Source organism: Juglans regia, chromosome 11 (assembly GCF_001411555.2).
Source record: "Juglans regia cultivar Chandler chromosome 11, Walnut 2.0, whole genome shotgun sequence".
Taxonomy (NCBI): domain Eukaryota; kingdom Viridiplantae; phylum Streptophyta; class Magnoliopsida; order Fagales; family Juglandaceae; genus Juglans; species Juglans regia.
Window position 1 is genome coordinate 28,773,643 of NC_049911.1, and position 64,514 is coordinate 28,838,156.

At 36.0% G+C, this 64,514-nt stretch overlaps 6 protein-coding genes across 14 annotated transcripts in view; 2 read left to right on the forward strand and 4 right to left on the reverse strand.

Annotated features, from left to right (window-relative positions):
- The window catches only part of LOC109021809 (putative HVA22-like protein g), a 3,054-nt gene extending 2,442 nt beyond the window's left edge, over positions 1 to 612 (reverse strand). For 2 of the 3 annotated variants that reach the window (XM_019004531.2, XM_019004530.2), the window contains exon 1: positions 337 to 610. The gene's annotated coding sequence lies outside the window, so the exon portion shown is untranslated. Of the gene's footprint in view, positions 1 to 336 lie in introns of all 3 variants that reach the window. The other variant, XM_035682673.1, reaches the window with a different exon arrangement.
- A 10,425-nt stretch (positions 613 to 11,037) lies between these two features.
- On the forward strand, positions 11,038 to 13,840 carry LOC109021810 (probable diphthine methyl ester synthase). Its single transcript, XM_019004533.2, has 7 exons — positions 11,038 to 11,422; positions 11,563 to 11,687; positions 11,832 to 12,061; positions 12,525 to 12,564; positions 12,704 to 12,795; positions 13,067 to 13,335; positions 13,443 to 13,840. Exons 1-6 carry the CDS (start codon positions 11,273 to 11,275, stop codon positions 13,285 to 13,287), a joined length of 858 nt encoding a protein of 285 aa, XP_018860078.1. The 5' UTR covers positions 11,038 to 11,272; the 3' UTR covers positions 13,288 to 13,335; positions 13,443 to 13,840.
- Positions 13,841 to 14,904: 1,064 nt separating this feature from the next.
- LOC109021806 (L10-interacting MYB domain-containing protein-like) lies at positions 14,905 to 17,697 on the reverse strand. Of its 4 annotated transcripts, XM_019004525.2 has the most exons (4): positions 17,505 to 17,660; positions 16,655 to 17,356; positions 15,939 to 16,262; positions 14,905 to 15,859 (listed from the first exon to the last, which is right to left on the reverse strand). In XM_019004525.2, the coding sequence occupies exons 3-4, from the start codon at positions 16,260 to 16,262 to the stop codon at positions 15,263 to 15,265; spliced, it is 921 nt and encodes a 306-aa protein (XP_018860070.1). In that variant the 5' UTR covers positions 16,655 to 17,356; positions 17,505 to 17,660; the 3' UTR covers positions 14,905 to 15,262. The 4 variants fall into 4 exon arrangements, with proteins under 4 accessions (XP_018860070.1, XP_018860069.1, XP_018860071.1 ...); XM_019004524.2 differs by lacking the exon at positions 16,655 to 17,356 and having other exon boundaries at positions 17,505 to 17,697; XM_019004526.2 differs by lacking the exon at positions 16,655 to 17,356 and having other exon boundaries at positions 15,939 to 16,315.
- A 750-nt stretch (positions 17,698 to 18,447) lies between these two features.
- LOC109021807 (endoglucanase 2-like) lies at positions 18,448 to 22,843 on the forward strand. The gene is made up of 6 exons (XM_019004529.2): positions 18,448 to 18,841; positions 18,946 to 19,229; positions 19,335 to 19,772; positions 21,032 to 21,182; positions 21,938 to 22,104; positions 22,226 to 22,843. The coding sequence occupies exons 1-6, from the start codon at positions 18,634 to 18,636 to the stop codon at positions 22,556 to 22,558; spliced, it is 1,581 nt and encodes a 526-aa protein (XP_018860074.1). The 5' UTR covers positions 18,448 to 18,633; the 3' UTR covers positions 22,559 to 22,843.
- Positions 22,844 to 23,931: 1,088 nt separating this feature from the next.
- LOC109021804 (cytokinin riboside 5'-monophosphate phosphoribohydrolase LOG3-like) lies at positions 23,932 to 26,929 on the reverse strand. The gene is made up of 7 exons (XM_019004523.2): positions 26,604 to 26,929; positions 25,867 to 25,964; positions 25,765 to 25,795; positions 25,398 to 25,497; positions 25,113 to 25,183; positions 24,536 to 24,679; positions 23,932 to 24,350 (listed from the first exon to the last, which is right to left on the reverse strand). The coding sequence occupies exons 1-7, from the start codon at positions 26,739 to 26,741 to the stop codon at positions 24,255 to 24,257; spliced, it is 678 nt and encodes a 225-aa protein (XP_018860068.1). The 5' UTR covers positions 26,742 to 26,929; the 3' UTR covers positions 23,932 to 24,254.
- Positions 26,930 to 36,137: 9,208 nt separating this feature from the next.
- LOC109007165 (5'-3' exoribonuclease 3-like) lies at positions 36,138 to 56,262 on the reverse strand. Of its 4 annotated transcripts, XM_035682646.1 has the most exons (24): positions 55,843 to 56,262; positions 54,658 to 54,760; positions 54,482 to 54,558; positions 53,957 to 54,148; positions 53,696 to 53,815; positions 53,531 to 53,593; positions 53,133 to 53,282; positions 52,860 to 53,024; positions 52,412 to 52,489; positions 52,213 to 52,299; positions 51,227 to 51,350; positions 50,979 to 51,127; positions 50,664 to 50,759; positions 50,442 to 50,537; positions 50,242 to 50,312; positions 49,429 to 49,557; positions 49,261 to 49,337; positions 49,146 to 49,186; positions 48,970 to 49,044; positions 48,682 to 48,839; positions 44,662 to 44,778; positions 44,500 to 44,575; positions 37,144 to 37,223; positions 36,138 to 37,025 (listed from the first exon to the last, which is right to left on the reverse strand). In XM_035682646.1, exons 1-24 carry the CDS (start codon positions 56,044 to 56,046, stop codon positions 36,305 to 36,307), a joined length of 3,249 nt encoding a protein of 1,082 aa, XP_035538539.1. In that variant the 5' UTR covers positions 56,047 to 56,262; the 3' UTR covers positions 36,138 to 36,304. The 4 variants fall into 4 exon arrangements, with proteins under 4 accessions (XP_035538539.1, XP_035538537.1, XP_035538538.1 ...); XM_035682644.1 differs by having other exon boundaries at positions 50,979 to 51,350; XM_035682645.1 differs by having other exon boundaries at positions 44,662 to 44,766; positions 50,979 to 51,350; positions 55,843 to 56,261.
- Positions 56,263 to 64,514: the final 8,252 nt, after the last annotated feature.

Consider the following 64,514-nt stretch of genomic DNA (forward strand, 5'->3'; position numbering starts at 1 on the left):
AAATAGTCACCTGGAACAACCACCTAACAAGTTAACAGCCAAGAAAACTGTATCCATGGTATCAAGCTCCAAGCAAATTCAAAAAAAGAAAAAGAAAAACTAAGCATAATCAAATTCAAACCAGAGAACGAAGGCGATTTACCGAAAAACCAATAAATAACCTTAAAACACAATGGAAATGCACAGTTACAAGGAAAATTTTAAATACATTAAAAAAAATCTCGGAAACTGTCTACTCCATGATTATTTTGAAACTCTAAAATATTAAAAACAAATGAAGTCTAAGATTTCATATAAGACAGAGATAGAGAATGAGAACGAGAAATCGATCATTACCTCTGGATTATTTTCTTTGAATATAAATGAAGAAATCCAAATTTCGAGAGAAAAAAGTGGTGTAAATCAAAATGCGGAAGCTAATCGGAAGCAGACATCCGATGAATTCTAGGAGATTTCCGGCGTGTATGGAGAAATCCGCGCCGCCGAAAAGGCACGGCGAACCGTTACGATGTCGGCAGTGAGAGAGTCAATTTTTCAGAAAGAAATGGAGAGCGAGAGCGTGCGAGAGCCGAGAGGGACTCAGATGGAGAGAGTCAGTGTTGGGTGCCGTTTAAATTGGCGTTTCCCTTTTCATTTCTTAATTTATTTTTTCTTTTTGCTTTTGCTTCTCCCTGTGCTACGGAGTCGGTGAGTTTAATTCCGAATTTACTACCACTTTCATTTTTTTACTGACACTTCTATTTTGATTCTTGAAAGTAAATTACACGTCTACTTAACAAATTAGTCATAGGTTAGAAAATACTGATTACAAATTTAATTTATTAGAAGAGAAGAAAACTGATTAACGCATCAATGAACAAAATATTTCATTTTTAGATATTATTATTCTAAGCCAAATAACGAGAATAATTATTTTTAACTTTCCACATTGAATGAATCTCATTAGTCATTAATAATGTGTGGGTTGTGTCATTAAACATATTTACACGAAAATTAAGCAAGATTATCATCTCAATAATAGTAAATGAATGTTATCCTAATAGTGTTTTTGTAAAGTACTTAGTATCTCATGTTTAGATTTATAAAAAAAAATAACAATAATGTTAGATTTAAATTCAAATATACAAATCTCGTTCAAACTTTTTGTTATAAGTTTATTAAAATAATCATAACATAGTTTAAATAATTTTTTTTTTTTTATCTAACTAATTGAAATAAGAAATCACATCTATATTACATTGATGGCGTGAGGCAAGCTCGTGATAATGGGTCAAAATGATTACTTCTATGATTTTATGACGGGTAAAATATTATATGAGGATAAAGGCTGGTCGCTTTCCATCTTCTGCCAATATATTAAAGACGCATTATTATTTTTTAAAAATTTTAATCATCATTTTTATATAATAAATACAACATATCGTATATAATTTTTTATTTCTTATTAAATATATAGTATATGAATGATGAGTAGAAAAAATTTAATTAATTTTTAAAAAAATTAAAAATAAATAAAAATAAAAATAAATATAATATATAATATGTAAAAATGATGAGTAGCAAAATTATATTTATTTATTTAAACTTCGTGCAGGTAAATTATGTGAACTCGATTAATCGGCAAAGCAAAGAAGGTCACCGCCAAGTAACCGAATCGATGCTCTCTAGATTGAGCACAAGCGACAATAAGGAAGCCCATTAGCGAGTAAAGAATCCGATGGTCATGGATAACGAGCAAGACGTATAACATCCAGCGCGAAAACGACATCGTTGCGAGAAGCCCAAGAAAAATTATTATAAATTTATAGTGGTGTAAGCAAAATTAACGTTAGCCGCACTAAAACTTTAAAGATCATTTAAAAGTTTTTTTTTCAAAAAAATAATTAAAATCTAAAAATGGGAGAGAAATAAATATATTAAGGGAGTCTGAAATATTTATTTAACAGTACTTAAAATTATTTTAGATGTTTGAGAAGTATATCCAGGCTGAACAAAAAGATATTTAACAGTACTTAAAATTGTATACTTTAGAATTTATAGTTGTGTAAATAAATAAATTCTATAAAACTCATTAATTTAGATGTTTATTTTTCTCATTTTGTTTTAGATTTTACAAGTCTGTACAAAGACTTCACGACAGACAGTACTATATATGGGGACTCAGCTAACAGATCATTGTCATTTTTGTAAGCTTGGCCCTCATGTCTAATCTTATTTATGTTCATTCTTTTCCGTTCCTTTTTGGTGGCAGCCCCAGTAAGGTCCAGCACTACTGCTCCTGCTCCGATCCCTTTGTTGGTTTTGGTGGGCAAGCTAAGTTGAAAGTTCTTCCTCTTCTACTCGAGAGAGATGCTTGTCTCTTGGCTTTTCATTCACACTCAATCTCAACTTCACTTTTTCCTTCCTTTTTTTTTTGGTTTGGCCCTGCATGAGCTACTTTCACTTTTACTCCTCACATGGGAAATGAATTGCATGACGTCTTATTAAAGAATCTTTACATGATGTTTTTATCAGATTTGCTGCTTGCATTTTTCTTTATTATCTTCATCATCACCTTAAAGGCTAGAGATCTTTATTCTTTGTTTGCAGGTTAAAGCAAAGCTCAAACGGATTGGGTCATTGGGAAGTTGCTTTTAGCCCACCGAATTATAATCTGTATTTTTTCAGTGTAATCCCCAGCTATATATAACTAGGGATTATTTTAATAAACCAAACATCATTTAATTACCACAATATTTTCCAATAGCTTTCCATGAGGATTAGTGAAGTATAAGGAAGCCAAAAGGAGAAATGGACAAAGAGAGACAAAAAAGTGAAAAAAGCAGCTGGCTAGCTAGTGAGTGAGCAGTGGAAACTCTATCCATAAGGCAGGAAAGGTCCCGTACGTAGCTAGAAAAAGGAGATGGAGTAATTGCATGATGCAGATCGAGTTGGGGGATCGAGGGTTTACAAAATTTCCAAGCCTTGAATTCTACGTAATTCTCAACTAGTATATACTACATAGTAGGCTTAGTTCACTCCAACATGTTGAGATGAAAGACAAAATGCGTGCATGCGTGCTCTGCCATTATACGTACCCGGCCCCTTAATTTTTGTTTTGGGGTTGATCAACATATATATATAACGTTCATTTCTCTCATATATATATAGTGTCCTTAAACATGTGCTCCTAATTATGGTAGGTTGGTGGACTATCGCTCTCATGTCTCTTCGTCCCCTCCACTCCTCTTTTACCTACTCAATCACCAGCTCTACTAGTCCCTTTAATTGCTTTGACGCTCCGATTGATTCCTCATGCCGGATACATCCTACAAGGTTGGAATGTTCTTATCTTTAACTCGACCCGCCCCCTTCAAGAAAAACAGAAGGAATCTAAATTTTTCCCATTCCAAGCAACTTCAAGTTCTCCGTACATTTTCAGGGAAACTATTTGGTTATTAACGTACCTGTTAACTGTTTGTATATTTATCCTCAAAGAGCGTCGAACATTTTTTTTTTTTCACATTACTTATAAGCTGGAAGGTATGCAAACACACTCTATTACTGTGAGGCCACGTCACTCATAACAAGAATTTAAAATAAAAATATTTTTTATACTAACTGTTATGGTAGTTTTTTATATCAATAATATATTTGGTGTGTAAATAAGTAGGATGGTAAAAATATTTTATTTTTCTGTTTTTGGGCCAGACCTTGCCCATATGATCAAGGATAAATTATGCTTAGGAGGCTGGCATTAGGCTGAAGTGTGAACCCAGGTCCAGATGTTTGGAAAGCGCTGCTGTGTGAACCCTGAGCCCGTTTGAATTCACTAAACTCCATATATCCTTCCAGATTGCATGGGCCCATGGGGCAGGAAAATGGGCTAAGTTGAGAGCCCGCTTCTCAAAACTTGAGATCATAGTTACCGTTAGAGCGATACACCCACCCGTCTGGTCGTTAGTGTCTATTCTCACTGTGTATTAGAGACAGAAATGTCAGCAGCACCATCGCTCCCTCGCTTCCACTCTCCCCCTCTCAAGCTCTCTTCAACAGCCTCTTTCTCTCCTACATACCTCTTGTGAAATGTTGTGCTAAACATATACACCAACGATGACAAATAAAGTAAAAACAATCACAATCAAGCACACGACACACAATATACATGATTCGGCAAATTGCCTATATCCACAGAGTTGTAGAAATCTTTTTGATCAGAGGAGATTATAATCACTCAATCTCAACTCATACTCTCTAGGATTTTTTGCTCTCTCACACAATATGTATTTACTAGACAATTGTTCTCTATCAAAATATGCTTAAGACCGTCCAAGATATGTCAAAATATGACATATATATAGCACACAACGTGAAAACCTTAATCTGGCAAAACTGCATACTTCGCTCTAACGGCATGTCAAGCGCGCCTCAAGCGAACAATCAAATGAACATTGGTTCGAGCGGAATGTCGAGTGGGACTCGAGTGAACACTAGGGTTTGCGTCTCGCTTGAGTGGAGTGTCGAGCGAGACTCGAGTGAACTCTCGGACTTGAGCTTCGCTCAAGAGGTGTGTCGAGCGAACTTTGGCTTGAGTGAGCCAACTTTCAGCAAACACCTTTTTTAGCTCCAAAACCAATCTCCACATATACCCCAACACAGACCAGAAAGAAATCAACAGCCACTAGCGTCTTATCCATGCATTTGAGCTGCTGATCTTGATCAAAACAGGGTTCTTTCTCCTCCCACTTTCTATCTTATTTTCCTAATATTCCAGTATTTTCTCTATTTGTGAGAGCCAAAGGTGTGACTTGGGAAATAGCGGTTTCATGTAGTGGCAATATCAGTGGGGCTTGTGAGCATCGTTGTTGGGATAGGCATTCTAGTCTTCTATGAAACCCAAGTTGATAATGTCGTAAGTGAATTTCACTCCTTTCGCCTAATTGCTATAGTCTAATGTTTTCATGATAAATTGGTAACCGGTCTCTTTTGTTATGATTGAATGGAATATGAGATTGAGGCTGATCTTGGTTTGCAGGCAAATCAAGAAAACACTCAGCCATGCTTCCCCTACAATGGTACCGGTGCACATAAGTAATTGCAAAATTGGACTGAATTATAAATTCTCTGTTTTTGCCCTTTCCATATGTTGACCGTTTCTCGCGGAGGTCGTTCGTAAGAATGAGTCTCCAGCTTCCCTTCATTTTAAAACCTCTTGAAGTGGTCCACTTTGAGTATTCATCACGTTCGTAGAACGTTAGAACTGCCCCATGATAAACTGAACATGTGGGACATGTAGCCACCAAAGTTTGATAGAAGCTTCGGCTATAAATATTACATTTGGTCCTCAGACTCATTCACTCAATCTCCTTCAGTCTTACACCATCTAAATAGAGTGATCAGAGTTTGGAAGTGTCAAACATTAGTGAGAAAAAGCAGCAAAAACGTGAGGAACATCAATGGCTGGAGGTATTGTTTCCTTGGCTTTAAAGTTTTTTTTTTTTTTTTTATTATTCTGTTTTAAGTGTTTATTTCGCATTATAGAATTGTCATTTAGCTTACATCATATATTCTTGATTAACGGTTTACTCTAAAAATTAAGTACTGGGAAATCGCCATAAATTTTCCTAGCAGAAGTTCTCATTAGTCTATTTTGCAGTTGGACTATATATCATATACGAACTATTGGTGGCAATTGTGACGGGTCATTTGGGTTAGATTTGTGTAATAAAGGAGTCAAATTTATACCAACTCAAAAAACTAAATGTCTCTCATAAAAATAGAGAATAACTTTAATCAGGTTTGGATCATTCAAATTCGTGTTGGATAAGTCTTTCTTTTTATCTCTCACCATAATTGTAAACTTGTTTTCTAATAGATTTTGCTTCAATTATATCATTATCATCTTTACAAAAAGCATGGAAAGTGGGTGGATAGAGAAACAAGGCTAAAGAAAAGAATGGGAAACAGTGACAGAGAGAAGGAAGTGAGGAGGAGAGAGAGAGAGCCAAGCGAATCTAGTGTGCGCCATGCAATGGGGTGAGGGGGGCTCTTGGCTAGGGATAACTAGATAGAAAAAAATTGAGAGTAAACTGTAGTTTGAAGAGCCTCGTTTGGATAGCGAGATAAGATGAGTTAAGATAGTTTATGAATAATATTGAAATTATTAGTTGAAATTAAATAAGATGAGATGAGATGATATGATATGATGTGTTTCATCTCACCTCTATATCCAAACGTGCTCTAAGATGAGTTTAAATGTATTTGAAAGTTAAGATGAATTTAGATGTATTTATAAAAAGTTGAAAATAGATATAGGTCCTGCGTATAAAAAGATGTTGAGTTAAAAAAGGTTGTGGGTCTCACGTATAAAGAGGAGTTAAGTTGAGTTGAGTTTAGTGATTTGAGAATTATGTATTTAGATGTTGGACTCAACTTAAAATTAAAAATCAATCTAAATTACAAACGAAGTCTTAGGCTTGAATTGTATATTTGGATTCTATATTGAAACTTGGCTGTCAAACGGGATGATCAGATAATAACAAATGCCTTGTTACTTTATGACTGAGTACATAATTTTTTTCACTGTTTCACATGGCATATCACTCTTTGAAGCTAGATTTCGTTTCAAACACTTCACCCTACGAGCTCATTGTGCAAACTCACAGTCTGGTTAACTATAGTACATAGGAAGGGCAGTTTTTCAACTGCAATTCCATACGGAACTCAACTTTTGAGCTACAATAAACTTATTGAGATGACACTGGGAGCAGTTGTAGAGTTGTTAATAAGATTATCTATGATGCTTGCCATCTTGAACTAGCGAAGGCTCTTTCAAATCAAGATAATAATTAAAATCTACATCTTTTTATTAGATTAAACTTTTTGGATATGTAGTGATTTCACCTAATATTAGAGCATAAATTATGAGTTCGAACATTGATTCTATACTTAATTTTATTTAATTAAATATTTCACGTGTTGGGCCCACTCATTGAGAGAGAGTCTGGTTCGCTCATTGAATGGGAGTCTAATCCATACGTAAAAGAGAGTGTTAAGAATATAATACAAATAATTAAAATCCACTTCATCTATTAAATTTTTAGTACAAATAGTAATTTCACAATGTCACTTTGTGCATTGCATAATTCTGGGTTGAAACTTAAATGTAGCTCATAAAATAAAAATAAAAAGATTAAAAAGACGGTGTTCCTATATTGAGATTATATTGTTGAACCGTGCTACAGCCCCCGCTCCCTCTCCCGCTCTCAGTCCCGCTCAGTGTAAAATGTAGTGTTTTTTTATTTTACTTTTTTATACATGTATTTTTTTAATACTATAAAATATTTTTTAAAAAATAAAAAAATTATAATATCATTAAAAAATACTTACTTAATCATTAAGTAAAAAAAAATATATTAAAAAAATAAAAAAAATATAGCGGAACCTGGAGCGGGACCGGGAGTGGTAAGAGTAGCATTATTCTATATTGTTGGAGACAGCTCTGCCTGCATGTAGAAGACTATTCACAAAGGGTTAATATGCTCATATTATTGATGTGTTGGCCAATATATCTACTGGTTTAAGAGAGATGACAGCCTTTGTTTCAGGCATATCATTGGACCAAGCGACAGCTCTGAAAGGACGTGGTTCAAAGATGATGACTGAACCCCCAACAAGTAGTAGTGATTTTGAGTACTTCAATACAGTTGCCAATTATCAATAGTAAGAAGAAATCATAATTTCTCTACTTTTAATTGTATCCACCTGTCCTACAATCTTTCAACTTTCTCCATGCCTTCATTTAATGGACAATTCGACTATTAATACCACTATCTACCGCATTTTTCTGCATATGTATGTTGCGATTTAAAATCGAAGAACAGTCAGAGTGCACTTTTTCAGATGTTTCTTTGGCTGACAAAGATAAAATGCGAGATTAATTTTTCAGACACGAATCTGGTGATGCCAGCTGACCGTAAAAAGCAGGGTCTTTTTGGTATAAACCATATGCAAGGATGCTTGTAAGTTTAATTGGCTCTCTCTCTCTCTCTCTAGCACACACCGGATGTTATTCTTAGAACTTGTCAGCATTCAAAGCATTTCTTCATAGGCATTGAAACTCTTCTAATTGACTGAGAAGATGAGAGTTTTCTTTCAAGCAACAGTTTTACTGGATAATATCATCCCTTGGTAGCTTCAAGTTCTCTCCCATTTCTAATTGCAAAGCTATGGTTGTTTTCTCCCTTTCCTTTCTCATTACATAAGTTTTAAAACTACTGCGTTAACTTTAATTTGAAACTTGTAAAATTAAATTTTGTTAATAAAATGACTTTGGTAACAATTGCTCAAGCGATGCCAAAATGATAAGTTGTGCCTATGTGAATACTTTAGTTGCGTTTAGATAATGAGGTATTACGTGAATAATAATGAAAAAATAATGATAGACTATTGAATAGTAGTAAAAAATAATGATAGACTATTAAATTAGTTTCAGACCTTCTAGAATAAAACATGTTTTTATGACATGAATTTATTCAATTTATTCATTTAATGTTTTTAGAAAATATTTTTATTAGACAGTTTTTCTACAAAATAAATTTTAAGTTCATTTTATTAAATATGAGATCTCTTGTCAGATTTATTTTATGAAAAACACGTAACACTCATAGCCTACAAGAAGGGAGTGTTACAATTATGTATTTAAATATTAGACTCAACTTAAAATTAGAGATCAATCTAAGTTCCAAACGATATCTTAGGCTTGAATTGTATATTTGAATTCTATATTGAAGCTTGGCTGTCAAACGAGGTGATCACATAATAACAAATGCCTTGTTACTTTATGACTCAGTACATAATTTTTTTCACTGTTTCACATGGCATATCACTCTTTGAAGCTAGATTTCGTTTCGAAACACTTCACCCTGCGAGCTCATTTGTGCAAACGCACAGTCTGGTTAGCATATAATACTAATGTATAATAACTAAAATATTATTCATATAAATTTTATATAATAATATCTTGTATTAATTATATTTTTTGACTTAATAAATTTTTAACATATTCCTTTTGATAAATATATTAGTAATACTAATATACATTAGTATATTAATTAGATTTATGTTCTAATACTAATACTATTAGTATTCCACTTTAAATCTATATATAAATTACTATATAAATCACTATAGTATTAATTACTAATACTATATTACTATATGATATTATTAACTATAGTGATATACTAATACTATCAGTGATATAGTTAGTATAGTGATTTATACTAATAGTATTATATAGTTATACTAAATTAAAATCACTATAGCAAATACTAATACACATGTAGACTATAATTATAACTTATAGCATTATACCTATACTAAATCACTATAACTTATACTAATATAGTTATACTAAATCACTATAACTAATACTAATGTAGTTATACTAATACTATTATAGACTATAGTTATAACTTATAGTATTATACCTATACTAAATCACTATAACGTATACTAATATAGTTATGCTAAATCACTATAACTAATACTAATGTAGTTATACTAATCATTATAACTATATATAGTATTAATATCACTATTAGTATAATATATAGTATTAATAATAACTAATACTAATACTATTAGTGTATTACTAATATTTATATATATTAATATATATCAAGTATAAGAGATTAGAGATTTAATATATATATATATATAATATTAAATCACTAACATACTAATAGTATGATACTATAGTATTAGTAATTATACTATAAGATATAGTAATAGACTAATAGTATAACATATTAATACTATATTATATATAAAATAGTAATACTATTTTTTGAATCTTCATTTCATATACAGTGCCTTTTTTTCATATATAATAATATATATCATATATATATAATATAATTAAAAATAGGTTCATAGTAATTACAATAGTGTACTATAGTAACTATAAGGTGCCTTTTTTTTAATCTTCATTTCGTATACAGTGCCTTTATTTATTGTAGTGATTAGTTGGATGTAAATATAGAATCATGGATGATGTGAGTACATATAAAAATAAGACTTTCTTTTTATTTTTAATTTTTGAATGTATGTTAGTATGTTACTTGTTTTATTTAGTTGTATTTTTTATTATAATCAAAAGTTTAATAAATTTGGATTGTAAATTTGATAAAATTGAAATTTGAAAGCTCACAATTGTTTTTTTTTTTTTAAAAAAAGTAGGTCAAATATGAAGTTAAAAAAAAAAAAAAAAATCAAAAAATCCGACTCCGCTCCAACAAGTCGGAGTCGGAGGCGGAGCGGATTCTCTACATGTCGGAGTCGGAGTCGGAGGTTGGATTCGACCTCCGACAAAGAGTCGGAGTCAGAGGTTGGGCCCTCTGACTCCGAAACTATCTGTGCTCAGCCCTAGTGCATATTTTATACTCACTGCGTGACTACTTCTAATTGAATGTTTCCAACACTTACTTGGGGAGATGTGTGGTCTAAATGATGCTATATCATGTGTGTAAAATAGATGCTCTCAATAGTGACTTCAATCTATATTTATTCAATTTTTTTTCTTTACAATAATACATCCATCTGAAAACTCTCTACACTATACCACAATCCGACCACCTTCTACTAGGATGATATGGTGTGCACATCAACCCGTCATAAAAGAAAAAAAATATTGATATTTTTAAGAGTAATGTTAGACACAAGTTTCAAATAGAGAAGTCACATACAAGCCTTTTGTAAAAAAATAGATTTTACTAATAAAAAATAATATTTTTTATATTTTTTTAAGATAGAATCTATTTTTTTACAAAGATTTATATAAAGTTTATCTATTTGAGACTTGTACAAATTATTTTTCTATTTTTAATAGGATATATAAGGGCTGGTTTAGGTATAAAAATTATTTCCCTTCACTTTATTTTATTTTATTATTATAATGTTTTAAAATTTTTACACAAAATATAATAAATAATTTAATTTTTTTAATATTAAATTAAAAAAGAAAAAAATCTTACCGATGCAGCGGCTACAGACGCTTTTAAATTTCATTTCGTTGTCCTAAGCCGCCCGTGCTCCTTTCTTCCCCTCCAAACGCCCCTCTACCCAGGCCTCAGTCCCATCGAAGCTCTGCTCCATTCGAGCCGTCCTCTTCACCGAAGACAATAGAGATACCGAAGCCAAGGGACGACGCCCACTCTCCTTTGTTGTCTTCGACATCCGGGTGACCCTTCTCCGACTACAATTAGGGTTTACGAGTAGGCATTAGAGAGGGATGTTGTACATAGTCGGTCTGGGACTGGGCGATGAGAGGGACATCACTCTTAGAGGTTTAGAAGCAGTGAAGAAATGCGGAAAGGTTTACATAGAGTCATACACTTCCCTCCTCTCATTCGGTCTCTCTTCCGATGGCCTTTCCACACTGGTACTTTTACCTGCACACCTTTTTTACATAACTTCGTGTGCGCACATTATCTGCTCTTTGCCTTGTTTTTCCATTCGATTTTGGGTTTTTCATACTGGGTCTGCTTTCTTTTTTTCATTATTTTTTCTTTTCTTGAGCAGGAGAAATTATATGGGAAATCAATTACACTTGCAGATAGGGAAATGGTAGAGGAAAAAGCGGATGAAATTTTATCGGAGGCTCGTAGGTCTGACGTGGCTTTCCTTGTTGTTGGGGATCCTTTTGGGTACGGATCATGCTTACTTTTCCTTTTGATTTGGTGCTTGTGGAATGCTTAAGTTGGATTTTGTAAAATCTTGTGTGGTTATTTGCTGGGTGTTATTCTAATTGATATATCGTTCTTCCGTTTGCACTTTGATTTCGAACACAGAGCAACAACTCACACCGATCTTGTTGTTCGAGCAAAGAAAATTGGGGTTAATGTCAAGGTGATACACAATGCATCAGTGATGAATGCTGTCGGTGTATGTGGGTTACAACTCTACCGCTATGGAGAGACCGTTTCATTACCCTTTTTTACTGAAACATGGAGACCCGATAGTTTTTATGAGAAGATTCAAAGAAATCGCGGGCTCGGATTACATACACTCTGCTTGCTGGGTGAGTTTTTCATCTTTTCTGGTGAGATATTCATACCGATACATGAGTGAAGGTTTCAAGTCATCGCATGCTTGGATTGCACACACTTCGCTTTTGCAGCATGTTTCAAGCTCTATGAATTTCTGTACATTTAGCTATAGTCTACAGCCTGTTACCTCATTTATGTATCATAGAAACATAGTATCAATGTGTTTATGATTGGGCAGCTTTTGAAATTGCTTTTATTCTACCAAAACCTTGGGCAGTTAGTGTCCTTGTTTCGAAACATAGAGCTCAAAGATCTTATATATCTTGAAAAGCAACTTATCATCAAGAAAGTATTATTCTACTCATGGACCAAAATTTTTACTCTCATACACACTAAAGATATAAGAAGTCTTCTGAATTCGGGAAATTGGTAATTTTTGCCACTTCTTGATGTCTACTTTGTAAAAGGGTAATTGTGAATTCTTTGTCCTTGCAGATATACGTGTAAAGGAACCCACCCTGGAATCTTTATGCAGGTCTGTATCTAGAGTGAATGATCGCCTTCTCGATCTTTTGTGGCTTTACTTTACTTTTCTTATGTTTTCTACAGTTCTACACTTATATCAATGAATAGACTCGTTATTGTCTCTCCTTTGGCCCTTGAATTTTTTTCAGAGGAAGAAAGCAGTATGAACCACCTAAATATATGACAATAAACACTGCCATTGAGCAACTCTTGGAGGTTGAGCAAATGCGTGGAGAATCTGGTAAGATTTACGCTTCCTCCTATCTTCAGGCCTTCACTTTCAAGTTTAGATCTGTCAATCTGCGTGTTGTTTTGCTACTTTCTTGAGTTTGATTTGTCATTTACGTATTCTGCTTGTATACAACTTATAAAAATTTCCCACCTGCCTTTTTCCATGCCCTCTATCGCCCTGTTCTGCTGCAATTAAATCTCAGTTACTCTGAACTCGAAGTTCCAAGTTTTGTGAACTAATTTTTTCTTTGATTATTGGTGATTTTCGTATTTTCCTGCAGCATACAGCGAATGCACTCAATGTGTGGGGTTTGCTCGTGTAGGAAGTGAGGATCAGATGATAGTTGCAGGTACAATGAGGCAACTGCAGACAATTAATTTTGGAACACCGCTTCACTGCCTTGTCATAGTAGGCCAGACCCATCCAGTGGAAGAAGAAATGTTGGACTTTTACAAACTTAAAGGAGAGAGTATGCAGCAGATAGAAAATGTGACTGTTTGATTTTTTTTTTTGTCTCGAAAATTGAAAGATTTATACTGCCTCATGCAGGTTAGTCCTTTCTAGTTTGTGTCGATCCACTATTGTGCTCTTTCATTGCAAAAGTTTTCATTTAATTCTAAAACTTCTCATTCCTAATCTTCTTTTCTACTGGGCAGTTCTCATACTACCTTTAACAGAGAAGCAACCTCTTTTGCAAAACTCAGTAAGATTTTTGCATATCGTGGTTGGGTCTGTTTGAAGTGGCTAGAGGGACCCATTTCCGGATTGAAACCTACATGGTGTTCTCCTTATCTCAGATATCAATGTTGCATCAGATCCATGATAAATATGGACATAAACATCTCTGCCTTTGGTCAGTTAACGGCGGAACTGGACATACCATGAGATTTGGTTAAGTTTATTTATTAAAGCCGCTGCTATATCCACTTTCTGGCTTTCAGCCTTGTGTAGGTGGGTTTTTCTATGTGATCTGACAGTGTTATATGTTAATTTGTATGAATTCCTGTGGATTGAGTTAAATTTTTATCTTCATTATTATGGTTTTAGTGCTCAAGTGGCTGTCAGATGAATGACTATCATATGGTTCAGAAGATTGAGCGAGCTAGCATTATTTTTCTGTCCTGAAAGATTTAATGCTTTTCAATACGGTGAAATGATTGATTTCTCGTCCTCCTTAGTTATCGGCTCAGTTGTTTAATGTGTCCATCACTATTTTTTGTTATCTGCACAAGTTGGTACACAATATGTAAGGAGGCTGAACTCAAATCTCAGAGAAAATTGCTGACAGCCGGCAGTTCAGTTAGGGTATTTATGTAAAGTGATATTATTTTTGTAAGTTTTTTTTACCAAAGTATCACTCAATAAACACATGGTTGTATAAAAGTTGTAAAAAATAGTTGTAATTATATCATTTTTCTACATTTTATATAGAAAGTACTTCAAACCTGATCGAGTTAACACTTCTCGTGTTTGGGGAAAGTGGAGCTTAGAAGGTTGCTGTATGGCTTTCCAGTTTTCTCTTGCTTTTTTACGAGAACATACACAAGTTGCATTTAGAAAGTGGAGCTTAGAAGGTTGCATTTATCAATTGTTTCCCGGTTTATAAATTTGATTTGACCTCGAAATGTATTTTTATGCTCATAAAGGATTTGATTTTCGAGTCACGATAGGCAACCATTTCCACTTATAAGAAAACCGAATGAGCCCAAGCCTAGATAGATTACTTTTACCGGCTAAAATGCCTAACCCAGAAACTCGAAATATGGTAATAATGGGCACCTTGTACTCGATCGACATAAAGTGGCTAGTGCGTTAGGCAATTTGGATCTGTAATGTAAGCCAATGACCAGCTAATTGTACTTAACGAATCTTGATTTCTATGTAGCCATGGTTGCTTGCCACGATAACAATCTCTGCTAAGCAATCACTAGTGAAATATGTCCGTGGAGGCAGTAACCTCACGTCGTTGCAGCAGACATACGCCTGTTGTAGCATAGACATACGCCTGTTGTTGCTTTCGCTCATCATGTAGCGGCGAAGGTTAACCATCTCACTTTTGCAAACACATCATAAAAGGACAGTGTGTGTCAATTCGAGCCAGAAACTAGTCATTTTAGATTTGTGCAAGAACTCTGCGAATTCCTTCACCAGTTGTTGTTTCATGACTTCAAGTTCAAATCTACAGCCCTAAGGTTTATTTCAGGGAAACACAACCTCAAAATTACACAGGCAGCAATATTCACGCATCCAATTCTGTACATAAATAGGATATAAAACGCTCACTGCATCATCATCTTATCCATGAATCAAGAAACCAATTATGAACAAAACTATGTCAGTAAAGCTGATAATAAAAAAGAACTATTTCAACCTAAAAATGGAAGAAATGATACGAACAACCTAGTTCGCTAGAGCAAAATTAGTGAAGGTGACATTTACATTCCCCACTTAGCCAAAAAGTCATGCAGTCCCTGAACTAACCGTAGGTTGTTTTACCACACTTGCCCCGCAACCATGTCAGCCGGATCTTGTCACCTTTCAGAGATATGAATGTCTCCCTTAAACTGGGGTCCTCAAAGAGGTCCAGTGCAGCAAAATAGAGCCGCTCCTCAATGTCCTGTATCTCATCCAGTGCCCTAATGCAACTAGTGATACTAAATTGATCGTCACCAGTTGTTGTTGCAGCTGCCCTCGACTTCAAAGCAGCAACCATTTCTGACAAGGCTTCTGCCATAGCATCATAGATTTCTTGATCCCTTCTCCTCTGACCCAAGAAAGAATGTGTCTCAGATGGAACTTTCCTTTTTCTCTGTGCAATATTTTTTATTACCTTTTCTGCTGATGACATGTTGCCTTGCACATGTATTGATGATGATGGATTCGTAGAACATGGGATTCCACCATCTTGACATGAAATTAGTCTAGCAGAATCCATTCCAGCAGACTTGTCCAGCTCTTCATAGTGACTGGATTGTGCATATTTCCCTTCAGCTGCTGAATCTGTGAAAATTGCACATAGCTGCTCATATATGGGGCTGTCCTTGACTCTGATCATTTCAGGCCTAGTCTGTGCCTAAATATGTAGTCTATCAGAACCCAAGATAAGATATTCAAAACAGAAGTAAACTCCCAGAATGAAAAAGAAAAAGTACCCTGATGTCTTCCCACAGATCAAACCCAATGCAACAATCCAAAGCATAGTCATTATTTTGATCAGAAGCCGACTTCAGATTATAGAAGCGTGTCCGCAGAACATCCAGGTGCTTCCTTAATTGATTGTTATTGAAGTTGAGATCTGTTTGCTCATTAAATTCCTCACGAATGAGATTCCATGTTTTCTTGTCAAAAACATTGTTTGGTCTGTTACCCAGTTGAATCTGCTTCACAACCAAGTCTGCAAATAGCTTATCAAGGGATGCTGTCCACCTTGTCCTTGAACGTTCCTGCTTTGGATTATGACCAACTTCATTGTCCATCTACAGTAGAAATGAGAGCATGCCAATTAGCGTGCATGATAATTCAAAACTCCCTGTCAAGAAGCCAAGATTCTTAACAAAATAAATTATGCAAATTAAGTCATGGCCAAACAATATCTTATCCAATTCAGAATTAAAACAACTTTTCAAATACCATTCATTACTAGAGCCTCATGGAGGGAAATTATGCACTGTCAATATACCACTTAACATGAATAAACAAATATAGGTATTTCAGTATTTTTCTCAAAGTCTAGTTGCTGAGTGCTTATGCTTTGTATGGACTAGTACCTCTTCGCAAAACACTTTTCATATATTAAAGAAACAAAAATAGAATATTTTTTTTCGATCATTATAAAAAAAATATATAGCTAAGTTCATTTTAAACCTACCGCATTTTCCTCTTATGACATGATGTCCCATAGCTTTTTCCAACTTATTCATTTATTTATTTCTTGGCATCGGGTGTCCAGGAATAGCGTTCCGACTAATCAGAGGGAGCACAGGTGAGGATAAGGAGTTTTCCACAAGTGCATTTCGGATAATTCAAGAGAAAAACCAGTGCGATGGCCGCTATAGATTGTTTGCACGTAGTTGGATTCAAACCTTGGACCTTGGAGGGAGCATACACCAAGACCAAGGCATTTGCCACTTGAGCCAGCCCCTAGTGATTTTTTTCCAACTTACTTGGAACCCTTTATTCCAAATATCTCCCTTTCATGAGTTCATTAAGTTTTTCTCACAAAATAAAAAATGGAAAAGAAAAATAGCACAAATCGGTGGCATTTTCATCCCACTTGAGCACAAATCAGTTTCATTATGCATATGCAAACACTAAATTGATTGACTGTTCGGACAGTGGATGACCAGCTTCAATTTAAAAAAGCTGCCCAATGCTCGACTACACCGCTCTCTACATTGCGATCTTGTTATACAGTACACAAAAAACCCTCACTTTGGTTCTCAGGATGTTTTGAGGAAAAGGGAACAGCTTTCCCTCGTAAAAAGTTTTCCTTTTAGTATGTTTCCTCCCTTGTTGACTCATTCTGCTTCGACAAACCAAACAGAGACACGGATGAAGTATGATTCAAACCCTAAAATAGACGATAACAATCCACGCACAGAGAGAGATGTAAGCATAATAATCGCAGCATGTAAACGAGAAAACAAAAAATAAAGAAAAATATAGAGAAAGATGAATGATGATAATCTGGGTTAACAATGATAATGGCGATGGAGTACCTGATCGGAATTAGGGTCGGAAAGTTGCGACGGCGAGAGAGCCTAATAAGACTCGTCCAAACGGAAAGTGAGAAGGAAATAAAAAATAAAAATAAAAAAGTAAAATTGCTCCGTTTATATTGAGGTAGCGGGTGACGGATGTAGATTCGCTGAAAATTAAAACAAAAGAAAAGAGGGTGATAGTTGATACGATGCAGCATTATTGAAAAAGAAAAATCTATTTATTAGGTTAATTTTTATATGAAAATCTTCCTAGTCAATAATATTAAAAATAATTGATATTTTAAAAGCTGTAATGGACTCCACAATAAATAATAATTTATTATTATTTTAAATGATAGCTTATAAAATTAAAATTTATTTTAAATAAAATAATATGAGTATGTTGATTGATTATAAAATAATTATAAGAGTTGGAAATGAATCCTTAATCAAATAAGGCATGATGGCCAAACAATGTTTTTCTCTTCTTTATCCATCAAATTATAAGTAACAAATTACTGCGAATTTTTCTCAAAATCATTAGGTTTAACTTCAACGGTTGGTGTCATTCGCCTTCTTGTTGGTGCCCAATTCAATGGTTACAATCTGTTGGGACTTAAAAAATATGATTAAATTTGACAAAATTTAAAATTTAAAATGAATATTATTGGTATTATATATTATCTCTATCCTCAAATAAACTGCATTTGGGGCATTTTCGTCATTCAGGACCACAAAAATAACTGAGACAGTAGAAAAAAGGGTAGTCAAATTTCCAGTTTAGAGTAAAAATAAAAATACATGAAGTATATTCTATCAAATTTATAATAATAATTTAAATAAGACTCTGAAACTATATTATACATTCAATATTGTGTATCTTTTTCGGCTTAAAATTTATTGAGTGTGCTGTCGAAAAAACCACAATTTTCCTTAATTAGGCTTCGTTTCGGTGGCACTGAACTCTGAGGATCAAACATGCACGTTTCTTTAACCACAATTTTCCATTTTAATGTAAATCCCGTTGCACCCACTGAATACGAACCCCCAAATATGGCAGAGGGGCTCTGTTTCTGTACAATATGTCTGGTTTTGATTCAGCTCTTATGGCGGTCGAATCGTATCACAGAACCGGCATTCTGTGAAAATGTTAGAGAAATCAAGGTCTGGAGAGCGTTTCCGTTGGATTCTGGTGATAGTAGTATTGGCCCTCGTCCTTTGTGTTATACTGGTCATAAAGAAGCCACATAGTCTCTACGATGAGGCGGCTCCTGTGCCGGGGCCTCCTGCCGCTCCTGTCAAGAAATACGCCAACGCTCTCAAGATCGCCATGCAATTCTTCGACGTACAGAAATGTTAGGAATACTATTTCATTCTCCCCGTATTTGACGTTTCCATCTCTTTTCCAGGTTCATTTTGCTGTACATTCAATAGATTTCGTTTTTTTTTTTTTTGGTAGCTGGGAAGTTGGTAGATAACATGATATCTTGGAGAGGGGATTCTGGTCTTAAAGACGGTAGCGAAGCTAGGTTGGATTTGTCAAAAGGAATGTACGATGCAGGGGATCACATGAAGTTTGGTTTTCCAATGGCCTTCACTGCCACAGTGTTGTCGTGGGCTATTCTCGAGTATGGAGATCAAATGGAATCTGTGGATCAGTTTACAGATGCTAAAAGCTCGCTCAAGTGGATCACTGACTACCTTATCAACGCTCATCCTTCCGAGAATGTTCTCTACGTTCAGGTTGCCATAACCTTCATTGCTTGGCATCAAATCAAAAGTAAATTTGTTGAAACATCAATCAGGCATCTGAAATGTCTCTTTTTCACTTTCTAATATTGGGGGCAGGTGGGTGATCCTGAAGCAGACCATAACTGTTGGGACAGGCCTGAAGTCATGACCGAGGAGAGGCCACTCACGCAGGTCAACGCATCTTCTCCAGGAACAGAGGTTGCAGCCGAGACTGCAGCGGCGATGGCTTCAGCATCGCTGGTGTTTAAGGAAATAGATCCGAATTACTCGAGAACACTCCTGGAGCATTCCAAACAACTGTTTAATTTTGCGGACAAGCATAGACATTCTTATAGTATTAGCTTCCCTGAAGTCCAGAAGTACTACAATTCAACAGGATATGAAGATGAGCTCTTATGGGCAGCTAGCTGGCTCTATCATGCTACCATGGATCGCTTCTATCTTCAATATGCGACCAAAAAAAATGGAAAAGCCTTTGCTAACTGGGGAACTCCAACCTGGTTTAGTTGGGATAACAAGCTTGCAGGAACCCAGGTAGATCGATACACAATCTCTGTCTCTCTCCCTCTGAAGAAACACACACGTACACATGTTGGTATGCTATTTATCAATGTGATAAATTCTACGTTGGAGTCTTACACCATACATCTCCACCTAATCAACATATAATTTATCATTTTTGTCCTTCTATCTTAATTTTTTTTTTTTTTTTTTAGAAAGAGCCGGAAACCACCCACATAGCAGCCCCGTCCCAATTTTATTAATAAATCCTCACTTGTGGCGGAGGAATACCGTGATTACAACCCGAGACCTGGGGCTACAAGAAAAAACCAAAACCAAGTCCCCAAAAAAACTAAATAAACTCAACCACAATACAAAAGGCAACAAGAAACAAAATAAAAGCAGAAAAACAAGACCAAAACCTGCAAGAGAAACCTGCACAAACATAGAATAAGAAAAATTAAACTGATAGCAGAAGAAGAAACATACCTGGAGAAACCAACGCTTATAATCAACTAGCAACGTCTTCGAATTTTCCGGAGATAGGGAAGACCCCCTCTATCCAACCGGATATTACCTCTAATAGTAGCAGGCAGCTCAGATAAAGAAAATCAAGAGCCAGTGAGACCCTTAGCACCCATTTTGATTAGATGAATGTGTATGATGTAAGACTTGCTTGTAGCATTTCTCAATATAACATATTCAATCTATAAGTTTTGCAGCAAATTCAAGTTTCGTACATTGAAAAATAATGTTCCATATTCAGAGTGGCCATGTTTTTAACCATCGTAACTTGATGCCATTTATGTAAAAATTTCATTTTAGCTCATATTCACGGTCTTTTTAATATTTTATGAGGATGAGATTTTTTTAACATAATTCAGTAGTTTATTATTTTGAGATTTGAAAAAGTTGAATTGTTTATTATATTTTATGTGAGAATTTGTTAAAGTTGTAATGATAAGATGAGACGGCTTAAGAGTATTTCTCAATCCAAACCTAAGTTTTTGATAACATGAATGAAGACCATGGCTCGGGGACAAGTTCTTTCAGGAAAAGATTGCGATCTACGTGACAACCGCCCTCTATATTGCAAAAATGTTCGAGGCATGAGTTGAGAATATCCAGTGTTTTTACCTTCCTTGATAATACTGCCAACTTATAAAAAGAGTTTACTTAGTCTTTGGAGACATTTGCAATGCCACAAACATAATTTTTTTTTTCCCCACAAACAGCATATTGATCTGCTTCTCTACTTTGTTACAAGAGATCACTCTGCAGTGTTGTTGCAGGTTCTGTTGTCCAGGTTAACCTTCTTTGGATGCAAAGAGGTGTCAAAATCCCTCATATCTGGTCTTCAAAAATACAGAGAGACGGCTGAGGCTGTAATGTGTGTCCTCCTACCAAATTCTCCAACAGCCACAACCAGCAGAACTACTGAAGGTAATCTTCTCCGCATATCCTGTGAGACTTGGATAATCGTGCACATATTTTCTCTGATCTATCACTTTCCTCTATTTTCTTGGCCTTGGTTTTTAAACTGAATGGTCTCATGCCATTCATATGTAAAAAAATATAACTAAATATTCCTCTCAATTACTTGGTTTTGAGATTTTTCATTATGTCCTGCTCGCAGAAATTTGGAACCAGAAGCTTGATGAATTCAACAAGCAATGGTTTTACGTGGTCCTTTCCAGGAAACATCTAATTTTGTTTATGATTAAATGCTAGAACCCGTACGAGAAAGAGTTAATAGAAGACTGATTGACTTCTGAAATAAACAATTACATGAGCAATTTAAGACTGTAGAGACTGGGAAAACAGATTATTGGCGCCCATTATTGCTAAATGATTTGAGTAATTATTGTGATTTAAGTTCCTTGTAAACGTTCGTTCAGATAGATCATCAAGTGATCCGCCAACTTATGGCAACGAGAACTAGAAATACAGGAGAGTTTTGGGCAGCCAAGATACCAAACATTTGCAAGCTTTCAATTTGCATGCTTAAAGTGGAAGAGTATACAATATTCTAGCATGTGTTTTTTCTTTCTCAAAAAAATATTTGTTTTGCATATAAGCACCATACCAATTTTCCTAGGAAATCTTGAATATGCTCAGGCGCAATCGATCATCATATGCATTGAACATATCAAATTGCACTCGTAGATCCTAATGCCATCATGTTTTCCACGACACAGGGGGTCTTATATGGGTCAATGAATGGAACTCTCTGCAGCATCCTGTTGCTTCTGCATTCTTAATTGCACTTTTCAGTGATTACATGCTTACATCCCAGACTGCAAAGCTCTCGTGTAATGACGATTCCTTCACCCCAGCTGATCTTCGTAATTTTGCGCAATCTCAGGTATGCTATCCATTTACAATTTTGTACGAGGCAGAGGTCTCCATCTTAGAACTAATTATTAGCCATGACACCCCGGAAGGTGCTTGCCTCCCAGTTAATTTCCTCTTTTCTCTTTTCCCAGGCTGATTATGTCTTGGGTGACAATCCTTCGGAAATGAGTTTTCTAGTGGGTTATGGCCATAGATACCCGCAATATGTGCACCACAGGGGAGCTTCAATTCCAGCTGATGCAAATACTGGCTGCATAGATGGGTTCAAGTGGTTTGACTCAACCGATCCCAATCCGAATGTAGCCATCGGAGGACTTGTCGGCGGGCCTTTTCTAAACGGAACTTACATCGATTCCCGTAACAACTCCATGCAAGGGGAACCCACTACATATAATAGTGCCCTCATAGTTGGCCTTCTATCGAGTTTGGTCACCACCTCTTCAGTAGTTTCATCCTTCACCTAAATTTCCTTAATTTAGTAAGCAATTGAGTACATGATCATCAAGCCGTTTGCATGACCTGTTTCTCCATCTAATTAGGTTTCTTTACACAGGTGAGAAGTGATTTTTAGCTCAATTGCTCTAGATCTTTCCTGGTCACTTGTCCTGGCAAGCGTTAGATTTAGTTGTTTCTCTGCAGTGATTATGTATTGATTTGTTGGTTCATTAACTATATCCTCTTTGTTAATCTTTTTTGGATTGTTTTTGTGTTCCATCATCCATCAACAGATTGCATAGCAGCAAGTGTAATGGTGGAAGAAACAATAATATTAGCATATTAAAGGACATAATTTGAACCATGATAGGTCAAGCTGGAGCTTATTCATGTTCCTTCCAGTTTTAGAGATGTTTTTCTCTTTCCTTTCCTTTCCTTTTTCCTCTTACCAAACACGCAACGAGGAAAAAGGAATAATTCAACTTCCCATTTTCCATTCCTTAATTATCTAACAAACTGACCGTAGATTTTGAAAGCAATAATACCAAATGATCATTCATCTTTTTACAGCTGGGACCAGAACACAGGAATCCCCACAGTAACATGACATAATCAAAAGTCATGCTTATCCCGAAATAGAATTTAGCAATAACTGCAGGGTCTGAGGAAGAATGACATCAAAAGGGAATCCCTTCCTGATTGGATCTAAGTCAAGTCAAACTCTTGGAGCAAATGTCATATGCCCACGTGAGCACTAACTGGTACAATGTCCCAACCCCACCCTTATCTGCAACTTGGATTGCTGGATGCAAACCCAAACACATAATAATTGAAAAAAAAAAAAAAAGGCAGGCCCACCAGCTAGAGCTCTCCACCATTACTTTTGCCTTCTCTTCTTCATGCACACGAGTCACTTTCTGAATGGTCCTTTGTGGTACGGTCAAGCTAGCTAGCGAAACTTGTCCTTATGACCTGCCATGATCATGATTCAGACTAAGCACCAGCATAGTCTTGTGACTCTCAAAACTCCCATCCCTACCCTTTCCTCCCTACCTCGCATCAATACGAACCAACTATTCTTCCCCGCGTTCGTCTATCTGTTTTCACCTTCCTTCCTTTACAGACAACTGAACCTCTATCTATCAATCGGATCGAGCTGATTAAAAACGGAACACCCACAACCTTCATCCTTTCTACTACGATATTTTCATGACTTATACTTTAACGTGACATAAAATTATATCTAGTTATTTATAATAAATATTTTCAAGTATTTTGATTCCCTTTTTTTTTTTTTATCCCGCGGGGGGGGATATTCCAGTGTAGGGTATGTATCTTTCCATCTCTTTTTTGTGAAAGGTACTTGTAACAACCCATCAAATCATAGGGAAGAATATAGATATATAGTTTATAACAGAGATATAAATACACCGACATGGTAAAAGTTTGTATTAAAAGTCATCACATCTGGTTTTGACATGCAGGTCAGATTCTAATCGGCAAATTAAATTAAAAAGAAAAACAATTAAAGCTCACAAAAAAATAAAAATAAAAATAAAAATAAAAATCATGAACCACAGCTAGTTAAAAGAACTGTGGTGACTGGCACTCGTCCGTCCGGTGGAGTTGACATCTACATGGTTATATATGTGTATTGATGGAGAAATTCGCTAAAATCTACGGCCATTAATCATCAATAGTGTAATTTGAACGTCTATGATCATGTCAACGACAAATGTCCGACTTTGTTACGAAGCCCAGTTGTTGCTCTATCTCCCAGCTTAGCTTGGGGGCCACCCCAGAGTGCTTGGGCACGTAATCCTGATGGAAGAAATGGACGGCCCCAGATCAGATCAGATCAGATCAGATAAAGATAATTTTGGCTGCTTTGTACAATTGTATATGTATATATAAACATGACTCGTGAATATATATGACTAGATTGCACTGCAAACCACGTGTACAGATTTCAGCAATAAGTGCGTGGGGATTATATAAAAATGTACCTCGAGCTTGCACATGAGTTCTTGGGCAGTTTGGGCAGAGACGATAATGCTACGGGCAGCGGGAGTTATGAAACCTTCATCGACTGCTTTGTCAATGAATGATAGGAGTGAATTATAGTACCCATCAACGTTTAACAATCCCACCTGCATGCAAGCAAAAAGAATGTTCATCTTCTTCATCAATATATCCTGCAGATTTAAAATGATCACCTGTTTGCCATTAATTATAAACTATTATTAATTTATGTTTAACAAACACTTAATAATTGTCTTTAATTTCCCTGAATTATTTCCGACATTGTTGAAGATGAATAATGGGTGTGAATTGTGAAGTGTGGAGATGAATAGTAACTAATGTATAGCAAAATCATATAATAAAAATGTAACTTTCAAATAAATATTTCATCCTTACTGTACTTAGAATAGAGATAATACAATCCTTTTTATAACCCCTATTTTTATAATTTATTTTAATAAAATATCACTCATTTAAAATATAATTATATAAAATATTATATATCTATATTCTCGATCCAAAAATAACAAAATTTATAGGAAGAGAGACATGAATTGTTACCGGTTTATCATGGATTCCCAGCTGAGCCCAAGTAATAACTTCCAAAAGTTCTTCCAAAGTGCCGTAGCCACCTGCAAGTTATTTTTGTTTAAATTAAGTAATAATGACAGATATAGTTGACCGTTATGCGCAGTTTTCTTGGAAAGTGTTAACTAAAGATATAGTGCTACATATGGAGAAATGAACGATAATGGTCCACTACACAACATTATTGTACAATATTTAAAACAACAAATGGGTGAATAAATAAACAGAGGCCCAAAAGTGTACAAAGACAAGATGAACCTGGCAAGGCAATGAATGCATCCGCTTGACGAGCCATTTCAGCCTTGCGTTGGTGCATGCCGGAGACAGCTCTTACTTCTCCGACAGTCTCTCCGGTTATCTGAAAATCATACACGACCAGCTTCCATTTTTATATTCTTCCAACTAACGAAACTGAATAATTATCAAATCAACGAGTGTTTATTCATTAAAAAACAAAAAGAAGCCGGGTTGTTTGATTTTCAAATTGACAAACTTTGTTGAATATCTTTTCTAGAAGAAGAAACTTCGATCCAGTACATATCCCTATCGTTACAGGATAACGCTATCTATATCTGTTTTTTATTTTCTTCAAAAAAATTCAGAATCAAGTAGAAATTTCTAGTACCTCTCTCGGCATGAGAGTCGTTGGAATTACTCTGCAAGAAAAAAAGACAAACGTCAACCCAGAGAGAGAGAGAGAGAGAGAGAGGTGATGGTAGGTAGATACCCCAAGACGTGGCGACCTCCATCATGGACAGCTTGGGAGACCAGACCCATCAAGCCAATGCTCCCTCCTCCATAGACCAAGTCAATGTTCCTTTCCACCTGCAATGTTTTCATTGTGTTAAAAGCCGACGTGCTTGCTTCGAACAAAACCTTTCCATTTCGCCTTTAAAAATTAGGAACTTTGATTTTTTAAATGAAGAGTTAAATATCTTATATTTTCTTTCTTTTTACATTAACATTCATCTACTGTTCATCAAACCCAAGCAATAGAAAACAGAGCAGAGGACACCAAAACTGAGGTCTGGTATCTGATCTCCGTTTCATTCTGCCACAGAGGTCTTTTTTTTTCCGAACCCAAACTCCTAACTTCTTTATCAAACACCCCTTTCTAAAATCTGGAATGTCTTTTAATTTTAAAATAAAATAGGATAACACTGGCTTCAATTACTCAAATATCAGCGTAAAAAGATCAATTTTAGGTACCAAAACTTATGGGTTTCTTCAATCTGTAATTTTCTTCAAAATAAAAAATAAGAAACTCGCACATATGATTTGAAGTAAGCGGATAAGGCTTCAGACCCGGCCCTTCTCTGAGTAAAAAAATAAAGCCAAATGTTCTGAGGCAGGCGGTATAAGGAGCAAGTCAGTCCCAAATTAAGATGCTCATCCTTTCATCTAAATCAAGGATAAAAAGAGGTTTGGCAGGGACAGAAAAGGAAGGTTTTAAGCAGTACGTACCAGCTGTTTGCCGAGTTGAATAGCAGCAAGCTGGTAGCTAGGGTTCTTGCCGGGGCTGCTCCCACAGAAAACACACACACGTCTGAATCTTGATTTAAAGGGAGGCTGCGCCTGGCGCGGTTGCTGTTGATTCTCCATAACTGCAAAGCTATATATGGAACCAAAGTGTGTTCGATTCAATTGGGTTTAGTATATTTTTTTTTGGGTGATGAGGGAGGGAGGGAGGGAGGGAGGGAACGTGAACGTGTTTGTTGAGTGTGAGCGGTCAGCAAAGGGCTTGGTAAGTAGAAAGAAAGAAAGCCGACGCCCCAAAAGTAAGGGAATGGCAAATGGTGTCATTGGTCCCTTCCTTTTAATATTATAGCAAATCAGTGCCTTCCTCCCCTCCCCCACCCTCATACACTTCACCTTCTCTCTTTTTCTCGTCTCGTGATATTGAACACAATGAATTTCGCGTTGAGATTGACAGCGACATTTATTTTTTATTTTATTTTTGGTCTTTAATCACTTGGATAAAAAAGTGTCGTGGTTGTAAATGACCTGTGTTTCAATATGCATAGTCAAAGCACCGGGACGTAGTTGAAAGAGAGATCGACAGGTCATCTAAAGAAAATTTAGGTCCTGTTTAGATTGAGGAGCCATGTCAATTCATTTCACTTTATTTTATTATTATATATATTTTAAATTTTATATAAAATATAATAAATAATTTATTTTTTAAAATTTTAAAATAATAATAATATTAAAAAATAATATTTTATTTAATTTTTAATTTTTATCTCAACTCATTATTTAAATCAGACTTTCATATTTATTTAAAAAAATAGAATCGATCTTTAGTTATTCTCTAATAGATGCGATATTAAATGAGTGATATTTATAATTTTAAAATATGTAAATCTCGTATCTCTTTTTTAAAATAGTGAATATTAATTAAATTTTTAATATTTAATTTCTTAGTTTGATAAAAACTTGAATTTATTTAATTATTTGTATTTATTTAAGGTATATATGGTTATGGTCATTTGCAATCCAAAAAGAGGAAGTTTATTTTTATTTTTACATTATTAATTGGAAAAAATGGCAGGATTACTGGGAAAAGATAGGTGTTATTTTTTTATTTTTATTATTAGTTTTGTTAATGTCGTCCGGCATATATATATATATATAATATATGTAGAGAGAGAGAGAATCAGATAATATTAGATGATAGTATGAACTACTGGCCATGGATTTTTGAAGCAGTCTTAAAAGTTAAAACTTTTAACTACCTCCACGGGTTACAAAGTTCCAAACAGCTAGCCCTCACGTGCCTATATATCAGTTTCCAGAACACGTACGTACCATTTCCATCATCAATTATTATATAAAATTAAAAAAAAACACTGTATATATATTTTTCAAGAAAACAAAGATTGAAATAATGTACTTTTTGATATTTACTTATATTTTTAATGAGATAGGGCCTTATGGGTATATGATTCATACAATTAAAGCTGCATAGGGCCGTACTTGCAATTAATTAGGTCCCCGGCCGGTACTTGCAACTTGCATGCAAAATCTCGTGGTTGGCACGTGATATCATGAACCTCCTCTGCCCCACTTGCCAATAATTATATATCTATTTATATAATGTTCAACCCAATGCATAAAATTAAACACAAAGCCAAACGCGAAGTTTCCCTCATATATATATATATATATATATAAGTATATATGTATGATCATGAATATACTGAGGATTTTATTTAAAGAGATCATATAATTTGACAGAAATATATATGTATATATATATGTATATATGGACCTAGTACTGGATGAAGGTGTATTACAGCTGTAATGATGGTTGCAAGGCACCTAGTGTAGGTGTCCATGAGGGTGGATAAAGACTACTTCGCGCCTCTAATTGCATATATGCCTTCAATTTTAACCTGAAACTCATTCCTTTGTTTCCTCCATTTATAATTTATTGGGTCTCGATCTCTGCCATACAATTTATAGTCCAAACCCCCACCACACAGACGTGCATTTGGATAGATAGATAGATAGATAGATTTTACATGACCTTAATTCGGATCGAATGCGAGTCATGATCAGATCAGAGCCAAAATCATGATGATTTACTTTTTACTTCCTTCCAAAAACATATAAAATTAAATGAATTAAAAAGAACATGCACTGGCCAGCTTCCAAGAGATCGATTGAAACAAAATATATAGTTCTTCGTATTGTATAGTATATAGTACGCGATGGCCATGGCTGGAAGATTCTCAATGATCGATAATCGATGTGATCGTTAGATCTCATGAGAATATATATCCAACTTGTTAATTATTTAATTATAACCTCTTACATATGCTTAATTGCCAATAATATTCCCATATATAGGGCCATGACTTTAAATGGCTTTATATTAATTATGTAATTATTAACTGATCATGATCGAAATCACATTTTGAAGTGTATCGATCCGATTGAAAATGATAAATATATATGATCATCAGAATGATACAGCATGGGTAGTATTAATTGTTTATAAGTTCTGAAGAAAAATGTCTGAGCGTACGTGCATTAATATCTTATAAACTCACCAAATCTGATTTGCAAATCACTTATAAACCAGTTAAATCAGACTGCAGATCCAAACAAACTGAGAGAGATCACTTCTAATGTCAAATGATTAAAGAGAACATGTAAAGATCAGAAGTTGATGGAAGGTGGAAATTAAATGGTTCAAAAAGTTGGTTCAGTTTGGTAAGAAGCTTCGGTGATGTCTAACTAATTTCATCGGTTTTAAACATGAAAATTTTCAAAGCCAATAAAGGTTGAAAACAAGTACTCTATTAATAACATCGCCATGCAAGCTCATGATTAGGCCTCGTTTGGATTCGTAAGTGATCTCAGCTCATCTCAACTCATCTCACTACTATTCAGCAACTTTAACTCATAAATCTCACTATTATTCACAACTCATCTCATTACTATTCACAATCCATCTCAGCTCATCTCAGCTCATCTCAAATCATCTTAAGTCATCTTCGAATCCAAACGTCTCCTCATTGCAGTACTGTCGGTAGTACTGATCATGCTCAAAGCTAAGACAAACAAGCTACGTAAGTACATTGATCGTGCACTTATAATCATAGTCTACCGTCGCAAAATCCTTTAAAATAAGAGATACAATCCTTTTTATAGTTTTATTTTAATTGGAAAATATTTTTGTAAAATAAATTAGATACCAATCTTGTGACAGCTTTGTTTTTCCGGATGGCCGGGATTGTGAAGTAGTAGATCAACCTCATGAATATCCCAAGAGATCAATCTACCACCTTATTGACATTTGTTCAAACATTTTTTTACACATGATGTCATGATCACCAAGATAAACCCTTGAAGAGGACAAAATCATATCATATTATATGAAAATGCGATTGGCCGAGCTTTTAGAAACTACGTACGTACGTACAAACTTCCCTTGATTATGGGGTTACAAATTGGCACTTTTCCCAGTAATTTCTCTCCTATCTACCTGCTCTTTAATTTATAGGTGAAGGTACGTACGTAGTTTGGGTTTGACGGTTCCTAATTAAGTACGGGCCGGGATTTATGGGGTTACTAACGATCAAAGGTTATTCTTAATTAATTCGTTTACGCATGCATAATAAAAATTAAAAAGACAAAAATAAATCTTAAAATATTTAAACATATATAATAAAATATATTTATATATATATAGTACTACTCATGAAGTCACTTACATCATATGGATTGGGACATGATGATGATGATGATATATATATATATATATACGTGTGTATCGACTACTTGTAATAATAGCGCGGTAACCCAACTCCCAAAGTGACCCAAACATTTCCAAATTACAAAGTCATGATGCATGAGTAGTCTAGCTAATCGCAATTAGAACAACACCACACAATCCTAATTGCCACAAAAGGAGAAGCATTAATATATAGATCATCAAGAAGATCAAGCACAAGAAGATAGTCTTTTCAAACTTTTTTTAGGGCGTCAAACATGTCCACTAAATCATCAAACTCCACTCCATGGTGCGTGTGCAGCTATCTTAGGGCAACATATACATATACAATATATATATATATATATATATATAGACACTGACACACTAGCTGCTGTTTCCTTCCGTTTTCCATCCATGATGAACATATATAGAATAATAATTATTCTTTTTTTTTCTTTGGTTGTTATTATTAATATTTTTTTCTCAGAATTAAAGTAGTACTACACAACATGCTTGAATTCAAAGTCCCTTATCCAATCAAGAGACGATCGATGCATACTTGACCATTCCCACCCTCTCTTATAAACAATAGTTCTTAAAAAAGAAAAAGAAGAATGAAGACTTTTGGTTTATTTTCTTAAAATATTCTTCTACGGGTTGAATTAATTACACGTGGGGTAACATTTTATATTTATTTTTAGTAAAAATTATAAATTTATTATAAAGTAAAGTTTGTTGTTGCGTGTTAGGCTAGAGGTCTTACTAATTAATGTATTAATATTTTATATTGTTATTCTACATGATATGCAGATGATGGATGATCTTTATATAACTTGCTTACTTCTCCATCTGAACTCTTTAAAATATTCTTTCCCCACACTTTAATTGCAATATCCAATGGCTTTTATTTGACTTCCGTGGCTTTATATATAAGCTCAGGCCCATATATATATATGACATAACCCTAATTCCACCGTCTATAAACATACATACATACATACATATATATTGATTTGATTTGATTTTGTTTTGTTTTTTTAAAACAAAAAAAATTGGAAGGTTCAAGAAGAAATAACCTAATCCTCTCATAGAAAGAAATTAAGAAAGCCCTTATAAATTGGTTAACTTGGATGAGAGGCATTGCCGGTGGGACAATTGGAGGCAATGAAAATGTTAGTTTTGGCATTTGCTTGACCCTTTTGGGTCCAAATTAATTTGTTTCACTCATATCTTCTTTTTTCTTTTTTCTCTTATTTATTTTTTGGGTAATTAATTGGTTGGGAAGTCAGATCTCTCCCAAAAAGCTATATACGGGCCACGGCATAAAGTGATCGATATCATTGTCCACCGCCGAATTGTATGACTGTGTGACTTGTCTATGTGGCATTAATGTCCTTTGTATTTTTTTTTTTAAAAATAAAAAAAATACTATCGGAAAGTATTAGGATAGATTTGAAGGGTGAGATGAGAATTTTGTGTTTTATTTTAAAGTTTAAAATATTATATTTTAATATTATTATTGTTTTAAAATTTGAAAAATGTATATTGAGATTTGAAAAAGTTAAATTGTTTATTATATTTTGTATGGAGATTTGAAAAATGTGTAATGATGAGATGAAATGAAAATTTTATATTTTATTTTGGTTACCAAACCTGTCCTTAAACTGCAACATAATCAAGAAATTACAAGTTGCAAAAATATCTCCAACCTAGTTTAAAATCAAATATTTATGAGCATGAAATCCTGCTGATAAATCCCTGTTCATATATATATATATATATATATTGCATGCACTCCATAATATTCCTTGTATAGTCAGTCTTGCAAATGTACTACTTATATATGGATATTGATGTCATTATATATTAAAGCATGATGATTGCTTTCATCTTATAATTTAGTTTAGTTTTAGTGTGGTGGGCAGTAGTACTACAACTACTTGGTGCACCATCATGTGCCATCGATTTCACTACCATGCATGCGTCACATATGACTTCATAACCCATCCATCATTAATTGCTATTTGCTTTGAGTTTTGCCTCTTTCATTCCTTTCATAGCCATCATCTTAAGGATTTCTTCTTTCCGACTCAAAAAAAAGTATATATATATATATATATGCTCTTGTTTGATAGCAACATTCACGGGATTCCATTCAATTAATTAGTAAAACCCTCCGCCCCATTAACCCAATCTTTGCTATGATTAAATCTAATATTTTAATTGAAACCCGTATGGGATAATTGGCGCTCCTTTTTATTAATTTCTAGATATTTGTGCTCAAAGCTATTGACTTTACACAATTAGATGATTATACTTTATACTAAATTCATTTTTATTATAAAATAATCTAACGTATTATATCAATACATGATTACTTGTTATTTAATGGAATATCGATTATCTTAAAAATACATATATATATATATATATATAAATTCAATTTAATGACAATTCTAGTGTCTACAGGTGTGAATGGGAAGAAGACATGCATGCATTGGGAGGAAAAATCCCAGAAAGAAGATGATGAGGGTCGGCAGGACAACCACTAAATAAAGTTAGAATGGGATGTGGTTAAATTGGATAGAGAAAGAGGTATAATTTCCTAATACATACTACGCCCAAAGGATATAGAGAAAGGGGTCCCCCAATTCCCCACCACCCGACCAGTGCAAGCTGTTATTTGTGCCGCACTCGTGCGGTTGATTGGACCATTTAATTCCTTGTAACACTTTTCTATCTTCAAAGTCCAAAACCCTTTTTGCTTCCAACCAAACAAAGAAAAGTAAAACGACAATCTCTTTTGCCACCCAACAGCGAAGCCTCTCTCTGTATAGGTCTACCCTATAACCTATACCCTATACTCAATCCAAATAGGATAAATAAGTTGTTCTTTTTTGTTTTATTTATTTATTATTTTTTGGGCTAAGCTACTTAAACCTCATCCATCCTCATCCAGCTAATATTGTGGTCCACTGGGTCAATTATACTTTTGGGACCAGCACCAAAATTCAAACCAAGGACCCGTACTCGAATAGACCAAATTCACCTCTAAAAAAAAAAAGAACGAACCAATCTTCTTTGTCTTGGTCGTGAATTTTGCAATCCCTGAGATCAAAGGTTTCGTGAAAGTAGACAAGATGAAAGTTATAATTATACAAATGTTATTTATTATTCCCACTTGCGCGTGTCATATATATCGGGAGTTTTTTCATTCAAGGAGAATACACAATACATCATTACTATCAAACTTACACATTACATCATTAAGCTATCAAAAAGTTATAATTTGCAATTTGTTTTTTAAATCCAAGCAGACGCATGCAAGATTGTGTCATATCACTTGTTTATTATTTATTTTAATGGTCATGATTAAGATTGAAAGTTTATAATGTGTAAGTTGAAGACACGTAAATTCGATACAATCAATTTGCAAAAAATTAAGATCCATTATTAAAAACACAAAATAAAATAAATATAAAATAGGTAGATTTTTTCTTTTTTAAAAGGACTTACACATCTTAAACACAATTTCAAGAATTTAAAAAATTAAAAACAAAAAAAAAAAGTTATTTTGTGCCATAAGTTCATAACATCCTCTGTTCTCTTTCTTCATTTGGTTGGAATTCAGAAAAGTTGATGGATACGTGGATGGCCTCTGCACAACATCCAGGTTTCCTGTCCATGTTAACCGACTAACCAATACCCACGTTCGACTAAATAGTACAGTTCCTGGGCTGGGCTGGGCTGGACTGGACCTGATCCAAACTCTAGAGTCCATAGTCTATAATTTACATTTGGAAAAACATTATTTTCAACTTCATTGTCTTTTCCAACCCATTAAAGCTTAATCAGGTAGATTTTTCGTTCATGACAGCCGCTATCTTTCATTATTCGAAAAGAGGAATGCTACACAACTTCCATACATTATATGTAATACTCTCCATTCCACTGTTAGCAGACTAGTGATGTGCCATCACCATCAATTCCTAAAATTCTTAATTCAAATACAAGAACTAATATGTATAAGAGTAGTGCGAGACTGCCGCCCTAGCAATATCCACTGGACGTGCCGCCTAGTATAAATTTATCTCTTTATTTTTTTTTTCATATTTTTTTAATATTTTTAAATATTTTTAAAAAATAAAAAATACATCAATATACTAAAAGTCACATTCTTAATCATTAAGTAAAAAAAAAATTAAATACATGAACGGTCCAAATGAAAGAGTAAACTCAGACGACATACTAGCATTTCTCTATGAAAAATGCTACTCACAACCGCCCCTACAAAATCCCCGCAGCATCATGTCCGATGTGGCATATCAACGTCGTCGTTTGCATTTCTCTCGAAGATAAAAGGGTCGATTGGCCTCCTTTCACATTTTGCCCATCTCACGAAAACTGCTTTTCACACTATCTTCATATCTTTCTCTTCTACATCCACGAAGCCCCATCGTCCTCCACAAAGTCGCCGCCCCACGAAGTCGAGCCCATTGCAGCCCAGTCTTCGTCTTCCCCACAATCAATCTTCGTGGTTTCCACCCATGAACCCACGGTTCTACGAAGTCACTGTCTTCGTCTTCTCGGCGAAGCCACTGAGCCACGGTTTTGTGAAGTCACAGTTTTGCGATTCCTCTTATTTCTTCCAATCATTTATGAGTTCTTTCGTTTTCCAAAACCCACAAAGCAGACAATAGCTCATATCCAAAAATTAGAGAATAAATTAGCAAATAGAAGAAATAAAAAGGAATAGAAATCTAGAAAAACCGAGAGTAACATAGAGGGAGAGGAGGTAGGGTGCAATGACAGCAGCTAACTTGAGGGAGTGGGTGCAACGACCGGCGTTTTCTGAGCAGGTAACGACTATGCGGAGAGATAGAGCTAGCGCCGTGGCTGGCTGCTGTGGCTCACGAAAATCCTCTATTTTTTGGGGGTTGAAACAGGGGCTCACCGTTATGAGTTTGCGAGGGAAGTTTCAGAGGGTGGCAAACGTTGGTGGCGTTGGTGGCTTCTGCCGTGTGAGGGAAGTTTCTTCACATTGCTTGGTTGTGCCGTGAGGTGAAGGCCGTATGTGTGTGTTGATGGTGCAGGAGTGACAACGTGGAGGTGCTTGGTTCACGATTTGCTGGGTTCACATGCAGCGGTGAGGACGCGGCCTGGAGGTGGGACTGGCTGAGCTGCCGTGCATGGGGTTCCATGGGCTTCGGCTTGAAGCTTGCCAATGGTGACGACGTGGAGGTGCAGCATGAATGCCTCGGACGTGGGCCTACGGTTTGCGTGTTTTACGTGAGGCTTGGCTTCGGCAAGGTGGTGCAGGTTGTACGTGTGGAAGATGTGCAGGGTGGAATTGCCGTGGTGCTTGCATGGTTGTTTACATGGTCTGGTGCAATTGCATGAGCTGGGCAGTGGCGAGATTGCTGGTCTACGAAGGAATGGTGGTGCTACGTTGAAACTTATTTTCGTTGGATTTGCAGGATGCACGGAAAAGATTTGAAGACAAGTAAAAAGAGCAATTTTCATGAGGATGGCAAAATGGGAAAGGAGGCCAATTGACTCCTTTTGTCTTCGAGCGAAATGCAAACGACGACGTTGATATGCCACATTGGACACGATGCCGCGAGGGTTCCTCTAGGCGGTTGTCTATAGAAGAACTGGACCTGCATCATTCTCTATGCCTGGATACAGATAAAAAAGTGAAAAAGATCATAATAATAAAATAAAATAAAAAGTTCAGAATGTTCCACAAGTATACTCGCAGCTTTTTTCATGGATTTTTTTTTTTTTACCTTTCTATTTAAACTGAAATAATGGAACAACAGGGAGAAGGGGGGAAAAATAATTTAATGTTACAACACAACAAATAAAAAAGTGAATATCGTCCATTTTTATTGTCAAGGACAGCACAGGACAAATCAGGGTGACTGGTAAAATAATTCTACTAGTGCCCATAGCCAGGCGCTGCTGGTGGAGGTTGGTGCTTATTTGATCTTCTTTCTAATACAGAATATTGGTTGCCTAGTTGTTGAGGGCCACCGTACCCCCTGGGAATGCCCTGGCTGTTCCTTGGAACCCAATTGCCCCATTGCTGATGACTAGAACCTCCAGGCTGTGGTTGGTAGTTCTGACAATAACTGTTGTGACCACCTTGGTAAGGATGAGCACGGACCCCATTTGGACTTTGTGCCATTTGTCCCCTAGCATACATGGGTCCTCCTCCATTCTGATGATACCCTGACTGATAGTTTACATTCCTCGAATACTCTCCTTTACCGTGCGTAACTGGTCGGTTATTTCTTTCGTAGAAGTTTTGAGGATGAGACCAATTGTTAGGATAGCGGGACGTTGGTGAGACATAAGGTGGATTGTACCCATCCTCATGGTAACCTGGACCGGCAGTGGAATTTGAAGACTGGTGATGTCCTCGAGGAAGGTGAAATGATCTTGGTTGGGGCATTCTGTTATATGCCTGATCATGAAACCTATAATTTTGGTAGGAAGCCATAGGCGGCCGATAAGGAGGCACAGGGTAAGGTGGTGGCTGGGCGTGCATTTTATTGTCATATCCATTAGGATCTGCCTTCACTTGTAAGCTATTAACAACTAGTCGATGAGCTGCCTGCCCAAGCTGCCGGCCAGAAATGGTTCCCGAGGGATTTTGCCTGAAAGGAAAAGCCAAATCAACAACACTCAAATAGAACAAAATGATAAAAGAAAATAATCTTTGACTAGTCTTAATGTCAAACGCATCAATCAAAATGATACATGATTATGGAATACCTTCCATTCTCCCAAGGCTTCCTTCCAGAATCTTCATGCCACAGAACTGGTTCAGGTTTTAGATCCCCCAAATTCACAGTCTGTAAGGAAAGCCATGTTAAAAAGCCACACCCTGCTTAACCATCTTATCAAGCTTTTACATAACAGCCGTGTTAATATCTAAAATTTCAAATATGTATATATATATGTGTGTGTGTGTGTGTGTGTGTGTGTGTGTGTGTGTGTGATTGCATGATAGCCGTTTAACGGAAAAACTTCCCTTAGTGAACGCCAGATAGGAGAAGAATATAATATTACTGGAAAATTAATCCAAAACCCAAGAAAGAACGATCCAGTCTTTTGCCAGATACATACAGACCTCACTTTCTAACAGTATCCACATGAACAAAAAACTTAAATTAAATCACTTTCTGCATTACCCGATCTTCTTGCGAATCGAGCCACTCAACTTTAGAAAGGATGAAAATATTCCTATATTATTTTTCCAGTCATCTTAAAGCCCCCACATATTAGAAAGGGTGAAAATATTCCTATCTTATTTTATCATTCATCGGCCTCGTTTGCATTCAAAACACACCTCAACTCATCTCATCTCATCATTGTAATTTTTCCAAATTCCCACACAAAATATAATAAACAATTCAACTTTTTCAAATCCCAAAACAACTTTCTCAAATTCCCACACAAAATATAATAAATAATTCAACTTTTATTCTACTATTCACAAACTATCTCAACTCATCTCTGAATCAAAACCACTTAACCTCCTATTTTGGCTATTGCTCATTTTATGAACATTGTGCCACTAAACAACCGAACATCTTGTATCATCAACCATAGTTAGTTCAATAGCAATCGTAAAGAGTTTTCCTTGGACTTCACATATATTTTATTCTCAAAATATCTTGTAACACCCTAATGGATGGCCCAAACCACATGGCCTATATACTCCAAAAGGACTAGTCAATAATACAATTAGAGCCCCATTGGAATATTATAAAGAACAAGAACTCATTCACAAGCAATTTGGATCTCACACACCACCTACCCTAACCACTTGTCAGGATGGGGTATCATAATATTCCCCCCATATATTCCTAACATCCTCACCCACCCGTGGGTAGCCCAAGTGGTAAGGGCAAACTCGTGTGCATGGGCGTCCCCATGTTACAGGTTCAATTCTCCCTGGGATCAAACCGTGATTTAAGTGAGAGTTGTTGTGCTAGTCTCCCTGGGAGTTTAGGTTCCATGTGTGACTGATGTGGGGTGGTTCCCCCGTCATAAAAAATTTTAAAAATTTAAAATTAAAAAAATAATTTAAAATAATAATAATCCTAAGATCCTCGCCGGGCTAGTCCGTCATAGGTGGCACGGCTCAAGTCCCCCATTTCTAGTTGGGATAGACTCCGATACCATTTATAACACCCCGAATAGAAAGTCCAAGCCACATGATCTATACTCCAAAAGGACTAGTCAATAATACATTGGAGCCCCATTGGAACATTATAAAGAACAAGAACTTCTCATTCCCAAGCAATGTGAGATCCCTCATACACCACCTATTCTTATCACTTATTAGAATGGGATGTCACAAATCTTAATGTACTTCTCCACTTAATCCACCTTGTTCTCAATCTTTGTCGTATCCTCTACAATATACTCATCCTTTCTAAATTCCTATTATTTTGATAAGTCACTCATCCTTATAAATTTTGATCTAACATATAGATAGTCATTGCTTTTGAGTATATATTGACCGGTAAATTCTACTATCCCACCATCCAGATTTTCACTTTTAGGTTTTGGGTCATCTCACTCCAAATTCCGCTCAAATTAGATTTCTGCTTTGTCCCATCAAAGAGTAGGATCGTGAAGAGATGTGAACTTAATGCTGATCATGCAAGCCTATATGGCGTTGGTGGAGTATGGTGGAGGGAGACGCCGGAACTTCATCTTCATACCAGGGGACAGGGATAGAGTGGGGTGGAAAAAACTCGTGATGGTGCTGAAGGAAGTTGGAAATAGTGGTGGTTCACGACTGTTTCCACCAGCCACGACTCTGCAGAATATGAATTTAGGATCCTTCAGTGATGTTGTTCGTGGTAGCAGAGAGGTGGAGAGGATTCGAGACGTGAAATGGGCAGAGAAAGTAGGTCTGCTGAAGCAAGGACCTGTCACTTCTTTGGGTAATGATCAGTTACGGTATGGAGATGGCAGAGTTCCTGTTGCTCTGAAAGAAGAAAATGTGTTGAAGGCTTTATGTGATATGGAGAAGCAATTGGGAGAACTAACTTATAAAGTGGGATGGCTTAAACGCTGTGTTGAAGTAAATGGGTTGAGGGAGTTGGGATTGGGTTAGGGATGGGAGTTTGAAGGCCAATGGGCCAGAGAGCCCAGCGATAAGGGGAAGGGAAAGGGAGTGGATAAGGAAAGGGAAGAGGAAGAATGTCGGGCCAGGGTATGGGCCACGGGCCTCGAGACTGGGCCTCAACCCAGCAAAGACCAAAACAGAATTGGCCCGTTCTGGAGGAAGACGAGCCGTCGCTTCCAAGAGGAGGAAGCTGGCCCATCGGGGGGTGAGGCCGAGCCGACACTACCGGAGTTGTCTCAGACAACCTCGCCGGAGGTGGGAGCCCTTACGGCGGCAACGACGATGCTGGTAGAGTCTGCGACAATGCCTGAGATTCCAAAAAAGAGCAAAAACACGGCTGAAGTTGGGGCAAATGTCACGGACCTTGCACAGAAAGCTGCGACGGAGGGCAGCGATACCGTTACAGGGTCAGTTGCTCAATCTGTGGAGGCGATGGTGCGTGCGGAAATCGAAACAGAGCCTGATGCCCTAAGAAAGAGTAATTTCACGGCCTTTGTTGAGTCAAATCTCTCGGATCTAGCACAGAGAGGTGCGATGGAGGCTGGCGACTCTTGTTACACACCAACGGGGCTGGAAGTTTGTGCGATTGAGGAGAGTGGGTTGTTACAGGACCTTACCAGCGACGAAGGAGAGGTAGTGGTGACTCAGAACCTTCTCAGCGACTTACAAGTGATGGCTGGTGAAGCAGTGGGCCCAAATAGTGTTGACTCACACTGTCGGAAGGAAGAAGAAGCAAGATCAGTAACGAAGGAATCAGAAGTTGACGATACGCAGCTGGTCATATGCGAAGAGCTATGCATAGATAGAAGAGATGTTGAACCTTTACGAGTGCTCCATCCTAGTCACAACTCTGAAATTCCAGACTGGGTTTTCAAGAAAGTGGAGGAGTTGCAAGTTTGGGCTGGGGTGTCCTGTACAGGTTTTGAAGAGCAGTTTAGAGCTCTTATTATTGCCATTGAAGAGAGTAGAGTGAAGTCGGCGGTAAAGAGAGATAGGGAACTTAAAAGACTACAATGTTCTATAAATTATGATGTGAAGGAGGGAAGTGGCAGTAAGGGTAGAACGAAAGGGAGGGGGATAACCACTGTTCATGAAACCTAAGATCCTCTCATGGAATGTGCGGGGGCTTAATGATCGCAACAAGCGCCTTCGAATAAAATCTTTGTTGCGAATGTGGAAGGTGGATATGGTGTCTCTTCAAGAAACAAAGTTAAGGATCGTTGATCGAAGACTTATCCGTAGTTTATGGGGTTGTTCTTATGTGGGTTGGTCATACTTGGCGTCGGATGGAGCATCGGTTGGGGTGCTTTTGATGTGGGATAAAAGAGTTGTGGAGGAGGTAGAGGAGTGTGTTGGGACTTTTTCAGTAGCTTGTTTATTTAAAAGTGTAGTAGACGGGTGGGAATGGGCATATGCAGGCATATTGGGCCAAATTTAGATAGAGAAAGGAGCAGGATGTGGGAGGAGTTGGCGGGGGTTTATTATCTTTGGGATGTGCCGTGGTGTATGGGCAGGGATTTCAATATCATACGTTTTCCAAGCGAGCGATCCGGGAATACTCGTCACACTATAGCCATGGAGGAGTTTTCCGAGTTCATGTTTGATTTGGATCTAATGGATCTTCCGCTTGCTGGGGGTGAGTACACATGGTCTAATAGTAGGGGATGGTCGAGATTAGATAGGTTTCTTGTCTCTCCTTCTTGGGAAGCCCATTATTCAGAGTTGTATCAAAAGAGGTTGGCCCGGGTTTGTTCGGATCATTTTCCTATTATGTTAGATTGTGGAGGCATTAATAGGGGTCGTCAGTATTTCAAGTTCGAAAATATGTGGTTAGCAGTGGACGGTTTTGCTAAGAAAGTTCGTAACTGGTGGTCTTCTTATCAGTTCTCAGGTACCCCTAGTTTCATTCTTGCAGGTAAGCTAAAGGCCTTGAAGCAAGATTTAAGGAGGTGGAACATGGAAGTTTTTGGCAATATTGATAATCAGAAGACAATCCTTTTGGAGGAACTTCAAGAATTGGAGGAACAATTGTTGCTGGGAAATGCCTCTGAAGAAGCTTTGTTGAGGAAGAGTGTGGTGGTGACTGAATTGGAGAGGGTCTTGTTGATGGAGGAAACATCGTGGCGTCAAAAATCCAGGGCCCTTTGGTTAAAAGAAGGGGATAAATGTACGAAGTTTTTCCATAGGGTGGCCAATTCTCATAGGCGCAACAACACTATTGAGACTCTTACAGCAGGTAATCAAGTACTTTCTTCTCCCCTTGATCTAGAGAATCACATTGTGAACTACTATCAGAATCTGCTAACGGAGACGTTTGGTTGGAGGCCAAAGCTCGATGGTCTGCCTTTTGAGTCCATTGATACGCAGAGTGTGAGCTGGTTGGAAAGACCCTTTGAAGAAGATGAGGTGCATAAGGTCATTAGAAATATGGCCAAAGACAAAGCTCCGGAGCCGGATGGGTTTTCGATGGGGTTTTTCCAGCATTGTTGGGATATTGTGAAAGGTGATATTATGCGGGTCTTTGTTGAATTTCATACTTTCCAAAAGTTTGAAAAGTGCTTAAACGCGACATTCATAGCCCTTGTTCCGAAAAAACAGGGAGTGGTGGAAGTTGATGACTTTCGCCCCATTAGCCTAGTGAGTGGGGTGTACAAAATCATCTCGAAGGTTCTAGCTAATCGATTAAGTGTGGTAATGGAGCAAATCATTTCGAAACCTCAAAATGCATTCGTTCGGGGGAGGCAGATACTTGACTCAGTGCTTGTAGCTAATGAGTGTTTGGATCAGAAGTTAAAGGAGGGTAAATCAGGCATACTCTGTAAGCTTGATATGGAGAAAGCCTATGATCATGTAAATTGGGATTTTCTCCTTTACTTACTTGGGAGATGTGGTTTCGGGAACAGGTGGATTTCATGGATTCGATTTTGCATAACTTCTGTGCGTTTTTCAGTGCTTGTTAATGGTACCCCGGTGGGTTTCTTCAATAGCTCACGCGGGTTGAGACAGGGGGACCCGTTGTCTCCATTTCTATTCGTAATTGTTATGGAGGCACTAGGTCGGATGGTGAAGGCAGTTGTAGATGGAGGTTTTATGGTGGGCTTTTCGGCAGGCAATGGTACTTATGGCTCTGTTATGATCTCACATCTTTTATTTGCAGATGATACACTGTTCTTTTGTGAAGCGGAGTTGGGTCAAATCCAAGCCATAAGAGCACTTTTGTTGTGTTTTGAGGCTGTGACGGGTCTCAAGGTTAATTTGGGCAAATCTGAGATGGTAGCGGTGGGAGTGGTGCCTCATATCAATCTACTAGCAGAAACGTTGGGGTGTGAAGTGGGTTCTTTGCCTATGAAATATTTGGGCCTTCCTTTGGGGGCTAATTTCAAAGCTAGAGGTATTTGGGAAGGTATTATTGAAAGAGTGGAGAAACGGTTGGTTGGGTGGAAACGATTGTATCTATCAAAGGGAGGGCGACTTACATTGATCATGAGTACTTTATCTAATCTCCCAACTTATTTTCTATCTTTATTTCCGTTGCCGGCAGGGGTGGCGCATCGTATCGAGAAGTTATTCCGGGCTTTCTTGTGGGGAGGTCTAGGGGAAGAAACTAAATTCCACTTAAGTGCATTGGAATAAAGTTTGTTCCCCTATTTCGAGTGGTGGTTTGGGATTGCGCAATTTAAGGACCTTCAATAAAGTTCTTTTGGGGAAGTGGCTATGGAGGTATCAAGAAGAAAGGGAGTCTTTGTGGAAGGAAGTAGTAGACTCAAGATATGGAGGTGCTTGGGGGGGTTGGTGCACTAACGAAGTGAGGGGGGGGCATGGTGTGGGTTTGTGGAAATATATAAGGGGGGGATGGCAATGCTTTAAAAATAACACTAGATGTGTGGTCGGACAGGGCACACGCATCAAATTTTGGCAGGATATTTGGTGTGGAGAGCAGACTTTGGAGAGAGCCTTCCCAGCCCTCTATAACATTGCGGTAAATAGGGAGGCTTCAATAGCGGATTTATTTGTGTCTGCCCAAGACTTGTATCAGTGGAATATCTTATTCACTCGGGCCAATCATGATTGGGAGATGACCAAGGTTTCTGAATTTTTCAGCTTGATCTACTCTTCAGAAAGTTTAACGGCACAGGATGACAGGTTTCAATGGAGGTGTAAGGACAATAAGAAGTTCTCGGTCAAAACTTATTATAAAATTCTGACGTCGCAAGGTAATGTACAGTTCCCGTGGAAAAGTGTTTGGAGGTCGCGAGTTCCTTCCAAAGTAGCGTTCTTTGTGTGGACTGCTGCACTAGGAAAAATTCTAACCACGGACAATTTAAGGAGGAGGGGTCTCATTGTGTTGGATTGGTGTTATTTGTGCAAAAACCATGGTGAATCAGTGGACCATCTTTTATTGCATTGTGAGGTGACGAGAGAGTTGTGGAATGGGATATTTAGTAGAGTCGATGTTGCGTGGGTTATGCCGGAAAAGGTGGTTGATCTACTTGCTTGCTGGAAGGGTTTAGAAGGCTGTTCTCAAGTAGCAGCAGCTTGGAAAATGATCCCGTTATGCATAATGTGGTGTATTTGGATGGAAAAGAATGCACGTTGTTTTGAAGATAAGAAGCGAACTAAGGAGGAGCTACAGAATTTTTTTCTGCACACTTTACTTTTATGGTTTTCAGCTATTGTTCTTAATGGAATTAGTGTACAGGAGTTCTTAGCCATAACTTAGTTTATTAAGAATGTATTTAGGTGTTTTCTATTGTATACTTCCTGTGTACATAGGCTATGCCTATCTTCATTCATATTTAATGATAACTACTTTTTACTGATAAAAAAAAAATGTGAGATAAAATTCAGCTTGTGAGACTCTAATTGTTCTCTATCTTTACAATAAAATTAGATATCCCAAACCGTAATTCATGAGAAAGGAGAAAAATCTAGTGGAAAAGGACTCTTTAACTGAAGTGCAACAAGCCTCACTAGCAACCACATACCTTCTTTGGGAATTTAACCCCAGCAGGCGGTCGGGTGACATGCTCATGCACATCTGGGAGTTGATATATAGCACACCTGAACAGCAAGGAATGAATAAGAAACAAAAATGAGGAGAGTCAAGATACATCAATTCAATAAAAAACAGTGCTCAAAAAGCTTACATGACTTGGTTGTCGATAATATCTTCCATCCCTATCACAGGAGACCTGAAAATAGGTGGGCGAGGTTCTCCGGCACATGGGGATAAATAACCATTCATTCCACCACTGCATTTAGCCCTAAATAAATCAGATAATAGTCTGAAAACATAAATTGAAGTGCGCAGCAGACTGGACATGTTTCAATTATTTGCAACATAAACCAAGAAATAAGCAGTGAGATAAGCCTTCATTGTTCATTGGTCACTTCATTCACTTTATCCACCATGGCAGTGCTATAGTATTTGGGAATCTGGGATGATATTCTCTTATTTTGGCAAGTTTAATCCTTTTCCATACTTTTAGAGAGGGAATTTTGTTGCAGATCATCTGGCGAGAGAAGGTGCAGTAGGGGTTTCGGCTACTTACTCTTTGGTTAGTAGGTTACTCAGCTACCTAATTTCGCTTTGGGGGATTACCTAATGGATTCATTGGGACCACCACAATTTAGATAACCATTTTTTCCAATTAGTTTGCCTTGCTTGTAACTGCAATAGACTTTTGCTTAAGCCTGTAGAAACAATTACTGTTTTAAACTAGTATAGTGTAGAGGTCATAGTTTTTTTAAGCTTGGTTTTGGGTTTTTTGTAACCAAGTTTTTCTTGTATAATTCTTCCACCAAAAGTGAGGATTTATTAGTAAAGTTGGGGTAGGGATGGGCAGCGGGGAACCTGGCCACATACAGGGGCATGCAAGCAGATGCCTACACGCCAGGGACTGCTAGGGGACAGGGCTGGGCCCAGGCCTGCCCAGGGTTTACCCCGTCTGCCCGGCCCAGTTATACACACACACACACACATTAAAAAAATAATTTTTTTAATAAAACAACATTGTTAGGAGAACTCCCCAAAACGTCATCATTTTACATCAAGTTTTGTTTAAGTCTTTATGTCCCCCGCGGCATCTCTCTCTTTCCTCTCTCTTCCTCTCGCCCAAACCCCCACCGTCAGTCGTTGTCTCTCTATCCCCCTCTTGTCGTCTCCCTCAGCCTCCCAACCCCAGGTATCTCTCTCTCTCTCTCTCTCTCTATCTCTCAAAGTTTGGTTTTGAATTTTGGAATTTTATTTTTTTTGGTTGGTTTTCAGCGATGGTTTGGGCGGACAATCATGGGGGCCAATCAGCCCCCCAACATCTAAAAGGAGGGCGGGGCCAAGCCTAAGGGCCCAACTCTCCCCCAGCCCATGTGGGGTGAGCCTCACATTTTTGGACCCAAATTGTAAATTTAATTTGTAAATATGACTATAATTTAAAAATTATGTAGTTTTTAAATTTGCTAGTGCATATTTTGTGTAAGTTGTAGTGTAGTAGGTTGACCCTTTTATAGATTGTCTTCACAATACAAGTCTCACATTTAAGCAATGTGAGACTCTTGTATTGTCTTGACAATCTATAAAAGAGTTACCCTACTACACTACAACTTACACAAAATATTAAGTAAAAATTCTACTTAATACATTGCCTTCACAATACAAGTCTCACACTTAAGCAATGTAAGACTCTAGTATTGCCTTGACAATCTATAAAAGAGTTACCCTACTACACTATAACTTACACAAAATATTAAGTAAAATTCTACTTAATGCATATTACTATATTTATATATAATACAAATAATAAATATTTATAAATATGTATAGTATAAATATATATTTATATGATAAAATATATAAGATGCGGGGGCAGGGCGGTGCGGGGCCCTGCTGCCCACCCCTAGGGTGAGGGGCTGGACCAGGGTGGCCCCCGTCCAAAAAAAAAAACCACGACATGAGCAACCAAGGATGCAGCATACTTATTACCAGACCACAAAAGTTCTGACAACATGTGAAATATAGAAAATCACAATAAGCAATTAGCCTTCGGCAGAAGAATTATAATTATAAATTGCCAGAAAGGGATGTTGATTCCTATAAGAACAATTTAGGCATGCTATGTGAATAAACTTTAGACCTTTTTATTCTGCTTTTTCTTTTGGGAAGGGGGGAGTGGGGGCTTCCTAAATACAAGCTCAGTTTCTCCAAAAGGGAAGACAATGTGTGGTAAAAGAAAAGTCAACATAAAAAGTTGTAATCCATAACGCAGGTCATAAAAGAGAAGTTGCGTCTTCCAATTACTAAGGGCTGGTCAAGGCATCCACTAACAAGAATTAGGCTAAATAAATGGCTAAAACGGTTAAAACTGATTTTAACTTCTTCAATTATATATGAAGGGTCCGTCGAAGTTGCACAAGAAGGGTCATCGGGGGGTGGCGCACCTCCGGTCAATGTTCTCATCGATGAAATGATGGTACCCACGCCAGAGGTGAAGGAACTTGATGTACCGCCGAGACTTGCTGCCAACCTAGAACCGCCAATGGTAACCATGGCCTCACCACTCATGACGGAGAGAACCATCGGCATCTACTCAAACATCTTGCGACGGAGCTGTTGAGGAGGTAAGGGATTAGTATGCAGGAGATTGGGGGGAGGGGGGGGGGAGAATATGGGTTTGTCGTTGGTGCCTTGCAAGGAGGAATGTTTAGGGATTGGTGTACAGTTGGGAGCTTTGTCTGGGGAAGATTTTGTCCCCCAAGTATCTCTTCCTCCGATAAACAATATAGCTGGTTCATCATTGGATTGGATTTTGCAAAAGGTTAACGAGATACAACAGTGTGTGAGGATTACATGTGGAGGATTTGACAACCAATTCACAGCACTACTCGGTCACTTGCTTGAAACAAAATCAAGATTTAAGAAGAGCAGGGAGTTAAAGCGTCTTACTTGGACAATCAACTACGACACAAAGAGAGGTAGTACAAGTCGAGGGAGGACTAGAGAGGGAGGGCAGGAGTATGAAGTCTTCCTTCATCCTTGTAGGATCATTCAGGTGGAGTATTAGTCTTGTGGGAAAAAAGGAGTTGAGGTGGTTACAGTGATTTGCTTTGCTTTGGGTGATGTTCATTAGGAGCTCTTTATTATGGGCTAGGTGTTTTCTCTTGTATACACCCAGTGTACTTGGTTACGCCTATTGATATTAATACATTTTTACTCATAAAAAAAAAAAAAAAGTGTGGAGTCAAGATTTTTCAGGTTTTGAAAAAAAAAAAAAATCACTTAGATGGAAAAGAGAAAAGATACTTACAACCGTGAATTGCGTAACCGCCGCGTAATCGCTTTGAAAAAAATGAATAAAACATGGGACCCACATGAAAAAAATTAATTTTTTAATAGTGGACCCTACTTTTTTTTAAAGTGGTTACGCGGCGGTTACGCACTTCACGGTTGTATGTAGAATTACTCGATGGAAAAACATAAAGGTGCGATCAATTTTTCATCAAATGTGGCACATACTGGTTTATAATATATAATCCATCTTACTAAGATGGCATCTCTACCTATCAAGAAAAAAAGCTAAGATGGCATGTTATCTGGCTTAAGAAACAAAAAAAACAATACAAGGTAAGACATTATGCATTCATTATAAAGTACAAAATTAAGATGGAAATGTAAGATTCACTAAAACAGAATACACACAAACACGCACACTCTCACAACCAATCAGACATCATATGTATTAACAAAATAAATATTTATAAAGAGGTATACAGGGACCACATTGTCACAAGCTTTTGAGGGGAAAATGAAATTTAAATGATCAAACAACCAAAATATGGAACATTTTAAATTGGCAGGAAAACAACAAAAAATAGAATAAGATTTAAGGAAAAGATTTCCTTATTTGTTTTATACGTGGCTTTAAAAAGATAACTTCTAAATCTTGTATTCCCATTTTTCTCAATACAAGAGAACGTCTCGATGATATTACCAAATCTACAAACTGGGGAAACATGAATGGAAGTTGCATCAAAATGTTGTGCACAAAAAATGACAGCAGTTCGGCAACCCAGATCAAGTAGATGGTAACCATAAGGAGAATTCTCAAATGCACGGAATGATTACTTGGAAAAAATTAAATTTCAGTGAATAACAATTAAAAACTACTACAAACCTTTTTTCAGGCTCAATTCTCTCCTTAATTTTAGCACGTTCTTCATCTGTTAACCTTTTACACTTCTCATCAAGAATACTTATGCATACAGAGAGAGGATGACACAATTTCACAAAAAGCATGTCAAACATCACGCTATTTCTCCGTACCTCCTCCACCTTCAAAATGATACAGAAGTCAATTAAAATTTGAAGTCATATCTGGAAAAAAGTGAGAAAAAGGGGAGGCAAGGAAAACAAAACTAGCAAGGTACCAGAGTATAAAACTGGCTTATATCAAACATCATACCGTCAATGTATGTTCAATTTTCTGGACTTCTGTAAGAAGACGAGCTTCATCGATAAAAGGCAATTTTGCAATACCCTTAATAAAAGCAAGCAGAGGTGTCAAAAATATTGATAAAATGGCTCTCCTACTCATCATCATCATCCTGCCTAGAAAAACAGATTATAACAGAAGCCCACCTGCCAGGCATACCGTTTGCCATTCATATCCACCTCAAAATCTGAAAAACAGCACGGCAATTTTAAGGGAGAGAAATTCTTATTACTTATAATTACATTTATGCAAGAAACATACCAGTCGGGTAGAAATCAATGATAGGTGAATCCGGCTCAGTCATCAGTTTCCTGTAATGCTCAGGAAGTGCATGGCAACTGGACAGGGATAACAACTTGCTCTCAAGTAAATGAACAGGTTACAAAAATGCGAAAAGAAAATCAAATATAGAAAGTGTGCATACTGCACCTTGCAGCAGGGAATACTCCTAAAAGCTGATTGAACGGTTTGAACGGATAGCCAAGCTCAAAGTTTATATTCAACTGACCAAGATCCTTGAGATCAGAAGCAAAAGGCGCATAATGATAGGGATAAAACCTACAACAAAATTTGTTCAAAATCAGTGCAAGGAACCAAAAACAAAGAAGCATATAAAATATAGAGAGAAATAATAAAAAAGATAATTCACAGCACAAAAGACGAACGAGCCCCACAGCTCTTAAACATCTGGCCAGGCCCTTACAGATTGATCGTTTAAGTTGAATAGAGGTTATTCAAGGCCAAGTTGCATCAGCTGTTACTTTGTTTGTAGTAATTGGTTTCATGTATACATGTTCCTGGGACATCAAGTTGTGTGATATCTCATAGGATAAGGATAAGAGTAGGTGGTGAATGGGATCCCAAATTGATTGGGAAGAAGTTCTTGCTCTTTATAAGATTTCAATGGGACTCCAATTGTATCATTAACTAGTCCTTTTGAAGTATAGGTCATGTGGTTTGAGCCTTCCATTGGGGCGTTACAAGTTGGTAGTCTAAAAATGAACCTCAACCATATAATACAGTCCCTTGATGAACTCATTCACCTTTTTCCCTATGGGGCAAAAATGTAGGAAGGGGTGATTGCACCCCTACCTGCATCCCTAGGAAAGCAACCCTGTTAAACCCCACTGAACCAATAGAGATAGGTACCACCCGACTGTAACAAGATTGTAGCTGCATTCTAATTGACAATTGATATTGTTCCCGTATGAATTTAAGAAGAATAAGAGAAAACAAACTCACCACTGCCAAGAACAAACCCCTTCATAATAATAGTGCATGACCCAACAAAGGCCTTCTGTGTACCTCAAGACCTGATAGAAGTGCCAATATACAAGATAAATCTACAGTTCTCCCAAATACAAGTGCTAATATGTTAGATAACACTTACTGATAAAAAAAAAATATATATGTTAGATAACAGTTGAATTCATTTTACTCACAACATCTCTTCTTATTGCATCAAGCTCCTCAGGAGTTCTTGCAGAAAACTTTTCTTCATAATATCTTTCTTTCCACCCCGGTTCTCCCAATCTAACCTAATAAAACAGCGCAAAAGATATAACAACTCAAGGTAAAGCATGCAATAAGCAGAAGTTAATTGAAATTTGTATGATGCCAAAATTCAGATTCAATCAATACGCAAAGGTAACTTATTGTCAAACCTTGTCCTCTTCTGGCTTGTGAGAGTTATAGACATCGGATTTCTCGCGAAGTACATCCTTAAGCTTTGCTTTCAATTCTTCTTTGTTTTCATCTACCTGAAAAGCGAGAAAAATAAAGATGACGACTCAATGAGCATTAATTTAAGATCTTATAACGGTAAAAAAAGATGACAAACAAATGATGATACAATAAAGATGCACTATAACTCCTCGCCAGCAAGACTCATACCCAAACCCATATAAAGTTACTCATAACATATGACTGATGGAGTCAGATTTACATTAAAGTGCCTCTCCTGAAGCAGGAAAACATACTTCTATTTCAAAGCTACTTTCAGCTTCAACAATAGCGGCACCAATCGTGGCCCCTGAAGACAAACGTGCAACTTTTTGTGGCCGAGTAGAAGTCCCTCTAGCATCTGAGGCCCAAGCCTGCTTGCTTTTAATGTCAAGCCCTGATAACCCTGCAGTGGCTTGTCCAAGTTGGTAATCTTTTCTAGCAGAAATTGAGCTCTCTGAACTGTGATTAAATCCTGATTGATGATAGGGTGAAGGTGAAGGACCAGAAGCAAGACGAGAACCATGATATCGAGCAATCGGCACCAGAGACTCGGGTTGAACTAGAGGCTGTGCGTCATCTCCTCTCATGGCACGTCCCTTTTCACGCTTTATTCTTTCAGCTTGCCGCTGAAAAAGGAAAGCAGGATAAAATATTCATCAATTATTTCAGTTTTTTATACTTGGGCTATGCCTATTTCAGTATTAATAAAATATCTTTTAACCTATCAAAAAATATGTTTTTTTTTTTTATTTTGTAAAAGAAAAAAAGGCATTATATAGGAATAACATATGTCAAAAGGCAATACTCTAATCAACCGTCACAGTATTGGACCAAATAATATTCTTAGAAAAGCATTGCTTTAAAATGCAAGCAGTTTGAACAATAACACAAATTCTGAGATATGCAGAATCTCCCCATAAAGGCCAAGCAAAAAAAAGTAGTCAGGAATCAGAAGGCAAGAATATCGGGAACTTGACTCGCTCTCTCAAAACTAATTCCACCTAAATTGAGTTTGGCCTCATCAATCTTTTTTCATTAATTAAGGTCAGCCACACGTCTTTTTCACCATTCTGCCTCATCATATAAGGTCATACCTCAGCTCCCTGCTTATCATATCCTTGTCACTGCTTCCTGACAGGCACATATTATTACATCATTTTTTTGATAAGTCATATTATTACATCATAAGCTCGACAATTCTTTTTTTTATATTTAAGTAATAAGTTCAACAATTCTTTGACACCTTAGTTCTATTTCAAGTTATTATTTCAGCCATGAATGCATGTGGAACTGAATGAATCCACAAGGTAGTGGGAAGAGTCAGGGATAAAATGAAGAAGCTGCAGTTGACAGATAGAATCATCACTATACTTACTTACCAAAAAAAATCATCACTATACTTACTACAATCCTCATCAATCAAGAGAACATCACATCATGAGGTTAGCCAGAACCATGTCAAATTTTCAATCCAAGAACAGAGAAAACCTGATGCAATCGAGCTCTTTTCTGGAATATCTTATCCTCAAAAGTTCCAACAGCCTGAATGAAATGCTCCACCCGGCTCAAATTTGGCTGTGAGCATCAAGAATGATATACAGCCCATAAAGAAGATTAATACGGGAGAAATCAATTTGGCAACTGAACAAACTTCTAGAAGCTAATATGAAGAAAATCAATAAAATACCTTGCTTCCATTAGTCAAATAACCACCCAATGCCCTAAATTCCTTCTTGTATATTGCCATCAGCAAGTTAATCGCACCCTATAAAAATAACAGGGTAGTGGATATTCATTTGCATAAATCTTAGAGAATTCAAAAAGGAAATTCAATTACAGCTTTCCTGCAAATTCCAATATGTATGCATGTGCATAATTTTTGTTGTGGATTGCTAGAGTGGAGATTACACGTAATTACTGAGATTAAAAATGGCCAGAGTCATGCCTAATTATTTAATTCATCATACATCTCTAATGCATCATAACAAGAAATTTTACAAAACATTGGAATTTGCCATTTTTCCCATCGAAGCAGGGCAATTCAAACCTTTTTTCATAAGAAGTTAAAACTTTAAACCATATGAATAGGATATTTTATAAAATTTCCTCCAAAATAAATCACTTATTTAACAAACCTCACGAATCTCTAAAGTGGGCATATGTGGTAAGAAATCATTGCCAACAAAGAAACACATGAAGATAAAATCATCTACAATGCATTCAAGATCAATCTTGAATGGAGCATTAGGAATCGCCATTTCATGCTCCAAATATTCTCTAAGAGTCCAAATGTTGAGAAACTGCCAAGAGGATAAATATAGTTCTATATTAGTGATGATGATATAAAAAAGATTTCTATTAATACACAAATGACTATAGCCAAGGTCTTCCACAAAACAAAATCAAACCTGGTATGGTTTTTTAGCAACAACAGCCCTTTCACCTTTCTCATCAAATTCTCCAGACTTCCTTTTTGCTTTCCCTTCACAATTTGCAGCTAAATGACCCATCTGGCCACATAGGAAGCATTTGTCTTGTTGCCCAGGGGTAAATACAATCTGAAATGGACCGTCCAAAAACAAACTGATTGTTTGTTATAAATGGGGAGAAAGCCTAGGCATATAATACCAATTGATTCTAATGAACGAGCATCTCCATAGTTCTACAATCAACCATAAAGAGAAGAAGCCGAAGTGTCCTAATTTCCCTCAATTTCTTCATTTAATAATCTACCCAATATAGCTTATTAAAAAGAAAAATAAACATAAAAGCAAAAGTAAATTCATGTAAATAGTGGAATGCCAACCTCTCGAAGTATGGAAAAATGAATTTCGTGGGTAGCCAAACCTAGCATTATCAGATCTGCATCCTATCATGTCACCAATTAAGAGAGAGCAGCAAGTGTTAGTACAGAATAACAAGGTAACATTCCTAATACAAGTGAACGTATATGTCAAAGGAAGATATATACCAAACCATACAGGCAATGACGTGTATTTGGGTCATAACCAGGGAGGTTTCTTTGAAGGCGGACATATGACATAATCTTGTGTTCCCCTTCGCCAGGAACATTGGCATCAGAGAGAATGACCTTTCCAAAAAAAATTAAAATAAAAAAGTGAAGTTAGCACACTCCTTGATAATTGGAAGACACACAAACAAGAACATTATAGCCACAATGAAACAAAAATATAACCACAAAAGTGGCAAGGTAGCTTTTTAAGTAAAATACCTTGATTTTTTCCCAACCAGGGTCATTGTTCAATCTGAGATGAATATAGTACTGCAGTGCAACTGATAGAACAGCCATAAATTCAGTTCCCGGTGTAATGACATTAGAATCAAAAACTTGTGACTCCTGTTTAGGAGGAAGCTTTCTGCCCTCTCTCTCAAATTCCTCTCTTAGCCGTGCTTCTTCAGCTGCCTGCAGAAAAAAGGCATCAATATCAATAGTTGGAAAACCTCGCTTATTCTCTATCTCATTTTCATTTCTTTTTGGCGCTTTTCCTCTTCTTGGGAAAGGGAGTGACAGCACGTTATTGAGCACGATACAGTTAAGAAGCCCATTATTGGGAAAGGGAGTGACAGCATGTTATACGTGCTAGGTGCCTCGTCGTGTGTGCATGCAAGGGCTTCTTAACTATACTGTTTGTTACCTATCAAAAAGAAAACTATATTGATAGGTAACAAACAATCAAGTTAAGAAGCCCTCGCATGCACACACGATGAGGCACCTACCACGCATAAAAGCACATACCGCATCCGATGCATCTTTAGCCGCTCTAAAACGCCTAGATCGCTGTTGATTCATTTTAGCCCTTGGGGCAACACCATCTACCAGTAGTTTCCAGATAATCAGAGTTATAACAGCACATATGATACTTATTGGCTAGCACATTGCAGTAACAAAATAAAATTAACTCCAATACTCACCAATGGCCATGTATAGCAGCTTTCGAGGCCTCACCATCACAAAAAGCCTATCAATGTAATCAAACATACACTGAAATACTTCCGTGTAAGTTGTTGGAGAAGGCTGCATTAAAACACAGTAAAGGCATAATTGGTTAAAATACATTTAGAAAAAAGGGATGACAGGCCAGGAGAATATGGTATACAACTATAAAGCGTATTGAAAGTCATTATTCCATACAAAATCAAGAGAGCATTGATGTTGGTCGATACAGACAAGCCTTCAAAAGATTAATATAACATCCTTCTTCACGTGAGAGAATGCTAGACTAGAAGGCATTTCTAGCATAAAAGAACCAAAGTTTCTCCAAAATGCCTTTACAAGGATCCAACACTTTATCCGGGAATGCAAACACATTAAATTTGCTTTATGTTACTCAATGGAACAGTAAATCTCACATTTCTTTTAAAATGCATGTAAGGCGAGCAGAAAACACATCTTTCCAAATTATATTCAGAAAATATTTAGTCAACACATTCTTTTTTTTTAATGACGGGGGAACCACCCACGACAGAGCCCTTAGGACTTATCCATGGAACCTAAACCCCCGGGAAAATATTTAGTCAACACATTTAGTCAAGGTACTTAATTATAGGAGGGAATCGTCACCGAGTACAAGCATGTTCACAATTTCTTCATACATTTGCAACATAAACATTCTAAAAAGGCCATAAAACATGCAACCAACTAAGCTTTCGCTAGCTTAATAAAATATATATAAGCGCTGAAACGACCATAATAAAAAGTACACAAAAAATGCCCATTTGTTACACTCAGTTGCAGTTAACAAGTACTTAGTGCACTGGGTTTTTTGCCGATAAAAGATGTGTTGCATTTGCATGGTCTCTGGGATTCCTCATCATCAAAAGTTATCATTTGGTGATTACTATAACAATTATCTCAGCCACATTCTATGCAATTAGTGAACACTGAGCACGTGTACTACGCAAATAGCAGCATTCATTAACCAATTCAATAAACGCAACAATACCTAAAGTTAAAACAATTTGACATACTCCCGCAAAATAAAAATAAAAAAATACTGGAAAATACAACCATACACGAAATCAACTACAAATCCGTAACCGCGTTGTAGAGCATTAAAACTAGAGGCGAGATAAATGAAATTGTGTATTGACTCGTACCCTGTCCTCGGGGTGAAAGCAAGGGTGAATAATCCCGTTCATGTCGAGGTAGAGATTGTCGAATTCCATGTTGTTAGGGTTCGGCTTACTAGTATCGACCGGAATTTGAACGCCCTCGATTACGACCGGTTCTTCTTCGATCACATCCACCACCACCAACGGGTACTTCTCCGCTAACCACCTATAGAAAGCCGGAACTCCCATTGCAAGTGAAATGGAGCTCGCAGCCCAGACAAGTGAACGAGAAAGAGCGTCGCTCAACGGAAGAGAATCTTAAACGTAACCCCGGTCTTAACTGAGAGAAAAAAGAATATGCTAAAGAAGAAACCGCGCCGAGACTGTTGGGGACACGAAATCTGTTTGGTGGTGACGAACTAGGGCACGGAACTTTTTGTTTTTGGTTTTTGAAATAGGCACGGAACTAGACTATGCGACGATGGTACCCCCCGCCTCATTGCATGATACTCTTTACATCAGCCGCAACACACCTGACGTGTGGACGGACTGATATGCTTAGGTGTGTGAAGGCAAAAAAAAAATAAAGGAGCGTATAGAAAAAAAAAGTAAATAATTAAAGAATTAATTTATGAATCAGTCGGAAGCTTCTGCAGACAACGCATTAAGTGAAAAAAAAAAAAAAAAAAGTTGTATAATTTTACTCGTTGGTTAATAACGCTACGATTGTCAGAGAAAGATGGAGGCTATTACGTCTTTTTGTATGGTTGGTAGGTCTTTGGTTTCTCGTTTAGATACTAAACATATAAGAATATTATTAGTATGTTTTTTTATTTTGTACTCTTATTTTGATTGTATATATATTTATTTTTTTATTTTTTTATTTAAAAAAGTAATTATTAATATATTAATATTTTTTAAAAAATATTTAAATATGTTAACAAAAATGTAAAAAATAAAAAATATATTAAATTTTGCCTAGATGGCACATCGTGACTGCCGAATGGTAGTCTAACATTACTTAACATATAATATTAGCAAAATAGTTTATAACTAAGAATAAAATAATATATTAATAATAATAATAAAATAATTTTAAGAATATCATAAAAGAAATTAGCCAGTACAATTCGTCTCACATTGTCATCTAAGTATTGCCAAATAAAGAAAAATATAATTTGAAATACATATTGTCATATACTTGTTACCAGTGTTTTGCATATTGGACTCCAAATTATTATAATCGATTCTTTACTTAATCACACTGTCTGATATATTACAATATTTAACTATTAAGAATTATGGGTGTAAACTCAAACCAGAAAATCGGTTCGGATCGGACCGGTTTTACCAGTTTTGAACCGGTCCGGTCCAGAACCTGTTTTTAAAATGTAAAAACCGGCCAGTTTCGGTCCGGTTCCGGTTTTGGGACTTTTTGAACCAGACCAATTGATTAAAAAAAATAAAAAATAATATTTTTATATATAAGTTTTATACAAAATATTTTAAATGTATATTAAATATTAATATAAATAAGTTTTATATATAATGTATAATTATAAATTTATATATTAAATGTTAATTTATAATTTCATATATATACATATATATGAAATAATTTCATATTATAATTTATAAATTATTACATTAAATATTAATACTAATATATAAGTTTATAAATAATACGAATAGTCTAATATAGACTATAGATTTTAATTATACTTATAATTAATACTAAAAGTTTTTACTAAAAAATTATACCTAATACTAATACTTATAATTAATACTAAAAGTTTTTTTTTTTATAAACAAATTTTTAATGACAAATTGTGAAATTTACATTTTACAAAAATGGAAAAACCGGACCGGACCGGACCGAAAACTAGTAAAACTGGAAGTACCGGTTTAGGAGAGTAATCGGTACGTAATCGGTTTTGAAAAATATAAAACTGGTACATACCGGTTTAATCTTAAATTTTATCCAGAATCAGACCGGACCGGACCGATTACCACCCTATTAAGAATATATCACGATCACTTACTTTTTCATCCATTTTAAAAGGTTGTAAATTGATGATGGTATAAAAGTAGCCATTTTTAGTAGTTAGATGATGCAATATACCTGTTGTGGTAATATTTTAGAGTATAAAACATAAAACTTCTGATAATTTAAATGTTCATCAAGGTCTATAATACCTTAAAAGTCATATACAAAGAATATAAAATGTTTAGTGGATGATATAATGAATTAGTTTTTCTCGAAATTGAAGAAAGGCTCAAGGAGGGACGATGCAATTGAAAGTGAGGTAAATGAAATACTAAATGCATATAGGGGGTCCAGATGACATGAGAATCTTCATCAGCCTTCATTCCTATAATATTAATGATCAATAAGATGCATATTACATTTATCTCTATGCAAGTCTAATCATCCAATGAGCAGGGATGGACTCGGGGGACCATGGCCCCTTCCCTTTAGGGACTATCTCCTGGTGTAGGCCAATTTGGAATGCCTTTGATTGTGGCTTTGGAACGAGTTATACTATTTATAAGTTGACATGCAAATACATCGTTTATTTTAGGCATGTTGTGGGACTACATTAGTCATAACCAAAATATATGTATATATATATATATATACATACATACTCGATGTGGCAGTAGATTTTTCCACACGGTCTGTTTGGTATGTATGTTACTAGCATGCTTGTAAAGAGATTTTTTTTTTTACCCTACTGGAATATAAGAAGGAAAGGAAGGTGGGGGAAGGAACATGCTATTATCCATCTTAGACCATTCCAGAATGGGTGATTTGATCATCATTTCACTCATCATGTCAACTTATATAGAGAGATCCTTGTGCGTGAGAAATGGCTTTAAAGAAAGAGCAACGAGGGGTGAGTCATTTTCAAGGCATGCAAGTGAAATGTTGGTGTAGTCAATAATAGAAGAAGATAAAGATGGAGAAGAGAAGAGGGGGACTAAAGGTTAACAGGCTTAATCTTTTGAGTGAAGGGTTTCCTCAAAATGAGAAACGGAACCATTTCAAGCAACCCAAAAAAGTTAATACGAATAGAGAATCAAACGCCTCTACGAAAGTGTTTGAGTAAAATAAAAAGTTATTTAAAGAAAAGTTTTACTCATCATTGTCATATCACATATATTTTTTTATTCTATTTTTCTTTTAACAAATATATAATGTACTAATGATGATTAAAATAATTCAATTAATTTAAAAAATAAAAATAAATAAATAAATATAATGTGCAAAAATAATGAATAAAAAAGCTCTTAGAATATGCCGTGCGAATCTTTGAACGGGAGCAGTCGAGGAAATTAACACCACAAAAGTGAATCAGTGATTGTTGACTTACCAATTAAGTGCTATAGATACCCCACATGGCCACATCTCTCTACCTCCCGAATTCTATTGACACGATCCCACGATGTTATTTCAAGCCCAAATACCCCAACAGGGCACACCATCATCCAATCACGAAGTCCCGAGATGCTTTGCACATTTCCCCCGGAGCTTGGAAAGCGAAGCCATGTCTGAATCTTTGTGGCAATGGCGTCTACATTCTTTTGCATCTGCCATTGTCTGTTTTGGGCTCCAATATATTTAAGTCAAGGGACAACAAAGATGAAATGATGGGTAGATGGCCAAACAACCGAGACGGGTTGAAAGAATAACGTGAAGGGAAATGATATAGTTGCGGTCGTAAGTGTGTAAGTGTCGTACAATCATTTTAAAAAAATGTATAAATATAAGATTTACATAAAAAAATTTAATTTTTTAATAATAGATCATATTCTTTTTTAAAGCATTCCATGGTATTTGCATACTTTATGACTATATATAACATTACATATACAGCACCAATTGTGAAGAGTGAGCAAAGGCCAAGTGGTAGACTGACCTATGACATTGATACCTTTTTAGACTATGTTGGTAGGAGAAGTAGTTTGATTATTTATTATTATTCACAAATAGTTTATTATTATTTATAAATTATTCATTATTTTTTATTATTATTTATTATTTTTTTACTATTATTCATAAATAATATAAGATGACTTTACGGAGCCTTATCGAACATGCAATCAAATTTTTTCAAGTGGGTCTTTGAGCTAATAAATTAATAATTGCAGATAAATGGTCAGCTCCAAGCGGGCACCTTCAAATGGCATGTTTTTACGATGATCTCTTCAATATATTCAAGAAGGAAAAAGCTCAAGGCTGGGCAAAGTGCTTCTCAATTTTTTACACCTGTCAATGATGCGCTACCACGTAGAGGTGTAGGAAACTCGATTCTACATGGCATACATGATTAAAATATATATATATATTAAAAAAATCATTTCTCTCCCCTTCCTCACGCAATATACCCTCTTATTTCTCCTCTTCCCGTACTAAAAGCCATTTCCTCTCCTTTCTCCTTTTCCCCAGTGCTAATTTCATATCCTCTCACCAGAAGCCATTTCCTCTCCCTTTCTCCATTCCTTTCTCTCCCCAACACCCCTGCAATAAGATGTGAAACATTTTGATAGGAATTGTTCTGATGCTTCTTGTTAGCATAAAACTATGAGAAAAATTTAAACCAGCAGCAATTAGCGAAATATTACTTGTAGAATTGCAATAAAAACACTAGAGAGACAGAGATAAAAGAGTTGAATGATATAAACCATTTTATTTGGAAGTTTTTAGTTTTTAGAAAATTGTTAGAGATGTAGAATAGAGAGAATTGAAATTAAAAAGCTTTCATTTTTTGTTTGTTTACATTCAATTCATTTTCTTATTTTTCTTATTCTTTCTTGTTTATTTTTTCTCTCACTGTCTCTTCTTGCATCTTCTTACACAACTCTCTCCACTAACCATAACTGACTACTATGAGTGTTCTCTCCTCCTTTCTCTCAACTTAATTGCTCTTTTCAAAGCTACTATTTTTGGATGCTATAGGAGAGGAAGTCTGGTATCAGGAGGAAAAAGTAAATGACGGTTTAACCATTTACAAGATTTTGATCAGGAACTCTTAAAGTAGGAGAAGAAAAAAAAAACCAAGTTTTAAAAGGCACCTTCATGGCTTCCAATATTAAGACCCTCAGCCAGTCAACCCAAGTATAACAATAGCAACTGCAGCAGCAACGTCGGCTTGAGAGATAGAGAGAGAGAGAGAGAGAGAGAGAGCGCGCGACTGGGGTGAGGAGAAAGAGCAGACGACAGGGTGTGGGGTGAGGGAGATCGAGAAAGAGGGGAAGATGTTGTGAATTTTTTTTATCATGCAAGTGTATAATAGAGTTTCCTACACCTATGCATGTCAGACCAAGCTCTAACTGCAGGATTCAAGCCTATGCAAGACTAATGATTCAAACCTATATTCTAGCATAAGGTTCGTAAGGACATGTGAGTTTATCTAGAGATGAATTGTTTTGATACCACCACTGTGACGCCCCAAATCCCCACTTGGGTTGGAACGAAGACTTAGAGCGTCGGGACATGCAACACAATATTACATACACTCGTTCATGACAATTAATATATAATGCATTCTAGTATGCAACTAGCAGTATGCAATAATCGCAGCAGAAATAAAAGCTCAAGGTGAAAAATATGTCAGAATAACTAAAACATCCTAACTTTATTAGATAACCATCATGTTCAAAATACTAAAGTAGTATAGACTTATATACAAAATTATATCATTTTCTTCATGCGATCTAAAGCATAAAAGACTTAGGCTATGAATATAAAAATTAAGTCCAACTTCCTCTCCAGATCTAGATCCTCCTCAATCATGCAAATCCAGTGCTTCATTAATCTCATATTGGTCGATTACTGACACAACTTCTATCATCTCTAGTGGAATGATAGTGGTCCTATAAAAGGGTGATATTTACTCAAAATTTCAGTAAGTTAAACAACTAACTGGCACGAAAATAAATCAATCATGAAAAATGATAAATATGCAATGCATGAGATGCAAAAAATCAGTATGCATGTCTCTCATCCAGGTTCCTCAATATCTCTTAAAAATATGGAGATATGGGTTTTTACTCTAAGTAATTTCGTCATCATTTTTAAAAAGGTATAACTTCTTTATAAAAATTTAATCATAAAATTTAATCATAATAGACTTACCTCATCATCTTAATTAATAACAAAACGTGTGGTAATGTCATATTTCCTCATATGCAGTACCTGTCGGTGACCATAGTATAACTTACGTTGAAACTACATTGTCTATAGACTCATTCTCAATGTATTGGTAAATAACATAACATCATAAAAGTTATAATGTGTACATCCACCAGCGTCAGGTGTCATAACATGTTGACTACGCTTCGGCATTCTTTAAAAATAACTCATTCGAAACATGTTGAATGTTCTTCGTCAACCCGGGAGTTACCACTCTATTATTAAACACTCTAGAGTGAATAGAGAAGTTCTACCAGGATAATTCCCCATCCTAACTTTAGAGGTCGTAAAAAAATAATTTTCATGCTTTGCTTTAAAGAAAACATTTTTCATGACATGTGCAAATGTAGTAAATTTCATGAAAAAAAAAAGACTTTTATAAATGTAATATGCAAAAATGGAAAATGTCATATGTTATATAAATATGCACTCAATGTGTCATATAACATGATAAATTATGTCCAAAATGATAATTGAAAAATAAATGAAGTATTTATCAATAATTTATAATAAATTTATCAATGTGTAAGTTAGAAGTCAATTTACAAACTTTCAGAAAAATTCAAAATTAGCGTCGTAGCTGCGTAAATTGTGTGTATACTAAGTTAGGATTAATACCCTTATGGATAAGTTTAAAATCAAAGACTTCAAAAATTAGATATTTACAAAAATACTCCTATACTTTCACAAATTGTCATTTAGACCCTAAATTTTCACTAATTGTAAACGAATTTCGAATTTAACCAAATTTCATGGAATTCATATTTTTGGCATTCTAAAATCATCTATGCCCTTGGATTTTTAAAATTCAAAGTGGAACTTATTCAATTAGTCCCAACCCAACCCGTGGCATGCATCCTAGTTAATGCCTATGTGTATTTTCAACTATCGATCCCTATGAATGCATGGATATGAGATTTTATTTAATCATTAATGATCACTAACATCTTTAGGGACATTATGAAGTCTAATCCTTGAGTAATCAAGTTCATCCCAACGTTTAATCAAAGATAATAAATACTTAATCACCAATATGCTAAAACCGATTAATGCTTGTTAATCAAAACAAGATAAATTTAAAACCTATCATGGCATGCTTCTAATCATAAATTTAACATTCCATAATCATGTTAGTACTATGTTAGATCATATCAAATCATGCTTAGGGCATATCATAGCTAAGTTTTCCATTAAAAAATTCAATTATTCAAACCTTCTTTTAATTGAATCGGTTTTGCATTAAGCATCATAACTTTCTCAAAACTTAACTAAATTTTGTATCAACACACTTGGAAACAAAACTTGACATGCTAGGTAAGATCAAAAAGAATACAACTTACAAAATTTCGTGGTCTTTTAAGCTCTCTAGACTGCCTTATACAAGAACACTCAAGAACTCACCAAAACTCACTCGGTTTGCACTCCTTTGATCGCTAAGAGGGGGAAATGCTCTCAAAACTCAAGAGGATACTTAGGGTGTGTTTGGGTACTAAAGTAATCTCAACACTTTTCAAATATTCTCGTACTTTTAAAAATACTTCACATGCCAAACAACTTAAAATACTCTCAACGGGACCCACAAACCTACTTCAATCTCTACTCATAACTATTCACAAGCATTCTATAATACTTATCACTATTATATATAAATAAAAAATAAAATCACTATAATGTTTATCACTATTAAATATAAATAAAAAATCATTATAATATATAAATAAAAAAAATCACTATAATATATAAATAAAAAATATTTATCACTATTATATATAAATAAAAAATAAAATCGCTATAATATATAAATAAAAAATAAAATCTCTATAATATATAAATAAAAAATAAAATCGCTATAATATATAAATAAAAAATATTTATCACTATTATATATAAATAAAAAATAAAATCGCTATAATATATAAATAAAAAATAAAATCACTAAAATATAAAAATAAAAAATAAAATCACTATTATATATAAATAAAAAATAAAATACTATAATATTTATCACTATTATATATAAATTTAAAATAAAATCACTATAATATATAAATAAAAAATAACATTATTATAATATTTATCACTATTATATATAAATTAAAAATAAAATTATTATAATATTTATCATTATTATATATAAAAGTAAAATAAAATCACTAAAATATTTATTAATATTAAAAAATCACTATAATAAAATCATTATAATATTTATTACTAAAAATAAAATCACTATAATATTTATGGGACCCACATATTTTTCAACTACCTATTCAAAAGTCAACAACTCAACATACTTCACACATCCAAACAACTCAAAATACTCTCCATGGGACCTACAAACTCACTTCAATCTCTACTCATAACTATTCACAAACATTCTCAACATTTCTCACTACCTAAACACACCCTTGGAGCTGTAGTGTGGATGAAATGAAAATGAGAGGGAATTATTTATAGGTGGCCAAGGGGTGAGGGATGTTGGATTGGGTGCTTGGTAATTAGGTGAAGTGGGAGGTGCTCAAAT

What these genes read in the sequence shown, in the direction of transcription:
- LOC109021804 (XM_019004523.2), bottom strand. Translation starts at nt 26,741, where the DNA reads ATGGAGAATCAACAGCAACCGCGCCAGGCGCAGCCTCCCTTTAAATCA. An exon ending in TGGGAATCCATGATAAACCG is followed by an intron (nt 24,680 to 25,112) that starts GTAACAATTCAT and finishes GCTTGCATGCAG; the next exon opens with GTGGGATTGTTAAACGTTGA. An exon ending in AACTCATGTGCAAGCTCGAG is followed by an intron (nt 24,351 to 24,535) that starts GTACATTTTTAT and finishes TTCTTCCATCAG; the next exon opens with GATTACGTGCCCAAGCACTC.
- LOC109021806 (XM_019004524.2), bottom strand. Translation starts at nt 16,262, where the DNA reads ATGGACAATGAAGTTGGTCATAATCCAAAGCAGGAACGTTCAAGGACA. An exon ending in ATCTGTGGGAAGACATCAGG is followed by an intron (nt 15,860 to 15,938) that starts GTACTTTTTCTT and finishes CTACATATTTAG; the next exon opens with GCACAGACTAGGCCTGAAAT.
- LOC109007165 (XM_035682644.1), bottom strand. Translation starts at nt 56,046, where the DNA reads ATGGGAGTTCCGGCTTTCTATAGGTGGTTAGCGGAGAAGTACCCGTTG. An exon ending in GGGGTTTGTTCTTGGCAGTG is followed by an intron (nt 49,558 to 50,241) that starts GTGAGTTTGTTT and finishes ATTTTGTTGTAG; the next exon opens with GTTTTATCCCTATCATTATG. An exon ending in AAGCCTTGGGAGAATGGAAG is followed by an intron (nt 37,026 to 37,143) that starts GTATTCCATAAT and finishes TTTTCCTTTCAG; the next exon opens with GCAAAATCCCTCGGGAACCA.
- LOC109021807 (XM_019004529.2), top strand. Translation starts at nt 18,634, where the DNA reads ATGTTAGAGAAATCAAGGTCTGGAGAGCGTTTCCGTTGGATTCTGGTG. An exon ending in ATTCTTCGACGTACAGAAAT is followed by an intron (nt 18,842 to 18,945) that starts GTTAGGAATACT and finishes TTTTTTTGGTAG; the next exon opens with CTGGGAAGTTGGTAGATAAC. An exon ending in AGAATGTTCTCTACGTTCAG is followed by an intron (nt 19,230 to 19,334) that starts GTTGCCATAACC and finishes TATTGGGGGCAG; the next exon opens with GTGGGTGATCCTGAAGCAGA.
- LOC109021810 (XM_019004533.2), top strand. Translation starts at nt 11,273, where the DNA reads ATGTTGTACATAGTCGGTCTGGGACTGGGCGATGAGAGGGACATCACT. An exon ending in ACATACACTCTGCTTGCTGG is followed by an intron (nt 12,062 to 12,524) that starts GTGAGTTTTTCA and finishes TTGTCCTTGCAG; the next exon opens with ATATACGTGTAAAGGAACCC. An exon ending in GCAAATGCGTGGAGAATCTG is followed by an intron (nt 12,796 to 13,066) that starts GTAAGATTTACG and finishes ATTTTCCTGCAG; the next exon opens with CATACAGCGAATGCACTCAA.